Here is a 72,089-nt window from a genome sequence, read left to right as displayed (position 1 = left end):
ATGTAGAGAGGAGGTAATGGAGATGCCGTTTGTGAAGGATATTTGGAGGAGGTATAACACTATATGTTATTTAAAGTTGATTAGACGACTCTCTAAATCATCGACTGCAACTCTTCACTCACACCAAATAAATAAACCTATGACCGTCGTAACCCAAATGTTGATATCAACAAAGTACAATCAATCGACACCTAACTATGATAAAAAGAAGTGAATGAATCCTCTTACATTTGGTATGGAGATATCATGAGTGAAGTGGTGGTGGTGATACTGATAGAGAATGAAAAGGCCTTCTCTCCTTTTCTTGAGGAGACTTTCTTCTCTTTTAGTCTTCCTTATCCCCACCAAATTGTCTTCTCTTTTCCTTCTACCTTCATCTGCATCTAATACTAAACTCTTGTACCCTTTCTTCCTCACTTCAACATCCCCCCTCCTACTTGCTCTTAGAGGCATTGCTCTCAAAATCTCTAAACAAATCTTTGCAGAATACCTATGCAATGATTAGTTTGGTTTTTGTTTCATCATTCTATATATATATATATATATATATATATGGTACCATTTGAACAATGGGTTTCCTGTCTTTTTATTTATTTATTTTAGTTTGTTTAATGGCAACTTGTTTCATGCAAGAAACCTGTTGGACATGTCTTGTTTGTGCTTTTGCTTTTGTAAGGATTTGGGTTGGACTTCCACGTTTTATGTTTCAACTACTTCATGCCCAGTGTAGCTACTAATTAGGGAGAAAGATAGGGATGGCCACGATTAGGGATGGGTCGAAATGGACGGGTAGGTTTCTCGTCCCCTAAAAATATTAAATTTGGGTAAATTATAAATTTAATCATTGAATTTTATTCTCTCTCTTATTTTATTCACTGAATTTTAAAAGTTCTCAATTTTCTCACTTAATGCATTGGGTTTTTTTGGTCGGTGAACTATACTCTCTCTTCTATTTTGATCACTCCATCGTTAAATAGTTAACGACATTAAAAACGGTGTCATTTATAAAAAATAAAATTTTCACCAAAACAATGTCGTTTTGCATCTATATAACAGTCCATTTTAACGCCGTTAACTATTTAACGGCCAAGTGAACAAAAAAAACCCAATGTATTCAGTGGGGAAATTGAAAAATTTAAAGTAAAGTAAGTGAAATAGGAGAGAGAATAAAGTTCAGTTACCAAATTTGTAATTTACCCTTCAAATTTCTATGTTTGCCTCTTAGAATTTTTTAAGCTCGTCTAACCTTAAAATTTTATAAATTCACCTCCAAGATAAAATCTTACATTAGTCCCTGGTAACTCTGTGACCGCATTCATCATAATTCAATAAAACTAAGATGAATAACTTCAAACATATTAATCAAAATCGAAACAAATAAAAAACCGACGGACCCAATTGGCATCATAAACAAGACAAGAGAGGTGCAGACGGTTGGATTTATCTTTTCATTTTGTTTCTGTTTTGTCTTTGTTTCGATCACCATACGGATATATTTTTATGTAATTTTGGTGTAATATTTTGTTTTCTTTCTTGGCCGGTTATATATTCATGGAATACTTTTCTTAAAATAATAACTCAATTTAAAGCTAGACTAAATAAATCAAGTAAATACACAAGTCCATGTTTTGTTTAGGCTAAACTACTAAAATAGCCCCTGAATTCTTTTTCTTTTGTTAAACGAGTCTTAATATTGTCATATACCCAAAAATTTAACTCTTATTTCAAACTATATGTTGATTGTTTTAAGAGTTTTATTTAGGTATGAATTAAAAGATTTGGAATTTATTTGAATTCAATTTAAACATAAAGGGCTTGATTGTTTATCAATTTTTTTATATAGAATGTCGCTAGTTTTATTAAAAATAGAAAATAACCAAAATTACAATGAAGATTTATGAGCATAACCGTAAACCTAAAATATAATTATGACATTTTCCTATTACCATTGAGACAAAAACTAGCCACCTAGATCACATAAGGACCAAAGAAGGAAAATGTTAAAAAACCTAACCAAAAAAACTCGAACTAAATAAAGATGTGAACAAATATAACTGCATCGGTAAACGAACCACAAAAGGGGATGAAGCTAATGAATGACCACCGACAAATCGCAAATCAAAGTCAAGCGACATGATTATTCTTATTAAAAAACTAAAAAAAAATAATAATCGTTTGGCGGCAACCAGCATTAAAACTGGTGCCGCCGCCCGTTAAACAAAATTAAAGAAGAAAAAAAGTTAAATTGATCAATAAAATTGATACAAGTTGTAAAGAAGATAAAAAAAAGATGAACTTGGGATAAGAAACCCTCACAGTGTCCGCATACGATTTATGCAATTAAGTTGTCCCTTTGAACCTAGATCTCGGGATCTTCAGTTAATTAGGTAGGGTTTTACTTCAAATAACACCTTCAATTTTTCATGGGCTTTGGTCTCATTCCTTTAGACATTTTCTCAACTTGATCTCGATTTTAACCCTTCGGTTAATGGTATTGTGTTGATGATGTATATATCTCAACTTACCATTTTACATAAAGTTTGGTGTTCTACCACTATATGAATATTGTAGGCACAAACTTTGACCATTCAAGAATATCCTCCAAGAAATTATAAAGTCATTCAACTTATTCTCTAGACTTGTCTAGAGCTACAAACGCTTATTCCATTTTGGATTTGGTTATAACCGTTTTCTTGAGGATTTCTATGACATAACTCCTCTTCCTAATGTGAAACATATTCACTTGTGTCTTTGATATTTTGAATATCAGATATTCAAATGGCATTAAAGTATCCTTCTAAGAAAGCATGATCTTGGGATAATACAATCCATACTCTTGAGCATATCTGGGATATCTCAGTTCACTCATAATTGCTTTTTAGAGGTTTGTCATAATGAAAATATCTTTGTTTCAACCTGTCGTTGAACATATAGACTTATCTTTATTGATAGTCTTCAATCATATTCCTTAGTTATATAAGGAAATATATTTTCAAAGAATGAGATATTCTTTGATTTTGTTATCGTGTTATTGTGAATCTCGGGATTCTTTGATTCATACACAAGATGTCGATATGTCTTGCTATAATCTACATAACTAGTATAATCCATCAATTTGGGATTTCGTTTCCTTTGATAATGAGATCATTATCTTTACAAGACACCCCCACATTTTTAAGTAATTGTAGAAAGATTTTCTACAGTTACATAACTAATATGTCGTATTGTCAATATTTTTCGGAGAACCTTATTTAAAAGGTAATTAGCTGAAAAAAGCTTCCCCTACATGTTCTATGATAAGAACTTCTTAGCATTGCATTCATCATTTCCTTTTTAAGAATTACTTTTTCCGCTTTGCTACCCCTATGATGGTGTCACTTTATGAATAATATCATGTTGTGCACAACATTGACCAATTAATGGTTCAATTTATTCACCACCATTATCACTTCTTACCATCTTAATGATTTTATTAAGTTGGTTTTCAACTTTGAATATATAGAGAATAGATTTTTCTATAGCTTTACCTCTGCTCTTTAGCAAATATATAGCAATATTTTTTTCTATCACCAATGAAGGTAATAAAATATTTATTCCTTCTTGTTAGTTAAAGTATATCAAGTAAACTCATTATTATAACATGAATTCAATTTCCAAAATAAATTTACTTCAAGATCTCACTTTACAAACATATCGAGATTTTAAAGATATAAATTTAACAATTTATTTCGTTCTTTCAAAATAGAATCATACTTGATTCCCAAGAAAATAAATTTAATTCATCGATTTATTTTGTTTTATAAATCATGAAAATAAATCCAACAATTTATTTCATTTTACAAACAAGAATCATACAAGATTCCCAAAAAATAAATCTAATGATTTATTTCCTTTTAAAAAAATAGGACAATAAATCCAACGATTTATTTCCTTTTACAAACCAAAAAAATAAATTAAATGATTTATTTCCTTTTACAAAATAAGAAAATAAATCCAACGATTTATTTCCTTTTACAAAATAGGAAAATAAATCAAACAATTTCTTTCGATTTATTTCCTTTTACATATCAGAATCATGTGAGATTCTCAGGAAAATAAATTCAACAATTTATTTTCTTTTACAAAATAGGAAAATAAATTCAATAATTTATTTCCTTTTACAAAACAGGAAAATAAATCCCAAGATTTATTTCATTTAAAAAAAAGAATCATATAAGAAAATAAATTCAACAATTTATTTCTTTATTCAAGATTCCCAAGAAAATAAATTTAACAATTTATTTCCTTTAACAAAATAGAATCATTTAAGATTCTTAAGAAAATAAATTTAACAATTTGTTTCTTTTTAAAGGATATTATCATTCATTATTCTCAAAAAAATAAATTCGACAATTTATTTTTCCTACAAAGTTAAAATCATTCAAGATTTCCAAGGAAATAAATTCAACAATTTATTTTCCTTACAAAGTTAGAATTTTTTAAGATTCTCAAGATGTTGAGTTAATCGATTGAGGGAATTGGCCAAGAGGGGGGTGAATTGACAATTAAAAATTTGGTGGAAGCTTTTGCAGAAAATTGAAAGTAATTGCACAGCGATTTAGAGTGGTTCGACTTTCTCAATCAAAGTCTACGTCCACTACCTTAGCTATCCACACTAAGGATTTTCCAACAAATTCACTAATTTGTTCTTTCTTTTGAGGCCAAAGAGATAACCTTACAACACCCTCAAGAATATACCCTAATTCTTGAGAACACTCTTTCCCAAAGAGAAGATTACAAATTTACAAACTTACAAGGAAAACCTCACAAGGTAAGATGTTTGCACAATTCTAGAACAAGAAAAGAACACTCAAAGATAATTACAAATGAGCACAAATGGTGTTCTTGAAAGGAAAATTGGCTTGATTTGCACAAACTTGGTGTTTGATGCTTTCTCTCTTGTTTCTCTATGATTTCTTATTGATCAAGGGCTTCAGAACTTGTTTAAATACACCTTGAATCACTTCTGAACGTTGAGGATGATTAGTGAAGATCATATAGCCGTTTTAGTGTGAAAACAATTAATAAAACAGCTTGGAGCGTGGGGGGAATCGGTACCCCCTATGGGGAATCGGTTCCCTAAGTGTAAAATTCAAATATTTCGACCGTTATACAAGGGGGAATCGGTACCCCCTGGGGGGGAATCGGTTCCCTCCGAGCATACTGGAATTCTCGGAGCCAAACCATTCAGGGGGAATCGGTACCCCCTTAGGGGGGAATCGGTTCCCTCTGAGCAATCTGGAATTTTTGGCTTTGAAATTGTTCGAAATACTTTGTAAAATTATTTTGAAATTGTTTTAAGATTAAAACTTAATTTTACACTTTGAGTAAGGATTAAAAATGATCTTTGAAAGATTTGGAGTAATGTTCTGATATTCGAATAATTCTATCGAATATACTTAGAAAATCATTTGGAAAATCTTAAAATTCATTTAACTTAATTTGTTATATCGAAATATCAAAATGTTTTCAACAATCTCCCCCTTTTTGATATAACAAAACATTTTAGTAATTTTAAGATTTTGAAATCAAGTTTTGAAATTACTTCCCCTTACTTTAACACTTCTCCCATTTATCATTTAAAAACACTTTAACACTTCTCCCCTTTTTTGTTAAATCAAAAAGACAATTTAAAGAATTTAAACAAGGTTTTGAAATCATTTAGCCAATTGATTATATATAATATAAGCTGCTAAGATCACAAGCAAGAGAAATGTTAGCCATTAGTTTCATAATCAATATTCATAATTAATGTGAAATGGCAAAATTGGTCATATATCTAATCATGAAGTAAATGATGCAATAATGAATAAATTTAATCACACCAAATAGATAATTTCTAACCATTCATGAATCCAAACAAATTCAAAGTCAATCAATCCACAAATTCAAACATTCCAAAATATTCAAAATGTTAAAACAACAAGTTTGGAGTTCAAAGCAAAACATTGAATCACATATCCGGATCAGGAGGAGGAAAACAAGCTCGCATAGCGGCCATTTCGTTAGTGAGGTCATTAATACGTGCGTTGGTTGCTTCATTATTTGTACGCATTTCCCGAAGGATTTCTAATTGTTGAGCTCCCATTGTGGATAAATGGGACTCTATAGAAGTAAAGCGCGAATCCATAGTAGCGTATCGAAAATCGAATGTCTCCAGAAAGGATTGGAAATATGGAGGCATTGGATGCGTTTGTTGTGCTTGCTCTTTGGGCTGCTCCTCGGGCTGCTCAGGTTCATCTTCAGCTTCATCGATATCTCGCATTAATTGCTCAAGCTCGAGATCTTCGTCAGCTTCGGGTGGAGCTTGTGAAGAACTAGCTTCTGGAGTATTTGCAAAAGATCGAACTCATTCACCGGTTTCCTTATCCTTAATCCATCTCGCTCTCGTTAAGGAAAGAAGGTTAATTTGTTTCTTAAGGGAAAAAATGGCATCTAGACCGACTCTAAGCCCAGCTTTGGAAAACAGATTACTCAAAATGCAATCGTAAACAAGAGATGAACAGAGTTTTTTGTTAGGAACAAGATTTACGGTTTCAACAATTTCAGCAAAAATAATCTGAGGTAGGTTGATTTTAATATTGTTTTCGAAACAATGTAACCACCAAAGATCTAAGGCTCTAAGAGTAGAATAACGACCTCCGGATGGTCGAAACCACCAAGAAATCATTAGATGAAGAAAACGTTCATGAAGGTCTATGACACTTGCATTATCCCTTCTTTTATAACGAGATCCTAAAATCTGTTTTTCATTTGAAATCCCATCATTATCTAATTCGAATGTATTGGCTATTTAAGCCGAGTCAATATATAAGAATTGTCCTAGAAGGTAGGAACGAATTCCTATGGTTTCAGTTTCAGTTTGGTTTTTAACACAAACGGCATTAGAATAGAAAATACGAACAAGTTGATGGTAAACGATGGGTTCAAGGTCAAAGAGTTTATCAAATTTCCACTCTTGTAAAAGAGGAAGATATTTAAAATTGATAGCTAGCATAGCTTGACGAGAAGGAATACGTTCTTCCCGGATTTTGTAAGAGTCGAAATATTGATAATACCAAAAACGATGATTTCTAGGACCAGGATGATTGAAACACAAATTTTGAATAGTCAAATTAGGATCAATAGGATTAGGATTAGAAATTAGAATAGGTGGAGGATTTGGAGGTGGATTTGGTTGACGGTGTGAATGACTAGATGAAGACCTAGCACGTTTAGGCTTGGACATGGTTTAGGAAATCGGAATAGAATTGATAACCTGCAATTTAGAAAACACATGTATGCAATTCAATCAATCCCAAAACTCAATTGAGTCCTCAATATTTCAAGGTTCTCTAAATCAATCCTAATGGGCAAAGTTTTTGAAAAACTTTTGAAAAATATGGTTTTGAGAAACAATATATGTATAGTTTTCATAACAACAACATAATTTAATCAAAACACAATAATTTGAAAATTAACATTTTTTTTAATTTCGAAAATTTAAAAAAAAATTGGAAAATTCTTGTGTTTTTGATGAAATTGGTTGTAATATCTAGTTTCTAATCACTAAACAATCAATGCCCGATCTAAAGTTCATCCTAGAACTAATTAAAACAAGTCCTATGTTCAAAATCAATAAAATAGGAGTTTAGAAAATTTTACCTTGAATGATGAGATTGAGTGGATTTTAATGTTGTTTGCACGATTTTAATGATGATTGCAAGTTTAGGAGATGATATTTGAAGTGAATTCCGATTAAAATCGATGATTTGAGGCAAGAATGGAGATAGGGAGAGAGTTGAGAGGGAACGACAGAAGAGAGAAAAGGGTTTGGAAAAAAAAATAAGAGTTATGCCCGTGTATAACCAGAACCCCAGGGGGTATCGATTCCCCTGTGGGGGGGAATCGGTTCCCCTTCAAAGGGGGAATCGGTTCCCTCATGGGGGGATCGATTCCCTCTGCACCAAAATGCTAAAATCCGATTTTAAACACTTAAAATGCTAAATTAATTTCCTCTCGTGGTATTGGCAACTCATATATTGAAAATTAATCATGTTCAAACAATTCAATTAATCTTTAAATGATATTTGAACATAAAATTAATTTTTTATCAAGAATCATAAACTCCCCCTAACTAATAGCAATGAATGCAATCAAAAATTACTATTATAAGCATTTTTCATTTATTATTAAAAAGTGCTAAAATTATTTTAAACACTCAGTGAAGATAGATTGGTCAAACCTAATTCTCTCCTAAGTGTCCAAAATCGTTCCTTGTCTAAAGGTTTTGTAAAGATATCCGCTAATTGGTGCAAAGTATCAACAAATTCTAGAACTACATCTTCCTTAGTGACATGGTCTCTAATGAAGTGATGTCTTATTTCAATGTGCTTAGTTCTAGAGTGTTGGATGGGATTTTTAGTGAGACAAATAGCACTAGTATTGTCACACTTGATAGGAATGGTACCTACTTCAATTCCATAATCAAAAAGTTGTTGTTTCATCCATAAAACTTGTGCATAGTAACTACCAGCTGAAATGTATTCGGCTTCAGTGGTAGATAATGCAACACAATTTTGTTTCTTTGAAAACCAAGAAATTAGCATATTTCCAAGGAATTGGCAAGTACCGGAGGTGCTTTTCCTATCTAATTTGCATTCTCCACAATCCGCATCAGAAAAAGCATGTAAGCTAAAGCTAGAGTCTCTAGGATACCAAAGTCATAAACTAGGAGTGTCCTTAAGGTATCTAAAGATTCTCTTAACAGCTAGTAAATGTGATTCCTTAGGGCATGATTGAAATCTAGCACATAAGCAAACACTAAACATAATGTCCGGTCTACTTGCAGTTAGATAAAGTAGAGATCCAATCATTGACCTATATAATTTAACATCTACACATTTACCTCCTTCATCTAAGTCAAACTTTGTTGAAGAGCTCATTGGAGTGTCATGAGATTTCCTATTTTCCAGTCCAAACTTCTTGAGCATATCTTTGACGTACTTAGCTTGATTGATGAAGATGCCATCTTTTCTTTGCTTGATTTGGAGTCCCAAGAAAAATGAGAGCTCCCCCATCATGCTCATCTCAAACTCACTTTGCATTAGCTTAGAAAATTCTTGGCAAAGAACATCATTAGTAGAACCAAATATTATATCATCAACATAAATTTGAACTACTAATAAATCTTTACCTTTATGCTTCAAAAACAATGTAGTAACAACCTTCCCTTTTGAAAAACATTTTTCAATTAAAAAATTTGACAATCTTTCATACCAAGCTCTAGGAGCTTGCTTTAAACCATAAAGAGCTTTTGTCAATTTTAAAACATGATCCGGAAAATTTGAATCTTCAAAACCTGGAGGTTGTTCCACATACACTTCTTCTTTTATAAAACCATTTAAAAATGCACTTTTAACATCCATTTGATATAATTTAAATTCATTGAAACATGCAAATTCTAGTAACATTCTAATTGCTTCCATCCTAGCTACGAGAGCGTATGTTTCATTATAGTCTATGCCATCTTCTTGAGTATACCCTTGAGCAACAAGTCTAGCCTTGTTTCTCACTATATTACCACTCTCATCAAGCTTATTCCTAAATACCCATCTAGTACCTACAGTAGATTTATTACTAGGCCTTTCAACTAATGTTCATACTTTACTTCTCTCAAATTGATTTAACTCTTCTTGCATAGCCATAATCCAATGTTCATCATTTAATGCTTCTTTAATATTCTTAGGCTCTATGCATGAGATAAATGCAACATAATTACAAATATTTCTAAGAGAAGATCGAGTTGTTACCCCTTTTGATGGATCACCTATAATTTCACCATCCTTGACATAGTTGTACTCACTTGGATAAGATACTTCCCTTTCTTCAATGGTTGGATTCTCAAGAGGATCATGAGTTTCCTCATTTTTCGTTTCTTCTTTTGATGATGGTTCTCCAACGTCATGTCTAACGTCATTTGTAATTATAACACCTACATCATCATTCACACAAGAATCCTTCCTCGGAAGGGGATTATCATCGAAAACAACATGTATAGACTCTTCTACAACTAAAGTTCTTTTATTAAATACACGATAGGCTTTAGAATTTAAGGAATAACCCAGAAAAATTCCTTGATCACTTTTAGCATCAAATTTGCCAAGGTTTTCTTTACTGTTGTTTAAAACAAAACATTTACATCCAAAAGGATGAAAATAATTAATGTTAGGCTTTTTATTTTTGAAAATTTCATATGGAGTTTTCTTTAAAATTGGCATAATCATTACTCGATTTACAACATAACAAGCGGTATTTGTGGCTTCCACCAAAAAATATTTTGGCAAATTATTTTCACAAAGCATGGTTCTAGCCATTTCTTCTAAAGTTTGATTTTTCCTCTCAACAACTCCATTTTGTTGAGGGGTTCTAGGTGCTGAAAAATTATGGCTAATACCGTTAGAGTTACAAAATTCAGTAAATCCAAGATTTTCAAATTCAGTTCCATGATCACTCCTAACACTAGTTATAGAGTAACCTTTTTCATTTTGGATTACTTTTGAAAACGTGATGAATTGTTCTAATGCTTCATCTTTAGTATTTAAAAATAGAACCCAAGTATATCTAGAATAGTCATCTACCAAGACAAATGCATATTGTTTTCCACCCAAGGCCCAAAAAGATCTAAATGGATCAATTGTAAAACTCTGCTAGTTGATACATCATTAATGGATTTAAAAGAAACTCGCTTTTGTTTTCCTTTAGCACAAGCATCACAGATTTTATCATTATCAAATTTAAGCTTAGGCAACCCTCTTACTAGGTCTCCTTGAATTAACCGTTGCAAAACACTCATACTAGCATGTCCTAGTCTCCTATGCCATAACCAACTATCATGTTCATCCTTAGCAACTAGGCATAAATTAGTCATATCAAAAGAATCTAAATGCATCATGTATATGTTTTCTATTCTATGACCAACAAGCATAATCCGATTAGATGCAATGTCAATGACTTTACAACCATTAATTTCAAATAAGACATTGAATCCTTTATCGCATAGTTGACTAATACTCAATAGATTATGCTTTAATCCATTCACATATAAAACATTTTTAATTTGTATGGAAGAGGTATTACCTATTGTACCAATACCTTCAATGTGACCTTTTGAATTGTCTCCAAAAGTCACTTCTCCTCCATTTTTGGCGTTAGCTCAATGAACAAGCTTTTTTCTTCGGTCATGTGTCTTGAGCATCCACTATCAAGGTACCATGAATTTGAATTTGTTTCCCGTGCCTTGTAGCAATGCTCCTTTCCCTACAAACATAGATTAATTTTTGATTTTTGGTACCCAAATTCTTTTGGGTCCATATTCATTAGTTTCCAAATTCCTAGTCCCCTTAGGTATCCATTTATGTAGGATATTTTTATCTTTAGTAGTAATGAGTTCTTTAGGAACCCACATACTTCTAACGATTTTTCCATTAGAGGTTCTTTGGGGACTTCTATGATTGTAGTTTCTAAAACTTTTTCTAACAAAGTTGGATTTTGAATTTCCACCTTTTTCAAAATGTTTTGTTCTAACTTTATCAAAAGAAGTTTTAAGATCATCAATTTTCTTTTAATGATCATCATTGATCTTTGAAAGTAAATTTTGCAAATCTAAATTTTTCTTTTCAAACTCTTCTAGTTTGATTTGCAAATCTTTGATTTTACTTTCAAGATCGTTGTTGGTTTTGGATATGAGTTTGTTTTCAATTTTCAATTTTGAAACATCATTTTTATATTTTAAAAATAATTTCTCATAATCCGAAGCCAACCCATTATATTCCTCTAATAACTCATCATAGGATAAATCATCAAAATCGGATGAGTTAGAGGTTACCTTAGAATCTTCCCCAAATGCCATCAAGCACAAGTTAGCTACTTCTTGTTCCTCTTCATTGGAACTTTCTTCATCGCTCCATGTAGCCACATGAGCCTTGTGCTTATTCTTTAATTGACCCATTTTCTTCAATTGTGGGCAATCATATTTGACATGCCCTGGCTTTTTGCATTTGTAGCAAATGATTGGGTCCTTATCTTTCGGTTCATTTTTGAGGCCTTCATTTCATTTGAATTTTCTTCCTCGATAAGGTCTCATCATTTTTCTGAACCGTTTGGCAAACAATGTAATTTCCTCGTCATCGTCATCGTTATTCGAATCACTCTCATCTTTTATGGATTTGAGAGCAACTTCAATGTTTTTCTTCTTCTCCTTCTCCTTTGGTGTCTCGTCAATCTTGTCGAGGTCCACCTCATCTTCGAGCATCATTTCATGAGTGAGGAGTGACCCAATCAGCTCTTCAAGAGTTAAGGACGTTCAGTCCTTAGACTCGATGATTGCCGTCTTCTTTGATTACCACGATTTTGGGAGGGAGTAGACTAACTTTCTCATAAGCTTTTCATTTGAAATGATCTCTCCATATGATTTGAGACCATTGACAATCGTTGAAAATCTATCTGTCATAGCTTTGATATCTTCATTTGGTTTCATCCTAAAATTTTCATAGCTATGCGTTAGAATACTAATTTTAGATTTCTTTACCTCATCGGTACCTTCATGAGTGACTTGAAGTTTGTCTCATATTTCTTTGACGGTTGTACACGATGAAACTCTTCCGTATTCATATGGTCCAAGAGCACAAAAAATGATATGGATGGCTTTGGAGTTGAGCTGGAACATTCTTGTCTCTCCTTCACTCTACAACCTTGGATGAGTGAGAGGTTTGATGTATCCTTCTTATACAACATTACATGTTCCCATGTCACTTGCTTGAATGAAGTACATCATTCTATTCTTCCAATAGGCATAGTTAGCTCCATTGAAGAAAGGAGGCTTGTTGACGGGCATCGAGTCGAGACCGGAGTCAAAGTTTGAAGCGGAGGCCATTGATGACTTTGATTATCGATATAACTCTTCCCGAATCGACTCAAGAGGCAATTAAACCTTCAAATGAGTTAGGCTCTGATACCAATTGTTGAGTTAATCGATTGACGGAATTGGCCAAGAGGGGAGTGAATTGGCATTAAAAATTTGGTGGAAGCTTTTGCAGAAAATTGAAAGTAATTGTACAGTGATTTAGAGTGGTTCGACTTTCTCAATCAAAGTCTACGTCCACTACCTTAGCTATCCACACTAAGGATTTTCCAACAAATTCACTAATTTGTTCTTTCTTTTGAGGCCAAAGAGATAATCTTACAACACCCTCAAGAATATACCCCAATTCTTGAGAACACTCTTTCCCAAAGAGAAGATTACAAATTTGCAAACTTACAAGGAAAACCTCACAAGGTAAGATGTTTGCACAATTCTAGAATAAGAAAAGAACACTCAAAGATAATTACAAATGAGCACAAATGGTGTTCTTGAAAGCAAAATGAATATTGAAAGGAAAATTGGCTTGATTTGCACAAACTTGGTGTTTGATGCTTTCTCTCTTGTTTCTCTATGATTTCTTATTGATCAAGGGCTTCAGAACTTGTTTAAATACACCTTGAATCACTTCTGAACGTTGGGGATGATTAGTGAAGATCATATAGCCGTTTTAGTGTGAAAACAATTAATAAAACAGCTTGGAGCGTGGGGGGAATCGGTACCCCCTATGGGGAATTGGTTCCCTAAGTGTAAAATTCAAATATTTCGACCGTTATACAAGGGGGAATCGGTACCCCCTGGGGGGGAATCGGTTCCCTCCGAGCATACTGGAATTCTCGGAGCCAAACCATTCAGGGGGAATCGGTACCCCCTTAGGGGGGAATCGGTTCCCTCTGAGCAATCTGGAATTTTTGGCTTTGAAATGGTTCGAAATACTTTGTAAAATTATTTTGAAATTACTTTAAGATTAAAACTTAATTTTACACTTTGAGTAAGAATTAAAAATGATCTTTGAAAGATTTGGAGTAATGTTCTGATATTCGAATAATTCTATCGAATATACTTAGAAAATCATTTGGAAAATCTTAAAATTCATTTAACTTAATTTGTTATATCGAAATATCAAAATGTTTTCAACACAAGAAAATAAATTCAATAATCTATTTTTCTTACAAAGTTAGAATCATTAAAGATTCTCAAGAAAATAAATTCAACAATCTATTTTCCTTACAAAGTTAGAATCATTAAAGATTCTCAAGAAAATAAATTCAACAATCTATTTTCCTTACAAAGTTAGAATCAACGCGAGATTCTAACGATGAAATAAATCCGGTGATTTATTTCCTTTATATTTTGTTAACAGATGAGATTAGTAACACTAAAACCCAAAACAGATATATCACAATAGCTCGATACTATTTGACAAACAAAAATAAATAAAAAATTTAATCTTTTAATTTTACCAACCCAACAATCAAAAGTCTTGGATTAAACTTTAAATCCATTTGTATCTACAAAATTTCTCAAAAGAAATTTATAGTGTTTCCAAAAACACAAACAATAATTATTATAACATTTAATAATAATTATAGATACGAAATGTATTCTTTATTCATAGCATATTTATTATTTCATATTAATAGGCCAAATGTTATATGGTAATAATATCATAGATATAATATCATTAACAATATCATGATTAATATTCACGTGCACTTTTATGGATGAAATCTTACCATAAGGATATTTATTCTTTTATTTACATAAAAAAATCACCATGCACTAATCACCATGCATTTGTGTATTTACACAAGTTGGTTCCTAAGTGAGCTTGCAAAGCAATTTGCAAAAAACCCATGTACCTTTGCGCAGATTCAAATCAATCCCGCTTATTTTTTATTTTTTATTATCGAATTGAAACAACGTTTACCAACATTATTTTAACGACAATTTCTATTAAATAAATATGTACACTTTGAAATTAAGCAAACTCGTTAAAACTGTAAGATAAATCCCAAAAACGAATTTATTTGATTATCTCAATTTTTCAAGATTTTCGAATATTTCGGATTAAAGTCGAAATGACGAATCCCAACTTAAATTCTTGATCAAAATTTGTCGAACCTGCAAATTTCTTTGAATCGCAATTTGCTAAAGCTTTTGCATGCAAGTCATACACCAATTTTCAACTAACAGCACAGTTGTTTTGCAAAGGTAACGGCAACAGCTTGTTTAATAATAATAATAATAATAATAATAATGAACCTTAGAAACTCATAAACATATTACAGCCTTCGATAATCATCACAGATTATACAAGCTATCGGTGAAGCAATAAGGTAGATGTAAATTGGATCTGTTCATCTTATTAAATAATTTTTAAACGTCTTAATATTGTTAGAAGTATAATAATCCGAGACGAAAAGAAAATAAAAACAAAATATGTTATAGATCTTCAATTTGCTTCCATGGTGATTCATACAAGTCGCGACAAATAACATTCAATTCCTCAACATGATCTCGTCATAAATTCATATACATGAATCAAGAATAAGACAAACACAATTATTAACTTGGAAAATATTTTATTAAATAATCTGAATAGAAAACCATAAATATATGAATAGGGATAAGTTGAGGCATGCAATTACACAGTTTCCTTAAGATGACTTTTCGGTCACTCCTTGGTGCTTGAGAGCTTTGGTCGTCTGTCTCTCAAGATACAATGAAGAGATTATCAATGCACAATAGTACAATTGTCGAGATCACGTACTATTCTTTGTCTTCGCCTATCACTAAAAACTAGAGAAACAAATTCTTTTGAATTGTTTTTAACCTAGTAGGTTAACACGGTATTTATAGGGAGTTCACATTGTGAATAATTGGAAAAATTTGACCTAATGAAGCATTAATGAAAATCAAGCAATTAAACAATTTCCAAAATTATTATTGTTATTAAAGGAACCTTTTAATATCTATCATTTTAATTTCAAAATAAATTTTAAAAAGATATTTTCTATTTGAGGAAAATATCTCACATTTGGATTAAAATAACTGCAAGCCCACAAAGAGCTAGACTGGTTCGGACATTCACATTACCCACATCATGCACGTATGTACATTTACGAACCAACAATTGGTTCCACATATTCCTCAACAACGTTTGGATCAATTTCTCATTCAAAGCTCCTAAATTATCAATTTTTTTCCAAAAACAAATTTGATCGCATCGGCAAACGAACCACAAAAGGGAATCGAACTATTGAAAGCCCACCGACAAACCGCAAATCAGACTCTAGCGATATGAAAAGCTATCCACGAACAAAAATCGAGTATCCAATCCGATGGTCCAAAGCAGGGAAGATCAACAGGATATCAGATAAGCGTCATCTTGATAAGTCGTGACGATGTCAAATCAACCCTTAAAATAAAAATAAAAAAAGAGCCAAAAAATCAAAAAAACATACCAAAAGCATAAAAAAAATACCATAAAGGGAGTGAAACAATTTATCCCTAATTTTGATGGTATGATATGAAGTTAAAAAAAAACCCAAAAATAAAAAGCGGCAAAAGCATTGAAACAATTTATCAACTTGTGTCCCATTCGATATTATAATAATTATAAAAGTAAGTGTGTTTTTTTAGTCTTTTCTCGGTTATTAGCGAAAACGATACATTTGGTGATTAAAAATTGATGGATTTAGTGGACACGGTCACATTCATTTCCAATCTTCTAACTTCAACTTTGATAAGTTCAAAATTATTTACAAATTTTATATCATAATAATTATTATTTTTTATTTCTAACCAAATTTATATTTTGAAAATAAAAAAAATCAATTAACATCATAGAAAACCATCATCACGAGTTCATATAAATATCCTTATATTAAAAGTAATCCCCTAATGAATGGATGCTTGCCACATGGCGGAGTATGTTTTTCTATTTGTTTATAATTTTAATTTTATATTTTTTAATATTATTTTAAATGGTATGTTGATAAAATTATTTATTTATTTACTTTTAAGCCAATTTCTATAACGTGTATTCGATTTACTATAAGTTGAGTATTGGGTTTAATCTATCATTTTTTTTCAAAATTAACACAACCAACTATAATCTAAAAATCTCAAATCAACCGATTTTTATTCCTAAAATCGGTTGATGGAACCAACAAAACTTATGTCGATCCATTTTCTGATTAATCAAAGTTAGGATTAAGGATTTAGGAATAGGTTAAAGATTAAGGATTTAGGAGTTTAAGTCGCTCAGAAGATGTGGAGTTTTTGAAAACTTTAAAAAAATTTAGAGGATAGAGGCTCGAGAGGCTTCAAGGTCCATTTGAGCGGAGGATCTTTCAGAGGTTTCAAAGAAACCTTTGTAGAGGATATGACAATAGAATTTTGACTCCGGAGATATAAGACAACTTACACCAGAATTGGATTGAATTGAGAGTAGGATTTGTCAAGGCTTGTATAAACAAATTTCTTAAGATAAATTCACCGTCTCCTCAGAGCTTGAAAACGTTGGCCGTCTATTTTCCATGATACAACAAAAATCGTTCACCGGCAACAACATCACTCCGATGAATAGATCAAACTCAATTTATCTTTTTTTATCACTAGAAAAAAAACTAAAATTTTAGAAGGAAAAATTTGAATATATATATATATATATATATATATATTACACTAGGTAAAACTATAAGTTGTATAGATTTAAATAAATAAATAAATAAATGACTTAAATTTAATTAAAATTTATAACCTACAAATAAATATGTTTTAACTCGTAGTAAAACTATATCTCTTTTTATCTAAATCTCAAATCCTAAACCTTAAACTCAAAACTCTAAACCAAAAACTCAAATCCTAAAAAATATTATTTTATTATGAGTTAAAAAATATTTATTTATGGGTTATAAACTTTAATTAAATCTAAGCTATTTATTTAAATCTAATGACTATAAATTGATCTAAAACTTATTAGTTTTACATAATATAAGTGGATTATAATCCTTATTAATTAAATATTTTTAAAACATAAAAATAAAAATTATGTTTACTATTTTATTATATAAATTAAAATTTAATTTTTCATTTCCTATTAATTAATTTTAATTCTTTTACTTTTAGTTTAAATTTTAAAACATAAAATGTAAAGGAGGAAATAATGTAAAAACAACACGTGGCATCTAAATGGGCAAAAATAGGAGTACAAATTAGGAGTAGAGGATTAGTAATTTAGGGGTGTTTATCGAGCTAGTCGATCGTGAGTCAGTCAGTACTCGATTTGTGCTCGTTAAAAATTTTGTTGCTCGACTCGACTCGTTACTCATTAAGCTTGTTAAAATTATGCTCGACTCGTGCTCGTTAAAATTTGTTGCTCGACTCATTGCTCGTTAAAATTTTGCTCGACTCGTGCTCGTTAAGAAATTTTGTTGCTCGACTCATTGCTCGTTAAGCTTGTTACTCGCCTTGTTGCTCGTTAAAGTCATTGAATTTTTTATTTTATTTTTATAACTATAAGTAAAATCTATTAATACTATATAACTTCATATAAACATAAATTAATAAATTTAACAAAAAAGTGTCAAAAAAGTGTTTGAAAAAATTAAAAGTCTAAACACTAAAATAACAATTTATAAATACATTAAATGATAATTAGGGTTTAATTTTTGGATGTAGTTAAAAAATATTAATTTATAACTTAGTATTTTTAATTATTTATTAGAAAATTAATAGATTAATAATGTATATTTTTTATTATCTATTAATAAATTAGTAATTTTTTAAATGAAATATTTTTAAGATAACTACTAAAAAGTTATATAAAAAACTAACTAATTGCTCGCGAATTTAACGAGTCGTTTTCCATGCCTCTACCCACGTCTCTTAATCTAAAATGTTGACACGTGTTTATTTTAATTAATTGTTTGTTTTAACAATATATAATAGGTTTGTTCCTTCTTTTGGTTCCGTTTCAATTATAATATATGTGTTAAATTTTATTTTAATATTTTATGTTTTGGAATTTATTTTAAATTTTAACCATATTAAGATTAAAAGTCAACATAATAAATAAATAAAAATGTTAAATCAAGTGATAATAACATTTTATAATATTAATATATTTTTAATAGTTTTAGTAGTAATATAATATAATATATTTATTAATATTTCTATAATATTTTAGTATATTTTAATAAAAAAATATCAATTATTTGATTTTATATTTATATTTAATTATTTATATGAAGTTCAAACTTGAATTTACACTGAATTTTTTAAAATCAACTAAAAATAGGGAAAACAACTTTTTTTTTTGGATAATCCGTTTTCATTACCCAAGAAAGCAGAAAACTGCTACAAAGAACAGTTTAATACGTTAGCAGCAGGCATAAGCAATAGAAAAATCAGCTAAGCCTAACACAAAATCATAACAAACTATAAACAGCTAAATGCACAGGATGCCCCAACTTGCACAAAGGGCAGCATTCCTCGATTCCACTCTGTCAATAGAACAGCTGCTCAAATGGATCCTGACAGTGTCTTTAATATCCTCCAGGAGATCTTTCATCAACCTTGTTTTACCTCCAAATAGCATGTTGTTCCTTTCTAACCAGATGATATATGCAAATCCAGCCAAAGCAAGGTTCAACACTCTCACAATGAGAGATTTGTCTTTAAAGCAGTGAATAGCCCAAGCCAGCTCTCCATTCCAGCAGCTCACAAGGCGATTTATACCACAAAGGGAGAGAATAACACCCCACAAAGCCTTAGCTAACCCACACTCGAAGAAAATATGGTCCCGAGTTTCCGGTTCAATACTACAGAACAGACAATTTTCACTCTCTATGGCTAGTCCCATCCGCGCGAGTCTGATGCGAGTGGGGAGCCTATCTAAGACAGCCATCCAAAGGACAATACTGTGCTTAGGAATGCACCCAGAGAACCACACCAATCGGTGCCACAAAACCTTTGTTGTCGTGGTCCGCATGTTTTCCCAGATCTGTCTCGTCCTAGGATCACTGCCTGGACCAGTAACTAGATGAGATATAGCAGGCCTCAATTTAAGTAAGCATTTGAAACTCCAGGTGGCATTCAAAGGTACACTCATCTGCCAAAAATTAGCATCTTTTATCACGTAGGAGTGGATCCAGGCCACCCATAAGGAACCATCCTCTGCTAATAAACTTCTGACCAGCCTCGCAAAGCATGCTTTATTCCATCCACATAAGTCAAAAACACCCAAGCCTCCTTCAGATTTTAATAGACAAATCTGTTTTCAGCTGACTCGGGCCCCCTTAGCAGACACATCAGCGCCTTTCCAAAAGAATCGAGAGCAAAGTTGCTCGATCCTTTTGATCACAACAAGAGGCAACATGACCTGCTTGCACCAAAAACATGCAATGCTAAAAAGCACACTGCGCACCAGTTGTAACCTGCCAGCAAAACTCAGATGCCTATTAACCCAAAGGTTCAGTTTGGCCCTTATCTTTTCAATGAGGCATTGACAGTCCTTCTCAGTCAGCTTCTTGGTCACCAAAGGGATTCCCAAATATCTCACAAGTAATTTCCCTATTTTGAATCCAGTGATTTCTCTAATGTCATCACACATAGTAGTAGACATTCCAGCAACATACAAATCACACTTGCTGGCATTCAGTTTTAAGACCGAAAGAGAGTAGAATAAGTCCAAAACAGATTGAACACCAAGGATGGAATCAATAGATCCCTTGCAGAAAATTAATAAATCATCAGTAAAGCAAAAATGAGTTAGACCAATTTTCCTGCATTTGGGGTGGAAACTGAAAAGTCCCTTTTGAGCAGCCACATTCAACAAGCTAGACAAAACGTTCATGACCAGGACAAAAAGGTAAGGGGACAGAGGATCTCCTTGTCTTACTCCCCTAGCACCCTTAAAATAACCAACTAAGCAACCATTGAGCATAATAGAGTAGGCAGGCTTAGTAAAGCAAGCACAAATCCACCCAACAAATTTATCAGGCAAGCCTAGAGCACACAACACTATAGCAATAAAATCCCAACTCACGGAATCAAAAGCTTTTTGTATATCAATTTTCATGGCACACCTGGGGGATATACTCTTTCTATTATAGCCTCGAACGAGCTCTTGAGCAAGTAACGTATTATCAATGATGCTTCTTCCTCGGACAAAAGCAGTTTGATTTTTCGAAATCATGCTAGGAAAAATAGCAGAAAGATGTCTAACTAAGATCCTAGTGATCGTCTTATAGACCACAGTGCAACATGAAATTGGCCTATAGTCTTTTATCATATTGGGGTTCGAGACTTTTGGCACAAGGACAATAGTTGTACTGTTAAAAGCAGGCAAAATAAAAGAGTTATCGAAACAGTACCAAATGGCGGATTTGAAATCATCAGAGATAACAAGCCAAGCTGATTTGAAAAAGAAAGGATTATATCCATCAGGCCCAGGAGATTTCTCATTCCCTTGGCCCTAAATTGCCTCCCTTATCTCTATGTCAGACACTTCTCTGCATAATTCATCAGCAGCTCCCATAGGAAGAGTGTATTTCAGTAAATCTTTAATGGTTTCAACATTACTGCCCGTGATATTCCGTTCAGCAACCCCCAGTTGCCTCTGGAAAAAATCGATCACCTTATTTGACAAATCTTCAAATGTGTCCAATCTTTGCCCATCCTGATTGTAAAGTACCATAATTGTGTTTGATTTCCTTTTGCATGCGACCATAGAATGAAAAAAATGAGTCCCCTGGTCCCCATCATTAATTCAATCTGCTTTAGCTTTCTGCTTATAAAAGAGAAGCTCAGCTTCTTCAAGGGCTTGCAGCTCCTTGCCAATTTCCAGTTCAGAGGCGATGTTACTACCAGAATGAGCAGAATTCAGGTTAGCCAGCTGGATATTCATCAACTCCTCTCTCTTCAGCTTGACACGATTAGATATGTCATTGAAATATTCTCAATTTAACTCCTTGAGGCAGCCTTTAAGTCTTTTTAGTTTGTAAAAGATAACTTGAGCAGGGTTGCCCACAGCTGGAGCCTGCCAAGATTTCTCCACAATAGAAAGGAACTCAGAATGCTTCGCCCAAAAATTAAAAAATTTAAACGGCTTAGGCATTGAAGTAGGAGCCTCCTTATGGAACCAAATCAGAGCTGCACAGTGATCCGAGGAATCCCCGGGAGTCTGGAATTCCATCTCAGATTCAGAAAAAGCTTCAAGACAGCTCGAGTTAATAAGCACACGGTCCAGTTTGCGTGCCATGAAGTTGTCTTGTTGTTTATTCGACCACGTGAAAAACGGACCAGTGTAAGGATGGTCAAACACTCCCAAATCATCCACACAATTCTGAAAGTCAGAAATATCTACATTGGTTGCCGCATTTACAGTAGTCGAACTTTCCTCAGCGTTTAGGATGACATTAAAGTCTCCTCCGATTAGCCAAGGTAATTTCCCAACAGTACACCCCACAGACCTTAATTGATTTCAAAGTTGTCTTCGAGGGCACCCTTCATTTAAACCATAAACTGCAGATATAACAAACTCCTTCTCCCTAAAAGAACTCTTCAAAGAAATGCTCTGATCAAACACAGAAAGAATAGTGTAGTTTAAACTTCTATGCCAAAGAGTCCAGATGCGACCATTTGTTGAGTGATTGTAGTTGCAACACGAATCCCAGTCACTGAAATTCTGATGCAGAATATCCCCAGCATTGCTTTCCTTAACTCTGGTTTCAAGAAAACACAAAATGCTGATTCAACAGCTACGAACCCATTTCAACACTTTCTTTTGCTTTAAAGGGCTGTTGAAACCTCTAATGTTCCAAAAGCAAACTAACATGGAAGGGTGGATGAGGAAGAAGCACCACCTCTATCCTCTATTTTCTTTACCTTTTCAACATGCTCTTTCTTTTTTAGCTTCAGGTCTTGGATGATCTTAGTCACTCCAAGAGAAGCTACTCGTTGCTTATTACCTGAGTCATCAGTAACTAACAAACTCTCAGGGTCTATAGAGTTAAGGACTTCAAACTTATTTTTTGAACCTCCCATAGCACCTTTGCTACCACCCTTTGTTGGTCTACCTCTCCCTCTCTTAATGGGAGGATTACTTCCATTATCAGTGCTTTGTATATCCACATGATTAATCTCCAAAACTGCACCTTTCTCAGAATCAAGCCGATCATTTACCTTGGAATTCTTCCCCACTATATCTGCCAAACTTAAAGCAACCTGTTCAGAGTTTATGTCAACATTGCTTTTACAATTAGTATCAACAATTTTCCCCTCTGGATTAACACTTTGATCAATAGAGTTAGTGACAACTACCCCCTCCAGCTTCTCAGTAGGGTTAGTGTCAACTTTAACTCCTGGTGCAGCTGCAAATTGTTTCCTCTCTCTGTTAGGCTCATTTACTCTCCAGAACTGTTCTACTTTCTTCCCCTGAGGACATAATCTCACCGAGTGACCAAATTTACCACACACATCACAAGAAGCTGGTTTCCAAGGTACAATAACCTTGATACTAGCAATAGATCCATCACATAACAAAACAGCAACAGAGTCTGGAATTTTTGAATCCACAGAGATTTCAACACATACTCCAGCAAATTCAAGCCTTTCTCTTGATGCAGTTATTGAGTCCATATGCAAGGGCTTACCAATTGCACTCGCAATGTAGCTAAGCCCCTTTCTCGAAAATAGCTCCAAGGGGATATTATACAATTGAATCCAAACCGGCATTCGAGACAAGTCAAAATGCAATTCTCTCATGTTCGGTTCCCACTTCCTAAGGAATATGGGCCTATGTTGAACATGCCAGGGACCATTCTCTAAAACCCAGTCCCTGGCAGAAGCATTGACAAAAGAAAACACAAAGATTTGAGCCAGCCAGACTTACTTTCACCGAAGTAAATTTACCCCACATCAGCTCAATCACCTTCTGCAGAGTCCTAAAATTTGGTGGAGATCCAATAAATTGTCCAACTAGCGCAAATTGCCACTCCAGGATCCCCTCCTCAAACACAAATTTCGGAGGCTTCACGATACAAGAACCCTCCTCCTCCGCCGGGGAAAAAAATCAAGCTCCTGCTCGCTCCCTGCCGCAAAGAGCTTCCTCCAGTCCGCCTTAGCCTCAGCGGACATAGCCCAACAAAACCCCTCAAAAAAATTGAGTTACAGCAGGAAAGAATCAAAGGTTCGTCGTCACTCGCTACTAGGCCTGCTAGCATGCACGAAAAAAAAATACAATCTAATTTTAAAAGTATTTTATTTATTCTCACTATTACACATTAAAACCATCTTACATTTTTATTCTTTGTAATTGCAATGATAAAAATATTTTATTTTATGCAGATAAATAAATTACAAAAAATTAATGTCGTTATATTTAATTCTTCATTTCTTATCGGTGTATTTTAATCGTTATTTGATTAAATTTTAAAAGATTTCATATAAAATATTATAACTAACATAAAACAAAAGAAAATTATTATAATAATTTAATTTAATTTTTTATTTTTTTACTTTTAATATTTATATAATTAAAATTTAAAATAAATTCCAGAACATAAATTAATATTTAAACGATATCAAAAGAAGGAAAAACAGCAAACTTATTCCACGTTAAAACAAACAAGGCTTAGAACGATTAATTAAAAACAAACACGTGTCGATATTTTAGAGTAAGAGGGATGGCATGGGAAAGGGACATGAGATTTCTATTCAATTAATTGTACAAATTAAACTACAAACAAACGTTTAATCTGTCCGGATAATCAAAAAAATTATTAGATGATTTCGGATCACTACTTTATTCGTAATTTTAATTAATAATAATTTTTTATCTTATTTTTTAAAGTGAATATTCATCTTTTTTCTACGTATAAATAAAGAGTAAGTAATTATTTGAAAATTATTTAAAAAAATTCATACATACATACATGCATGCATGCATGCATAACCTATCACATACTTACATTCTCATCTCATCAGCACACCCTGTTTATTCTTTCTCATTTATTTATTTAAAATATTATCATCTATCTGTGATTGGGTAGTGGATCATCGGACAAGAAAGAATGCATGAGGGCAAGAACCTCACTGGGTTTGTTTAGAGGCACCATGTGACCAGCCCCTCTCACCGTCACCATTGTCAGCCCCTCGTACTCCACCATCCTCCCTCCGACCTGTAAATTTCCATCAGGTTTATTTTACAGCAAAAATTAAAAGGTAAACAACTCAAATCACCACTTAACTATAGGATTGGTGTTGATATGATCTAGGAATGGGCACGGGACCCTAACCTGACAGGTTTCGAGTGGAGGATTTATATTTTCGGGTCGAATTGATCGAAAATCTAATCCGACCGACCCATACCCATCGCTAGTATAACCGTTATACTTTTAGTTTTGATAATACGATCACATAACTATTTAAGTGATTTCAGTGTAGCCACTTATAATTAAAACACACGGCGTAGTTGATGTGAATGTTATTAACTAAAGACTAGTGAGAGGTCCACATCAGCAATGTGGTCATATTGTTAAAATTGAAAGTATGGTGGTCATATCGATATCAAACATATAGTTAAGTGGTCATTTAGTTGTTTACCCAAGAAATTCAACGCAGTATCTAGTGCCTATCACTGGTATTCTTCCATCCATGTCCACAATATTTAGACCAACCGATCACAACCCTTATTTATTTATTTTATTTGTATCGATTAGTGTTAATGTTTCGTTTTGCAATAAATTATTTTTTCGATAAATTATGTCGTTTTGATCTTATATTTAACTGTGATAATGGAGTGTACGAGACATGATCGTTACCTATACGTCCATATCTTCAGTTTTACTTTGATGAGCTTCTTGTATGTAGGCAGTACAGAAAAAACAGACATTATATGTATTCAAGATGGAATCTCTGTGAGGAAGAGAAATTCATGTCAGTGAATCAAACATAAAAATTAATGCTTCTGATAATGGAATCCTATGTTGCACTGATACTGATCCTGATACAGGTACAGGGACGGATATGAGGATGGGGACTGGACGAAAAACAATAATTTCTAAAATTATAAGGTACAGGGACGACAAGGGTACGACATATAAAAAAATTTAAAATTATAAATAGATGTAAAAAATCATAAATAAAGTCAATACTTCATATAAAATTGGTGTAATACTCTAATTTAACCCTAATTAAAAATCCTAACATTTGGGAATTGTTTTTTAAGGTGGTGTTTTTTTTACTAAGGTCTACAAAACTTTTATGTCTGCGCCGCGTAGACCAAGCGCAGACATTGGGCTTCGCATACCGTTTGTTTTTTAGAAGTCAAAAGCTCTTCTAAAGTCTGCGCATGGTCTGCGCGGCGCACACGGTCTTATATCTGCAGACATCTTCTAACCTCTTCAAGGAGGTTTTATATTTGATTTTAATTTTAATATTAATTTTTTAAATAAATTAAATATTAATTTTTTAATATTATATTATAGATATTAATTTTTTAAATAAATTAAATATTAATTTTTTAATATTATATTATAGATATTTTAAACTATATTTAAACTTTTTATAGAAAATGTAAGTATTTAAACCACATTGCTTAATAAAAAATGATTTCATTGTTTGATAATTAAGATTTTAAAATATAAAAAATTATAAATTATGTTTTTAAAATTTTAAAATATAATCACAATTAAATAAAAAATAATCATAAAATAATTTGATAAATTAAAAAATATTTTCTAAAAATATCATATAATTATAAAAATAAATTATGAATATATATTTAAAAAAATTAAAAGTATTACATAATTGCATATTTAAAAAACTCATATAATTTAATGATCATTTATAAATTTTATTCTATAAAACTTATAAAACTAATAATACATGTGATTATGTAAGACTTATAATATAATTAATAAGGTGGTATTTGTTTTTCTAAAAAAATTATTATTGTAGTTGTATGAATTATTTAAATTTCAGTATTATAAAACTAAAATTATTTAAATCTCAGTATTGCAAAACTCTTTTAAGTTTAAAAAATCAGTTTATTTACATTTCAGTTTATTTTAACAGTCTGCAGACGTTAAAAAAAAGTCTTGTTCTTGCAGACTGCAGACTTTTGATCCACCTCTTCTGCTGCAGATGTGGTTCGCAGACTGCAGGTCTTTTATCTCTACAAAAACAAACGCCACCTAAATCTCTAAAGTAATTTTGGTGGGCAATTTGAAAATACTGAAAAAATTGTTTCCATATTCGAAAGTCCTAGAAAGATCAGGAATCAACTGACAATTAGACCAAATATTCTTTAAATTCTAATCTCACTCTTCCCCGGCGTGGCCACTTCCTGTTTCTTCTTTTAATTTTTCCTTTCTTTTCAAAAACCTTGTACGACCGGTGATAGTCCCAGTCCCCGACCCTCTCTCTTTCTTTTCCCTTTGGCCGGCGATAGTCCCCAAAACGTCCTCAGGTCCCGGTCAAAACATTTCCGACCTTGTACGACCGTACCCCGCCACAATAGTACATCCTCAGTATATCTCCCAATCGTCCCCGTGCCAAGGACGTATCAAGTACTTGAAACGCCCTTCCTTTGTCTTCCCCGTGCTTCTTAGATGGAATCCTATAAATATTGTTAGTAATGTAAATAATGGGGACTATTTTTAGGGGCTGGTTATCATACGTAGGGACTTGTAAGAGTAGGTAGTTATAATTTGATAATTTTACTCTTTTACTACTCTTATAAAAGGATAGTCCTTCCCTCCAATTCGAATAAGATTGTTTTTAAAACAGTGACTTTTACCATCACGATATCATAAATAGTTATATTTTCTTTTAAGATGAAATACGCATCTAATATCTAAGCTATTAATTTTGATATGTTTTAATACCTAAACTTTCAATTTTTTTAAAACTATACCTAAAATTTAATTTTTGTTTCATTTTAGTACTCTGTCATTAAAAACTTTAGTCTTTCTTTCATTTTAGTAACTCATTCAAAATTTGAAATATATTATTTTTTTAACAATTTAGAATAAAACACCATTAATTTATAATACTTGCAGCTCACCCATTTCGCCCCTCTGGTGCCTGCATGAATAGATTGTTGAACATCTGGCCTGTTGAAGTACATTACTGCGTATTCAGGATAACATGGATCATAACCTTCTGCAAAGATCCCCACTCTCTTCAACCCATGGTTTTCTATCTGCGAAATGGCGTGGTTACACCCTTTAGCATCGTCTTTTCATTCATGCTACATGGACGGATACTTAAAGCACGAACACTTTCGTACTTGTTAAAGATAGATAGATAGATAAATCGATGGATGATCACCTTATTAGGTGTTGCCGATGATGTGGTGTTAAAGAAGGCATTTGGGGGAATAGATATTATAAATATCGATCTCGGGAGTATTTTTCGAAGACTCGGTTAACGACATCATTGCATTGGGTGGACCAGGGTGAAGCCTTGAAATCACGGACTTGTTTGGTTTGACGGTAGAGGTCATCCGGTATGACGGAGTGGCTCCAAGCATAGTCCATGATGCCGGTGTTGTCATAGTTGTCATCGGTAAATGGATTTCCTACCTGCAACATGTATCGATCGAGTGTGAGTTTATGGTATTTTATAATTCATGTAGCATATGAATGAATGAGAAATCGACGGCGACTTCGGTTGGTTAGGAAGATCGATTACTCGATCGGATTCCTGAGCCGAACTTGATGGAATTAAGAAATTAAGAAGCATATGAATGAATGAGAAATGGAAAGTCTCTTGGATGATGCATTGGAGCCCATTTGTGCTTCAAGTTGAGTAAACTCGCCAACAAGTTTGGTCCAACATCTATTTATGCACAAAGCAAAGGAGAAGGTGGGTTGCTCTTAGGGATGGGCATGGGACTCGAATCAGATTCAACCTGATCTGATTGGGTTTTTTTTAAAAAAAATTGGGTTCAGGTCAAGTCGGATTTTTTAAATGTGGTGTTCGGTTCGAGTTGGATCGGGTTTACGGTAAAAAATATCGGACCCGACCCGAAAAAATATATAATTTTACCTAATATATTTAGGAATAATTATAATAATATCCCTCTATATATATATTATTTTTTTTTAATTAAGTCATTATTTTTATTGAATAAAAATAATATTTTTATTATTATTTCGGGTCGAGTCTGATTTTTTAAGTTATATATCGGGGCGGGTTCGGGACGGGTGAAATCTTGTTTTGGTTGAGTCGGATCTCAAGTGGAGGATTCTTTGTTCTCTGGTCGGGTGGACCAAAAATCCGACCCAACCCGACCCATGCCATCCCTAGTTGCACTTGGCATAAAAGAACCGAACCAAGAAACTGAAATGGCTAAGATCCATTGGGAACCAAGTTTCAGTTGAGAACAAGATCAAGAGCACTTTCAAGTTTTGCTCTTTCATTCAGCTGTTTGTTCTTGATGGAACAGACAGGTGTTGAATCGTTAAACCAATTGTATTATCTTGTATTGTAATTGTTGATTAATGGATGCCATTTTGCAATCTCTTGAAAACTTCTCCGTTTGAGTCGACCTATGCACATAATTTGATGATAATCAGGAATGGATCGAGGGCGGACGGGTGGGTGCAATTGCTTCGGGAAGATTTAAAATTAACATATATTTTAGATTTTTCTATGTATTTTCTATTGAAAATCTATTTTCGTCCATAGGATTTTATAAGTCCATCCCTTTCTAAAATTTTAGAGATTTACCCTAAACATAAAATCTAACGTCCGTCCCTGATGCTAACAGAGGAAGAATGGAGATTATGTGTTGGTTTTGAGATTAAGATTTCTTCGCTCTAAACTTTCATCTCTTTCTTTCTTTAATTTGTAGCAAATGACTATTCAAGCAGAATTAATTTTACTTATGAACTAAACCCTTTTTATCTAGGGTTACTTATGTAAGTAGCTGAAGCTGAAGCTGAATTATTAAACCCTGTTCAGTGATTCTTATTCATATTGAATCTCTGATACCAATATCCTAGAATAAGTATGGATACCCTAACTACTCATGCATGCCAATTGATGAGCATGTTGTTAGTTCTCTGAACTTGAGAAAATTACCCTTGTACCACTAATAGATGGATTGTTTTGTATATAGGTCCTCGCCTATTGAAATTGAATTTCGTCGAAAGTTGACTTATGAGTTGAGATAAATGTGAGTGTTCTATACCATGCGTATGCTAGCTTCCATGATGTGCTTGTAAGGTTCAATGTGTGTCTAAACCTAAATTCTAAAATATAACTTGTTAATGTAAGACTAAAAAGTGACAAAAATCGGTTGTAATCGAAAATCTTCTTAAGAGTGTATTTTTTTAAGTTGGACAGGATAATATTTTCGGTTGCAACTGAAAATAATACATTCTTCAAAACATTTTTGGTTGTAAGTCCTAAATCCCTCGCAATGTTACTTTTTGGCTACAACCGAAAATGTTACAAATTTGTATAACTATTTAGGTTGAACAAGGTAACATTTTAGGTTAAACACGTCTTAAATTAATCTGTCGCACAACAAAACTACACGTGTCTAAATAGTTAAAAGTTTTAAATTCAATCTAAATCATTAACTTTGACTTTCTAATATAATGTTTATTGTTTGCGTAAAATCACCGAATCGAACATACGCATACCCGAATCTAAAATCTCTAATAATCTTTTTAATCATTAAGATCGTTTGATTCGTGATAATATTTCAACTTTGAACAAGAGGGGAGGGCCACTAAATCTCCGTTCTTAAATCCTTTTATCCTCCACTGTTGGGAGATAAACAAAAGTTTTCAATTTTTTTCTTGGGCAGACAAGAAGTGTAGCTGTTCTATTTGCTTATGGAAAGGCATATTTCAGAGATGTAATTTAGGCTTTATTACAAGAACAGATTTAAACCGGACATGTTTAAATCACTTTATTTAAAGAGCCAGAGTCTCAGCCTCTTAAGGCAAAAGTAACTGTACCGACTGTCTGGTGCTGTATGCTAAGAATTCCAAACAATGGAACTAATACTAGAGTTTATATACCTTTACACATTCAGTTCAAGGGGCTGAAGAACCAATTCAGTGTCAACTTTCTTATATTTCCTCTTCTTTTTGAGGGAGAAAGGTTGGAGAAGGTATCGGGATAATCGGCTTAATGGATCCTGCAGACCTTCCATTTCGTAGTGTCCAAACCGCCAATCTCTTTCGATAAAAGGCCGCTGTGTAGGTTCATCAAGGCCTCCTATCAACAGAAAATACGAAACAAGTCAGATCTCAGTCTCTGCCTCCAAAAGGTCATTTTCAAGTGAGCAATAATAGCAAGCAAGACAGTATCACGACATTCACGTAATGCATTTAAAATTGTGCGTTCAAACTTATACGCGAATTGGGACATAGATTTCATGGATCACCCTTCAAAGGTGTGCAACCTCAACGGTATCGATCATTTTATATTTTATATGCCAGGAACAAATGTCAAGTATAAGAGACTACAATAAACATGCAAATAAGGAGCCGTCATTGTACCTGCATACATCAAACCTTGGTTATTAACTTCCCGATAGAAAGGTCTTGTTTGCTTCTCTTTTGCAGCTTTTTGAAGTTCATTCCATGCTCTTTCCCTGTCTTCACGTGTAATTTTGCCTGTGGTTACCACCTAAAATCAACATGGATTATGATGGTTTCAGTAAAAATACATGAGTAGCACTGGGAAGGCTAATGATGGAATATCCCTGTGGAAAGGATAATAAACCTTTGAAAAGAGGTGATATGAAGGACGTGGGATTCGAGCAAGGCCATTGGCACGATCAACGGCTACAAGTCCAAACTTAGGACCATAACCATCAGCCCATTCCCAGTTGTCGGAAATAGTCCAAAACATGTAACCGAGCACAGGGACACCCTGTAATAAAGCAGGTCTGTTCTCAGTTCTGTAACTAACTGATTCCAGAAAACTAAATTCCAGATTCCCTGAACTTTAAAGCCAAACCTTGAGCATTGCTGCATAAACAGCAAGTAAATGTTCTAAAAGATAAGGTCTACGGATAATATCCGTCTCATCACTAACACCGTTCTCTGTAATTATGAATGGGACCTTAAGGTGTTTGTATCTTTCATGAAACTCTATTAACAGACGAAACAGGCCGTCTGGATAAACCCCTCGCCCTGATTCACTGTACTCATCAGTCTCTACTAGCTTCAGTCCGGCACCAGATATTACTTCCTGGCCAGCAGAAGAATAAGGTCGATAGGTTTATATGTGAAGAATAATACATTGCTTCGTAAACAGGAACTTTATTTTCTTCCAATAAAAATCAAATGAGAAAAAGGAACCTGCCCATAGTAGTTTATGCCTATAAAATCCAGCTTGTCACGTATACTATCCACATATGGAAAAATGGTGAGAGAATTGGCCAGCGTAACAGCAGCAACATCAAAGAGACCATATGGCCGTGTAAATGATACATTATGTGCTATTCCAACCACTTTTTTTGATGATGTACTGCTGAAATGAAATAGTATTTGGAATGTCATAAATTTGGGAAAATATGTCAAACGGGTAAGAGCGTGAATGATTTCTCCGGCACCAAAAAGATATAACTTGTTGGAAATTAATGATTTTTTTTAAATAAAAAAAATCCTTTTCGTAAGTCTTTATAAGGAAGAAAAAACCTTTGTTCATGTATATAGTCATAGGCCTTTGAATGTGAAACGGCCATCCAATGCAAGGCTTGCATAAAAACACCAGTTGGCATAGCAGAAGTGGCAACCTCCAGCATATCAGGATGACCACCGGGCCAAGCACCCGCACAATAAGTAAGCATACAGAATACATGAGGTTCGTTAAATGTTACCCAATAGTCGACCATATCTGATACGCTGTCGACAACAAGCCTGCATGATATACACATAAGAAATGAGTAATAAAATTGGTAGGACATGCAAAAACACAAAGTTCCTAAATTGAAACTAGCATAAAGTGGCTCCCAAGAGATGTGAATTAGCAGCCTAATATCTGTCTCATGGTCTACGTTAAAGTTTAGTTAAGAACAGCAACCTGTTGAATTCTTACCACTTTCGGAATTCGGACTATAAGTTTTTAACTCCAACAGTTTACCTTAGTTGCATGGAAAAAAAGTATCTTCAGAGATACAAAAACATAGAAGAGAAAATACTACTTGAGGGAATACTTACTTGGTAAACTCAATGAAGTAACCAACAGTTTTCTCCAGCTTCCATCCACCATAATCACCAGCCCATGGGGGCAGTGAGTGATGAAATAGTGTGAGCATCACCTTCATTCCATTAGACCGAACTCTGTTGATTATCCATTTATATCGCTCCAGTGCTGCATAATTGACCTAAAAGGGAACACCATACGAACAATCTAAATGTGGACTCGTTTGATTTGAATATAAGAAATCAAGGAAACTTGGATGCCATGCTGGAGTCTTAAATTTGAGCAACAATTACTTTTTATAGACAGGAAGAATCTTTTTCCCTTTCAGCACCAGTGAGAAAGCCTACTAGGTACCCTTTCAATTCTCTTTCACTTACTGAAATCCAGGGACCCCTTAACAGTCATTGCAGATAAAAAGGGCACCCCTATGTGTTGTAAGAATGTGCATAAGAGAAAGAAAGAGAAATAGGGGATATTTAAGCTATGGTCAAGCATTTGAGTTATCACCATAACTTTTTCTCCTGCCGCACCCATGGACAAACAAATATGTTTCAGTCGCACACCAAACCAAAATTTGATCCAAATTCAGTGAAAATGAATCACCTTGAGTTGGCATGCTAAACTCTCGACCATTTGTAACTTTTTCTGCCTATATCATGAAAAATGGAAAGACAATAGACGAAAAGCATTATTGCATACAGTACAGCAGCATCAAACTTACAGCATCGTTAATCCCATTAACTGGCTCCTGTGGCATGACTCGACTCCAGTCTATTCCCATCCGAAAGATACTGATGCCAGTATCTTTAGCCAGCTTCACTTCTGTGTCAGGATCAGACCAAAATTTTAATCTCTCCTCCCTGAAACAATTAAAGCAACTCATTTCTCACGTTGTAAAAGATCAGTGAGTAAGAAGAACCTCTTTTGTAAATAAAGGAATCGTTTATCAGATAATAAGATTTACGGGTGAGGAACATTGTGCCATGCTGCTACATTATGATGGCATTCCTCAGAGGAAGCAGTCTCTTTTCCTTCTTCTTCAGCCTCATCCTCTACAAACTTTTGTAACCCTCTTATCATGGCTTCCATGGCAACCTTAAGGGGCCTCTTCTTTTTGCCAGACTTTTCCCTAGCTAACGGAGCACTATGCGAACCACCATCAGCAGCAACACCCATCACTGCATCAGCTTCCACTGGATCATCATCACTTGTTTCTGATTTATGACAAGGATTTTCTTCCGCAAACTGTAGCCAAGCATCATTGAGCCTGTCTTCCACATGTGCTGGAGCTGTTGCCAATCCAAAGAAAAACCCATTTCCCTCCTCACCTAAACATATAGAGATCATCATATAGCACATAAATTATCAACAAACATATGGAAACCAAATGCCTCAACTTGTCACTTAACTAGTTACTATTAACTCCATATATACAATCAAGTTAAAAAAGTTGTCCCCTTTCTCTCTCTCTCTCAAAGAATAGCAAAATTAATTCTAATACTATAACCGTAAACTATCCAAATGAAGAAATAAAAGCAAACAACTTTATAAACAAGTACTTTTTCTCATGCACTTAGAAAGCTTCACTCTAAATGTACACAAACCAAGCTCAAAAGCCATAGACGAGCAACATTTAATAAAGCAATCAGAGGAAAAGAAGATTTAGGGTTTGGTTGAGTGTTGACCTAATTACCATTGACATTGAAATCAGCAAGAATATCGGAGGATTCGTCGATTGGAGAATCGAAGCGCCGGAGATGCTTTTTCCGGTAACGCGAGAAAGAGAAAGCATTGGCGGCGATGGAAATCGTCACTATGATTCCGGCGAGCTTCGTCGCCGAAAGAAACAAGGCCGTTAACGCCATTATCTTGTTTTTGTATTGAGAAATGAGATTTAAAAACTTGAAAAGACCGAGAGCTGAGAGTTTGAAATGGAGTGGCTAATTCATCGTATGAGACGGAGTCCGTTACTAGGGAATACGATAATCGTCCACGTGGCATATACCAGCATTAGGATAACATGGGGGACCAAAGAAGAGTAGTGTCGTGTACGTAACAGTTATTACGTTTTGTTTTTGTTGTGACGTGACGGTTATGGCTTCCGATGGCGCGTTGGTAAGTTGATGCTTCGGGTTCTCTCCCTTTTCCTTCGTTTTTTCCTTGCATAGTTTTTATCTTTTTCTTTATCAAAGTTTTAAAAGCAACAATTGATTATTAATATTATCAATTTATAATAAATGGATCACTCGAAGTTAATTATTAATGTGGGTGACAAAAAATTAAACTGAATTATTAATTATTTATCTAATTTATTGATCATTTATCTGATTCATTGATCAATCACTCATGTTATAAATTCTATAAAATCATCATTTTTTATTGGATCCATTTAGCATAATTTAGCAACAATTGATTATTAATATTATCAATTTATAATAAATTGATCACTCGAAGTTAATTATTAATGTGAGTGACGGAAAATTAAATTGAATTGTTAATTATTTATCTAATTTTTTGATCATTTATCTGATTCATTGATCAGTCACTCATGTTATAAATTCTATAAAGCCACCATTTCTTATTGGATCCATTTAGCATAATTTTACCCATTTTAAGAGTGCATCAGACTCATCCTAAGTAACAAATAATTCAAATTCGAATCGATTTTAGTTAAATTTTCGGATCGAAATCATTTTTATATCCCTAATAGTCATCACCTACCAACGATTTGATCAATTACCGTAAAAACATCTCTATTTTCCTAATTAATCCGATAACTTCTCCAATTCTTTTTCCCAACATCCATGTCCCCTAATTCATATATATATATATATATATATATATATATATATATATATATATATATATATATATATATATATATATATCCAAAAATAGTAATTATGTCGATTATATAAACATAGCCATGCAAAATTAATTGGTAGTTTACGTATTTGCATTTCACATGTTGAAGTTGAACTGGTTCTGTAAGTAGAAAAAATCTTCATCGTCGAAGCTAAAACCTGTGCCATCGCCCTGGTCGTAGTAACTTCCGATGGGACTCATTAAAGACGGCTCAGAGTAACCAACTTGGCTATCTCGGAAAAATCGTGTCGCAACCGTCTTTCGGTTGGGCCTCGAGATTGGGTTTCGACTTGAAAAATGTGGATTGGGAGTCGCCACCGATCATTTATTTAAAAATAAATGGATTGATCGGATACCCTATTTCTTACCTGATCTGCGTCTTACCAGAAATATATCGGGCTCGGGAGTCGGTTACGGTCAAGGAAGGATTAGCACCCTTGAACCGCCCTTTCGGTACTATATAATTTCCAGTTGTCTTAATTAAGAAAATTATAATTTTAAATTAAAAGGTAAAATTTGATCATGAATTACTTACCTCTGATTAATTGACGAAAATACCCTTAAAAAGTCATAAGATGTGTTAGAGGAAAAAATGAATAAATGAAAAAATAAAGAATAAAAATAAGTAAAAATAAATAAAAGGAAAAATAAATAAATAAATGAATGAAATATTAATATATATATATATATAAATGAATAAAATAGAAAAATAATAATCATTACAATAATAATAGTAATATGAAAATATAATATAATATAAAAAAAATCAAAAACAAAAATAAATAAATATATAAACCAAATATAAAATTATACATATAATGATAATTGACTTATAAATAAACTATTAAAAACATACATATATACGTATAATGATAAAGTAAAAAAATTAAATAAAGATAATTACAATATATATATATAGTAATAATACGCTTATAAGTAAAATATTTAAAAAATATATATACATATATAAAAATAATAAATATAGTATTAAAAAATAACCAACTGAATATAAATAAATAAAAAATATATGTATATATAATAATAATATATAGTGTAAAAAATCAATTAAAAATCATTTAAAAAAACATGCGTATATATATTTATATAATGACAATAATGTAAATAATAAATAAATAAAAATATCTATACAATAAATAAAAGGGCTAATATAAAGAAAAATAAAGATTGGGGCCAAATTTGAAAGACAATTAACGTTGATATTACGTATTAGGGAGATAAAAAATGAACACGCCTCAGGGTAGATCTAGGTTCGAAACTTCGAAACCCCACCCATCTTTGGTCATCGGCGCAACCCACGTTTTGGATTATTCGAACCAAATCTCAAAACAATAACGTGCACATACGAGAAATGAACGAAACAAAAAAAATGCTACCTTTTATTTCCTATTCGAATCGTTTACAATAGCTTTGCCTTTGTATTTTTCGTGTTTTCCTCTATATTTTGTCTGTAAATCGTGTGTCACAATAGTGAGCTACAATGACTATTTATAGTGCTTGTAGATCCTATCTTTAGGAGTTTAAATCATAGTAGAACTCTATCCTATTTTTAGGAGTTTGAATCCTAGCAAAATTCTATCCTATTTTTAGGAGTTTGAATTCTATTAGGACGAAAAGGTGTGTTGACAGCTGCCCCTCTTTGCCCATAATCGTGTAACGGGGATAGGGCAAAGATTAAAAGACACACATTTCGTTCGGTGGAGTTGAAAATTGACTCTGATGTTTCAATAACTCCCTGTCGAATTGAGTTACGGATGACTCCTCCGTCGTGAAGCCGATCTTGAAATGATATGAAATTGAAGCCGTAGTTCAGAATTTGAATCAGCACGTGGCTTCTCGTTGCCCTTCGATCTTCTTCTCGATTTAAAGACCTTGGATCGGAATCAAACTCAGAAATATTCATTGACAGATAGCTTTTGCTTGAAAATGATTGCTTGTCACTAAGGCACGGTTAACCCAGGTCCTCTTCTCAACTTGAAAACCTCGACTGCAACCGGAAAGTAGTACGATTGATGTGTCATCGAGCTGAATGGAATCGAACTCGACAATTTTGATGGCAGATAACCCTTCTAGCATTGAGTTATGCTATAAATGATGTGCCTTGGAGCTGAGCGTAGTCGAACTCGAAGGTCTTTGTTGACAGATACTCATTCTTTGAGTTGGATATCCTTCGTCGTGAAGTTGAAATCCAATCTAAAGATGGATGATGCTTGTGTGCACGATTCCCTTCTTCGTGAAGTTGAGCCTGAAATTGGATATCCTTCGTCGTGAAGTTGAAATCCAAGTAAGTAACATTGTTCCGAGTCTAATATCCTCCGTCGTGAAGTTGAAATTACTCTGGAACTAGGAAATTGTTTGTTGACAACCAGCCGTCCATTCGTTGTGAAGTTGAACTTGTGTTGTCTCGAGTCCAATATCCTTCGCTGTGAAGTTGAAATTGACTCTGAATGAAATTTTGTTGACAATCAACCGTCCCTTCGTCGTGAAGTTAAGCTTGTGTTGTCTTGGGTCCAAGATCCTTCGCTGAGAAGTTGAAATTGGCTCTAAAATTGGGAAGTAATTTATTGACAACCAGCGGTCCCTTCGTCGTGAAGTTGAACTTGCGTTGTTTGGAGTCCAATATCCTTCGCTGAGAAGTTGAAATTGGCTCTGAAATTGGGAAATTGTTTATTAACAACCAGCGGTCCCTTCGTCTTGAAGCTGAACTTGCGTTGTCTGGAGTCCAATATCTTTCGCTGCGAAGTTGAAACTAGCTCTAAAATTGGGAAATTGTTGTTGACAACCAGCCGTCCCTTCGTTGTGAAGTTGAACTTGTGTTGTCTTGAGTCCAATATCCTTCGCTGTGAAGTTGAAATTGGCTCTGAAATTGAGAAGTTGTTTGTTGAAAACCAGCGGTCCCTTCGTTGTGAAGTTGAACTTGCGTTGTCTGGAGTCCAATATCCTTCGCTGTGAAGTTGAAATTGGCTCTGAAATTGGGAAGTTGTTTATTGACAACCAGCGGTCCCTTCGTCGTGAAGTTGAACTTGCGTTGTCTGGAGTCCAATATCCTTCGCTGTGAAGTTGAAATTGGCTCTGAAATTGGGAAATTATTTATTGACAACCAGCGGTCCCTTCGTCGTGAAGTTGAACTTGCGTTGTCTGGAGTCCAATATCCTTCGCTGTGAAGTTGAAATTGGCTCTGAAATTGGGAAATTGTTTATTGACAACCAGCCGTCCCTTCGTCGTGAAGTTGAACTTGCGTTGTCTGGAGTCCAATATCATTCATTGTGAAGTTGAAATTGGCTCTGAAATTGGGAAGTTGTTTGTTGACAACCAGCCGTCCCTTCGTTGTGAAGTTGAACTTGTGTTGTCTCGAGTGGCACGATATCCTCCATCGTGGAGTTGAAATCGCGGATGGTCCATTCGTTGTGAAGTTGAGCCTTGACTTGAATATCCTTCGTCGTGAAGATGAAATCCAAGTATTGTATATTGCGGGTGGACACAATTCCCTTCGCCGTGAAGTTGAAACCGTGGAGACCCCTTTATTGTGAAGTTTGGCTTCGAGCTAGATATCCTTCGTCGTGAAGTTGAAATCCACTCTCGAGCAAATTGTGTTGTTTCGAGAGAAATTTTCAATATGTCGAGTTGGTCAAAGTGTAGCTTCTTGCTACTGAGTTAAGCAACCAACATGAATCTTTAAAGGTGCTTTTGAATCGAGTATCCTTCGTCTTGAAGTCGAAACTTGACTCTAAAAGCTGCAAAAAATTATGTATGTGGATAATGATAAATATGATGCTCTAAAATGTATGCATAAGATGCATGTAACATGAATTGGTTATATTTTATCTCCTGAAAAAGGTCTGATAATTTGCATTAGGATATTGAATCCCCAAATGATACCCCAATATCCAAAAAAGCCCCAATATTTGATGTTGAATCTTCAAAGATGCCCCAAATGTTCCTCATTTCTTGTTTCAGCATTGATTCTGAGCATGAGTTTTGTGTCTAAGAGTCACATGTCATTTACCAAGATCCATTCTAGAGAGACTGTCTTGTTTGAAAAAAAAATGTTTTTTCCTTTATTTTCAAAGTTCTGAAAATATCAAAAGTTTTGAAAATATTGTCCCTTTCACGGTTTTACAATTGAGACGAATCATAAAACTAGAGTTCATTGGATATCAAAGAATTAATTACAATGTTAATCCTTCAATAAATTATAGCTATTTGACAAGTGTCAAGATCAAAGCTATCTTTGGGAAATGGTTGAGTAAGGAAATGATAAAAAAGTCTCAGGTTATTGTGTTTGGTCAAAGGTTTGATGGGGTATCTTGCATGCTCCTCTACTAGAAGTATTCTCTGACTCCCAACCTTCGTGGTTACACTCGGATTATGCGATGCCGTATCAAGGAACTTATGTGATCGCCTCAGTTGCACAATTTTTATATTCGAGCCGCCTTTTCAGGTTTTCAACTCGAACCCTCCTTTGGTTTCAAGACATTATTCAGGATTTACGTCTTGAACCCCCTTTGTTATTTTTTTATATCATGCATTAATTACATTGTTTTTTTGCAAACAAAGATTAATCCTGATGGGCGGGATGAAATCTGAAGATAGTCTCTTCTGTTTAGAAATCCATGTATGATTAGAAAGGACTTTTAAGGCACGTAATGTAGGCCAGGGCTCATGGTTATGAAAGAAAAGGATAAATAGGCCCAAACAAGTGTTACAGGGTTTTGAACCAAGGATCAATTCATTCTGATGCCTTCAATCTTGTCTTGCTGAAAATGTCTCTTTCTCTTGATGCTCTATGATCTTCGAGTAAAGTGATTCAGTGATTCGGGAATGATTGTGCTTGATCAATCTCATAGTTTGAAGCTTGATGTGACATTTGTCTTTAGGGAATCTTTGCATGTGTTTTTTGTCCCTTTTTCTTTTTGATTTTTGTTCTTTCTTTTTTTCTTTTGTTTCTTTTTCTTTTTCTTTTTTTTCTTATTTTGCTTCTTTTCTTTTTTGTTCTTGATTGGATCTTCGCACTTGCCATTTGGTCCACCTTTGGATCGATGTCTTCACTCATGTGCCACCTTTCCCCCTAGTGTGAAGGGTGATCCTTAGTTAGGGTTGAATCAGAAGAAAAAAATACTATAGGCTCAAAAGGGGACACAAGGGATATATATTTTCTCCTGTTGTGAAGGGATAAAGAAAGAAAGCCATTCATCATTTCATACATGTAAGTCTTCACAAAAGAGGTATCCCAGGGGGATAGATTTTCAGGATTAGTTCTATTCACATGAAAACAATGTAGTTAATGCATGATAGAATTATTTCGGATGAATTCTTCTATTTTTTTCCCCATATGTCTCAATGTTCAAGCTCCCCGCGAGATGCCTCAATTGTGTCTTTAGAATAACGCTCATGTTCAGATGAACAACTCAATGCCTTGGGTTTTAATGGTATTAAAATGTCAATTTTGAGTCCAAAAAAACAGTGGTGTGATTTTATTGACTCAAAGAAAGGTATGGGTGTATCGAAAAGATAAAAGCAATGTTCAAGAATTTGGTCTTTTTGGTAATGACCATGAGTTATTTTGGGTAAAGAATCGAGGTATTTTATTTTGGGGTTTAAGACAGGATAAGAAAAGTCTAATCTTGTCATATGTCAAAAATATGTAATTCTTGAAGAATTAAAAGAATCCTTAATTCATTTAATATTCGAAGAACTAAAGATTAAAATTTGTTCAATTTCTCCACCTTAGAAAGTAGCATAAATTCAATCCTTTAAAAGATTAAGCAAACATGAAAGATCAAAGACGTGTTCAAACAAAGCAATCCTCTAAGTGCAAATGGTATATGCCATGCCCCCTTCTTTGGCAAGCGCCTTACAATTTTCATATGAATGTTTGGGGCTTCTTATGTGGCAACTACAAACAGCTTCAACATCGTAGTCCTTAGGATATGTGAACTCTTTTTTCAGATCATCCTGGCAGGCTTTGTCCTACAATCTGTTGATCAGGTTCCCACTGTATTGATTTCAGCTTTTTCTTTAATTGTTAAAATCTTGCTTCAATGTGGTGTCATGTGGTTAATACCACTTCATCGAATCCTCCATGACTTAATTTCATGTTAGTGAAAATGCTTAAAAATGTAGATGAAGATGCAAAAATACAAAATGCAAGAATGCATGAAATGTTCGAGGCATTGATCCAAAAAAGTGTATTATTATAAATAACATTTACCTAGACAAAAATGTTTTATCTTGTAAGAGACGTAAAAATAATCAAAGGTACATTCGGACTAAATCCTCTAGACCCCGAATAGCTTCTAGTAGGTTGACAAGTCTTCTGTCTTCATCTGTCACTGGTTGTATGCCTTGTCGGACCATTCCAGCTTCCCTTGCCAGGACGTGTAGATGACGAGCTGCCTTCTGTACTTGATCCAGGAAGTCTCGGATGACTGCGTCTCTGGCCTTCACCCTTTGTTGTGCTTGCTCCCAACGAAAACACCACTGTAAATATCCGTCGAAGGGCACTATCTGAAGCTTGCTTGCTTGCTTCTTGAACCCATCTACAATAGCTTCTAACTCAGCTATTGTTTTGCCATCTCTCTCATGTTGTTTCTCCAGATCATCCATTCAGATTTTCAAGCATTGGTTTTGATGCTGACTGCCTGCTAAGCGCCTCTGGGCAGTCTTCATCTGTTCCTTCCAAGCTCTCTCATTCCAGTATTTAGAAGCCACTTTTAACTTGGAGTTATCCTTGACTTTATCTTGATACCCCTTTCTCAAGTCTTCGAGCTCTAAACGGACTCTTTTTTGTTCTCTTTCTAGTTAGTCTGCTCGATCTTTCTGAGAGTCGGCATCTAGATTTCACTGATAGCGCTCAGCCTCAAGTTCCTTTATCCTCTTCCCCAGCTCATTATTCACAGCTTCAAACTCTGTTTTGGCTATCTCAAGTCCAGAAGGGACATGCCTGAGATGCTCCTCCATGGTCTGTGTGTCCTCACAGTTTGGCACCGGGGTGTTGTCATTTTTTCGCAATCTTCGCCACTCTAAATAGTCTGGGGTAAACATGTTTTTAGCAGCCACAATATCCATCCATAACACTTTCTTCAATGAATCGACAATCTCTTTGATCATCTTCTTATAACTGTCACCGTGATACTCAAACTCTGATTTAGCTAGTCTGCATGTTGCTGGGACAAACTGACGTGACCCATAATGTCTAAGTGCTAACAATGGAGCATACCCAACTGCATCCCAAAGTTCAGATAAGGTCATAGTGTCAGAGTCCCCATATTGGAAAAGAACGTCACTGAGGAACAACCAGGGGGCTCTCCAAGTAATATCTCGGTCTTGATAGATGAGTGAATACTTTCATCCACTTCTCTTTTGAAGTTCCTTCATGCCATTTCATGGTGATGAACTCTCTCAAAAGTGAATACGTAGTGCTAAATCGGTGGTAGGCAACCCCATTATTCTTTCATAAGTGGCTGTGAATTCAGACTTGAAGGAGCTGAACACATCCAATGAATCTACCTCCGCCAGCTCTTCAGAAATGGTTGAGAGACCGAAAGGTCTCGGCTAAGATGATTGGTGCTGGGTTTACCTGTTTCGAAAGTCGCTCAAACAATTCTACCACAGTTGCGTCAATGCATTCCAAAATCTTCGGAAAGATGATCAAGCCATACAGACCTAGTGCAAAAAAAGTCTATAGTATTCCATTCATCAGGGTGGTCATTCATTAGTTTCCTTATGTGGATCCACTCAATTCCCTGTCTGTTACCTTTGTTTCGGAGTCGGTCAGACACCCACTTTTCATCAACTCCTGCAATCTTAGCCAGTCTGTTCTTGAAAGACTGACTCTTGATGTGTTTGATGTAGGCTCGCTCCAGTTTAATGCTTTCACAGTGCAATAGTGTAGTATACTCCTCGATGGTATGTACCATGTCCTCCTGGTTAAAAGTGAAGCAACTGTATCCCGGGTTCCAGAATCGAACCAAGGCTCTGATTAAGGGCTCATCGGTCTTAACATGAAGCAAAAGTGCAATGTCACCATATCGCTGACTAAACTTCTGTTTCCAATCATTCTTCCAACTGCCCCAGATGTCCCGAAGCTCTTGCACATCGTTCTGCTTTAGGCTAATAGAGGCGTAGCTAACCAGTTCTGACACATAGCTTCCTTGAAGATTGTCTCCCTTTTCCTTCTGAGTCTTCTCGGACCATAGTCGTACCTCGGGGTTTTTAATCTCTTGTATTACAACACCTTTATCCATTAATTCAGATTATTTTGTGTAACAAACACCTTTTTAGGGATCAATAGCCTCTTGTTATGATGCAAATGATGAAAACAAAATAAAAGATGACAAAATAAAAAAAATAGTGAGGTAAATCAAAATAATAAAATGAAAAATCCTACCCCACATGATATCAACCCGAACATGCTTAGTATTCCTACTCAGACATGATCTCTATCCCGCATACTAATTTCAAACAAATCCTAACCGCATATTTGTCTAGTTCGCATGCTTTGAACAGAAAGTAAAGCATGAAATAATTCTGGCATCCTAGGGTTTGAAATGAGGTTTTGGGGTAGGCTCTAATTCTTCAAAGTCTCCCGGTTTAGGTGCTAAAAAACGGTACCCGAGTTCTCCTTGCTGGTGCCCCCTTGGTCTTGCCAGACCCTTAGTCCTAAACCCATCACAGGCTTGTGTGGACTAAGTTAAACTCGAGAGGACACATTCCCTTATGTATATGCGGAGAATAAATTCACACGAAGACATAAGGTATATGAATCCCGAAGGCTACTTGGTAGGCATATGCGGTGAATAAATTCACACGAATGCGTCGCTTTCACCTCCACTTAAAACGGGTTCGGAGCTCGGGTTTAGAGCCTTAGATGAAAAAAGACTTTAAGGGCTGAAATCAATGAGAAAACGGTTAGTACAACTATTTACTCGAAAAAATATAATCAAAAGTAAGCAATAAGGATCGAAATGTTACCTTAAAATTTAAACTTACCCTTTTCATTAAAAAGACAACTGAAAATTACCTTAGCCTGACTCACTTGAGAATCCCCAGCGGAGTCGCCAAGCTGTCGCAACCGTCTTTCAGTTGGGCCCCAAGATTGGGCTTCGACTTGAAAAATGTGGATTGGGAGTCGCCACCGATCATTTATTTAAAAATAAATGGGTTGATCGGATACCCTATTTCTTACCTGATCTGCGTCTTACCAGAAATATGTCGGGCTCGGGAGTCGGTTACAGTCAAGGAAGGATTAGCACCCTTGAACCGCCCTTTCGGTACTATATAATTTCCAGTTGTCTTAATTAAGAAAATTGTAATTTTAAATTAAAAGGTAAAATTTGATCATGAATTACTTACCTCTGATTAATTGACGAAAATACCCTTAAAAAGTCATAAGATGTGTTAGAGGGAAAAATGAAAAAATGAAAAAATAAAGAATAAAAATAAGTAAAAAAAATAAAAGGAAAAATAAATAAATAGATGAATGAAATATTATATATATATATATATATATAAATGAGTAAAATAAAAATAATAATCATAACAATATAATAGTAATATGAAAATATAATATAATATAAAAAAATCAAAAACAAAATAAATAAATATAAACCAAATATAAAAGTACATATAATGATAATTGACTTATAAATAAACTATTAAAACATACATATATACGTATAATGATAAAGTAAAAAAATTAAATAAAGATAATTACAATATATATATATATAATAATACGCTTAAGTAAATATTTAAAAAAAAGTATATACATATAAAAATAATAAATATAGTATTAAAAAATAACCAACTGAATATAAATAAATAAAAAATATATGTATATATAATAATAATATATAGTGTAAAAAAATCAATTGAAAATCATTTAAAAAAACATGCGTATATATATTTATATAATGACAATAATAATTAAATAAAAATATCTATACAATAAATAAAAGGACTAATATAAAGAAAAATAAAGATTGTGGCCAAATTTGAAAGACAATTAACGTTGATATTATGTATTAGGGGGATAAAAAATGAACACGCCTCAGGGTAGATCTAGGTTCGAAACTTCGAAACCCCACCCATCTTTGGTCATCGGCGCAACTCACGTTTTGGGTTATTCGAACCAAATCTCAAAAAAAATAACGTGCACATGCGAGAAATGAACGAAACAAAAAAAATGCTACCTTTTATTTCCTATTCGAATCGTTTACAATAGCTTTGCCTTTGTATTTTTCGTGTTTTCCTCTGTATTTTGTCTGTAAATCGTGTATCACAATAGTGAGTTACAATGACTATTTATAGTGCTTGTGGATCCTATCTTTAGGAGTTTAAATCATAGTAGAACTCTATCCTATTTTTAAGAGTTTGAATCCTAGCAAAATTCTATCATATTTTTAGGAGTTTAAATTCTAGTAGGACGAAAAGATGTGTTGACAAATCGAGATTAGGATTATGATTAACCGAGACACCGCTGCGGTAACAATCAGTCAAATCTGAAACCGACGAAACTCGAACCTCGATGATACACTGTGTGGGGTTACCAACACAGTGCATCCGACTCCACCGGTATCGTTACCTATAACACCATGGGGAAACAGCATATTCCCAGTGCCTGCATTGCCAACTTGAATCCTTTCGACCAGCCTAGGCATCTACTGGTAACGCAGGGTGTCCTGGAATATGGTTTGCTGTTTAGCATGTTTTTGGACCCGAGTTCTCCGGTAGTTCTTGATCTCGTTGTCGGTTCTTCCAGGCAAGTGCTGGGCGGTTTTTGGACCATCTGATATAAAATTAAAATCCCTCCATTGAGAAACATAAAATAAAGCAGATTGTAAAGCGGTGATGTAAAGAGTTAAAAACATGCACCGATTTCCCCATCGAGAGTGAAGTTGAAGAATCAGGAGTTGCTCCTCTTGTGTGATGTTCCCTCGTCGAACTTCGGGGTTGAGATAGTTCAACCATCTCAATCTGCAGCTTTTCCCGTACGTTTCAGCCCTGATTCATTCGATTTTGTTTACATACCAGCTTGTAGTACGACATAAAGAGAAGGTGGCAATAAATATGTCTTGTTAAAATTCACCAAAACATTGGTCAATCTATAAATTTAAAAAAGATGTTTAAATTTTAATTTTTTTTAATAAAATGAGTATGTGAATTTTCTTATTTTCTCATTTTTCTTTTAAGAGTTGAATTAAATTTAATAATTCATCTAAAATAGTTGGATACATTTGAGCTCCAAAGGGATTTAGGGCATCTGTCCCTAACGTCTGATAAAATAATCACTTTGATTTCTACTTTTTGTAAAGTACTTTGACTCCCAACGTTTCATTTTGGGGTAAAATGTCTCTTAATTAGATAGAAATTGTTATTTGATTAGCAATCAATGTATGTCGATATCGTGAGACTGCCACATGTCCTAATTGTATGATACATGTTGAAAATGATGATAAAACATGTCAAGTGTCGAACGTGATGATGTGAAAGTCTCATGTCAGCGACAAACGTTAACCGTTAATCAATTAATGATTTATATCCGATCATAGCATATTTTACCGTAAAATGAAACGTTGGGTCAAAGTGTTAGGAAAAAAATAATGAACAAAGTGACTATTCAATCAAGGTACATTTTTCTTTATATTACGTATGAATATAATGATGAGAGGAAAGAATTGACCTGCAGAACGAGCAAGAGAGTTCCATCGACCTTCACCATGAATGGAAATGTAATTGATGAGCATAAAGTCTTCTTCAACGGTCCAAGGACCCCTTTTCAACTCCATCTGCTACTCTTCATTTTCCATCTTTGCACCACAACTACTCCTTGCTTTAACGTCCATTTTCTTTTTTGTCCTTTAATGGTGAGATGTGATTGAGTAGTATTTGGAAGACACTGATGTTTTTTTACACAGAGATATGAAGAAGAGAGAGTTGGATTCATAAGGGATGGAAAAAAAAGTGGGTTTTATAGAAGTGTGGAAAGGGATTGGTTTGGAAATGGGGATGCAAATTAGCCGATACAACGACTAGCTTTTTATATAGTATTTTATAATGCTTAAAACAAAAGTAGTTGACTAAACTATATTTCGAAATATAATTTGGTGTTCAAAGAATTTTTCACAAAATATGTGTCCACTGTTTTATTTTTTAAAATTTTTAATAATAAAAATATTTTTTTCAATTTTTTTTAAAAATAAACCCTTTCCCCTCGTCGTCCCTCTCCCTTCCGTTGTCATCGGTCGGATTTTGTTCGGAGCACGACAAGGAACACAACGGTGATGGTCGTGTAACGGACGGACGGCTGTAGCCGTCAAAATCGTAAGAAAACATAAACAAAAACCTAAAAATCTGACAACGTCATGAAGATCGATGCAGTTTCACGGTGAGCGTGGGACTAATTTTGATCACAACGGTAAGACAGTTCTTATTGTGTTAACAGTGACGACCACGAACCGGCGGTGGCCAACTGATGACGAAAAATGTAAAATTTGGGATTTTTTGGTTTTTTATTATAATATTAAACTTTTTAAATAAAATAATTTTTAAAATTTTATATGCATGACACGTGTCAGATAACGATCAATTTAACTGTCGTTACGGTCCAGACACCTAAAAGTGTAATGTTTGAAACATTGGGCATTTATTTTTAGCGAAAATTCTTTAGACGTACCAAATCGTATTTCGAGGTATAGTTTAGACACTTATTTTTGTATTAAGCCTTTTTTAAATAATAAGTTAGGTTTTCATTTTAAAAAAATAAGGTAGGTCAATACAATTTTGATGTAAAAATCTAAAGTGTGGGAATAAAATTAAAATAAAAAATTATCTTCGATTACATATTTTATCTTCCAAAAAAAATTAACATCCATCAATAATTCGTTTGTCGTTATTTAAAATTAGACGTAATATTATTGTAGGCATGAAGATGCCTTCACCCCGAAAGCGTCGTGATTTCTCTGAATATTTTGTGGTATTTCATCGAAGAGTTACCTCACAATAGTTATTACAACCTAAAGGATTCTTCAAAGTGCTACGAGATGTCTCCGCTCAAGCAATAAGAATTTTTTTTCATTTCTATGAGTGTTGAGATGTATTTGTTCCAAAAGGGGATAAAAATCCCTTATTGCTTCTACCAAGGCGAAAATGCCTCTTCCCGTCAATCAAACTCATCCAAGGATGTCGAGTTGCTTCTTCTCTAGTCGACGGCATGGAGATGCCTCCTTCTCACTCTAGCCGTGAAGATATATCGCGATCTCTCATATGCCCCATAGACTTGAGATATTTTTTGCTCTAGAAATAAAAATCTCTCTATTGTTATTATGAGTGTCGAGATGTCTTTATCCTACAAAAGGGATAGAAAATTATTTATTGCTTCTATCAAGACGAAGTTGTCTTCGCTTGTCAACTGAACTCCTCTAAGTTTGTCAAGTTGTCTCTTTTCTGAATAATATGACCTATGATGGTCGAAGTCCAAAACATTCTCATTTTATGTTTTTCTCTTCTTCTTTTTACTTTCACTACATTTTTATAATCTTATAACATGTTGTAATCTAATCTCAATTAAAACTTAATATCAAGCTCATATGTATAGTTATATTCAATATGCTAGGTCCCTTATTTTTTTCTATTGTTAATTTTTAATATCTACAAATTCTTTATAATAGATTTTATATATGAGATATATTACTCATGAAAAAATAATTTTATACAAGTAAAATTAGAATAATATCAAATATTATATAATGAGAATTGGATCGGGGATGTTTAGGATAGTCGTCCCACTGAAAATTTCAAATTATCATATATTTTAGATTTTTTTTGTTAATAATTTATTTTCACCCTTAAAATTTTATAAGTTTACCGTCTTCTAAAAATTTAGAAGTTCTCCATAACATTAAATTTTGCGCTTGTAACCGTATATATATATATATATATATATATATAGATAAAAGCACTCAAGAGAATAGACAAAATAATCTAAATTAAATTCCAATAACTGCAAATGATGCTTTGGTAGTGGTGGGAAAACGCGTAAGAAATGTGTTTAAATCAAAGTGTATTTGGAGTCTCCAGGGGCGTGACAAGAACAATCAAAACAAGTCCTTAATCTAATGCTCAAGTGATCAAAGATTCATGTTTTGCTTTCATCTTGAGATTGATTAATGCAATTAAAGAAAAGCCGCCAAAGCAGCAAAGAAAATGGCAATCACCGCTAATTCATCATTAGTGTCTCATCTCGCCCCTTTAATTCCACACACGCCTGCATTACCACAAGGCTTTAAGTTTTATGATTAAATTGATCAAACAAATTTTCTTTGTTTATAGGGATGGCAAAAAATCGAACCCGTCGAGAAAAATCGAATTAAACAGGTCGGGTACGGGGATGATAAACGGGGACGAGATGGGAAAAAATCGAAAGTTTTAAATAGGGACGGAGACGAGTTTTGTAATCCCTACCCCGATTACCCGAATACCCAGCCTGATATTCGGCCCGATAAATATTAAAAATAATTATTTTATATATATAATATTAATAAATTTAATTTAATTTAAATATGTATATATAATATTTATATATTTAATTTAAATATATATACCCGGCCCGATACCCGACCCGATACCCGTTTAAATAATTGTTTATGCTAAACGGGGATACTCGTTTCCCTGCGATTTTTCCCGATTACCCGATGGGAATCTCCGTTTAAATCCCCGCGATTTTTTAAGCGGGGATGAATACAGGTTTTTTAAACGGGGACGGGAGACCAATCTTTGGCCCGAAACCGCCCCGTTGCCATCCCTATTTGTCTCCCATTTATATATTTAACCGCCAAGGTTGATTTTCAGCTTTATTTTAAATTTCAAATAAGTAGCTTGAGGGATTAAAATGAATGTGATTCTCTTTATAAGTTATGAGTTCAAATAATTATATATATATGAGTTTATGTATTATTAATAATTAAGAAAAATTAAATAGATAATATCTTATAATTATTTTAGACTATTAATAAAAAATTTACATCATATCCTCATCATCAATTTACAAATATATATATATATGGTTATAATCTACGTAAAACTCTTTAGTGTTACATAGATTAATTATAATATAAAATGAATGTTTTTAATGTGTTGGACCAGTTTGTGTTTCCGAGATTTATTGGTTTGATCGGCTGCTTTCCATTGAAAAATTTGAGATGTGGTTTAATCAACGTGTATGTGCCCTGCAGCTGACTCCGGAAAAGATAATTTTCTTGTTGAACTATTAGCATTCATAAAATCCTGGCCGGTCACCTGGTGCATAGGAGGCGACTTCAACCTATTCCTTGACCCAGAGGAGAAGATAGGTTTTTTCCATAAACATGGCCCTTGTAGAACTGTTTAGGAACTGTCTTTGAAGTTGGTCTGAGAGACTTGCCTTTACAGGGGGTAAATTTTCATGGAATCCGCCCACATTTGTTGGACTCGACCGTTTCTTGATATCGGCGGACTTCGAACTATCTTTCCCTGGTTTGTCTTAGAGACTCCTAGAAAAATCACTCTCTGACCATAATGTTATATCCTTATCGGAAACATCAATCAATTGGGGTCCGAAACCTTTCGGACGTTTCGACTACTGGTTCGGGGAAAAGGGATTTGAGGACGCGGTTATAAAATCCTTAATTGTTGCGAAACAGAGGAACCCGAATATCAAAATTGGGGGGCTGGTTAAAGGTTCTAAAATGGCGTTAAAGGAATGGGCGTGAAACCTTTGGAGAAGGTTTATCTCTTGCAATGACCCAATCGGGGACCATGGTCCGCTGCCCCTTGAACACTCAAGTGTCCACTTTTCATGGGTATGGAACGATATGATCAAATCATTTTGAGGACTTTGGTGTGTGCGTTAAAGTGAATATCTCTTTACAGGTGGGTAATGGTAAATATATTTCATTTTGGGAGGACGTGTGGATGGGTGGTACTACTCTAAAAGTTGGTTTCCCTCCGATTTATGCTTTGGCTTTGAATAGAGAAAGACCGATGTGGAACTTATTTGATCGAGAAAGACCGATGCGGAACTTGTCCATGGATAAACTTAACAATTGTAAATCGAGCAGTCTAGAGCATGATTGTGTTCGGTGGAGTGGATCGAGGTGGAGGTGTCTGGTTGGGTAGGAGTTCTTTAGCTTGTGTTGGTAATTGGTTTGTTACTTTAAGCTTTGAATGGTCAATTTTGATTATTGTTTAATAGACTAGTGGGAACTCTTTTCCCCTAGCGTACATATCTTATCTTTCAAAAAAAAATTAAAAGTAATTATTTTTTAAAATTTTAATTGTTTAAATTAGATTTAAATTTTAAAACTTCAAATAACAAATAAAATTAAAATAAAAGTACTGAGAGGAATAAAAAAATACTTAAATAAAATAAAGCATACAAAAATTTTACAACTTACACAATTAAAATACTTACATAATGAAAAGAAAATACTTGAATGAAATAAAAGAAAATTAAGTATCATATACCAATTAAAATAGCCAAAGTACAATTTTAAAATTTAAAAATATATAATAACGAGATCTATTAAAGAATTTAAATATAAACAACTTTCATCTATTAAAGAATTTAAATATCACGTTTGTTTGAAGACATTAAAATAAAAATAATGATTTAATAATAATTTTAAAATTATATATATATATTCTTACTCTTCCATGCTTTTAGGTATTTCAAAAGAGCTTTAAATATTTCAAGTACAAGTGTGGTATAAGAGCAATTAATCTATTCTCAATATCAATTCTGTCTGGTCCCTATATATAAATCATTTAAATAAAATTAAATATAAATGATATATATATATATATATATATATTAAACTTACCAGAGTATTTTTTTTTGTATTGAATCATTATAGTGTCGGTAGACATTTAAATAAAATCTTAAAATTCCATTAATGTTTATATTAGGTGTATCAAGAGATTCTTCGTATTGTACACTAAAAGTATGTTCTTAAAAGCAGCTTATCACCAACTACAATCTTCTTCTGTTTCTCCGACTTATGATTATTATTAAAATAAACATATGCATAGAAAATATGTTTGTTGATCCCTTTTTTTTAGTAATTCATCCACACATTAATCACCTATCAAAGTCTTCCCATATGAATTGGTGTGCACCAATTAAAATTTTAGGACCCACATATATCATGTTGAATAATGAATAAATCAAATATATATAAAAGTTATAAAACATAACTAAGTCACAAGTTTGCACTGGTGAGATATCAGGGGAAATATACAAGTTCATGAGGTAATCTGATAATCTCTAGTGTTGTTATGGTAAAATTTGGTCTCTGGCATATACACCTCCCTTTTTTTTGGAATTTTTTCATAGAAGAAAATACGATTACTCTAAAAGAAATATATTTATAATACAACAGATTGAGACTAAATATAAATTAAAATAATAAAGAAAAGGTTTTGCATACCTCTCCACACGAATGAAAATTTTGTTTTCTTCGCTTACATCTATCATTGTTGTAAGCCAAAAATAATAATGTTTAGTTATTAAGTTAAATACTTAGCTTTAAAGTTCAAATAAAGAAATTATGTAAATAAATGTATTGATTCATCTCTTTTAATAAATGGATTATTTTTACTCATCTATGTATGTAATATCACTTTTGACTTGTGATCAAATTTCATATCCTAAAACCCAAGAGGTTAAAACAAAATTATTTATTTGAAAAGAATGGAGTATTTTAAATGATTAAATAAAAAACATTTAAATTTATAATTCCTTAAGTTTGTTCTGAGCCATAAGTGAACTATTACTGGTTTAGAAACTCGAGGCTTAAATTAAAAACAGTCTGTGCTTGCCAGAACTAGACCCTATCAACTTTGTTGTAGTTCAATTAAAACACAAGAAAGATAGGCTACTATTTTTCTTGTTAAACTTTTCATTTTGTTCAAATATATACAATTTATAGATTATTCTAGGGTTAGATCTAATTGTACACTTATACCATTTGTAGTCGTTGGATCATAAGGGCAATATATAATCATGTCCTCGCTATACATGTTGGATATAGGATCGAGCTCCATTCATCGGCACCATGAGCATGGAGGGTAATGGGTGGTATATGTTCTAGAAAGGGTAGTATTGGTTATTCACGCCAGGCCTCATTTCATTCCACCTCGATGATAAAAAATGGGAATAGACCCCTACTTTGATTTGAACTTCCTTTTGTTTGTATATTTACTTTTTATCATTTTAATTTATATTATTTTTCATTAATAGTATTATTATTATTTATCTATTTTAATTTTTGTAAACACTTAATTTTCGTCTGAAAATTAATTTAATTTTTTTATTTTTATTTTATTTTCATATTATTATTATTATTAATATAATCTATTATCGTTACTTATTAGTTGTCGGCCCCATTTTCGTTTTTGTACAAAGGACAAAACAACTATGTTTTGTTTATCATCTTAGAAATTCAATCTCGTGGGTATCAGTTTGCAGCAACGCTTGAAGTTTATGACCATCCAGCTCAGTTGGTAGAGTGCAAGATTTTTAATCTTGAGGTCGTAGGATCGAGTCCCACGGAGGGCATTTCATAATTTAGAGGTCTCTCACGGAAATTACTCTCAACTTGACGTTGGGATAGCTTACTATTCTACCTCCCCTTACCACACTACATATTTGTCCTTGCAATACTATTTGTCCAAGTAAATTTTATCCCATTCCAAGCCGCATCCATAAGATAGCAGTCAGTGTTACTTCTCTCTCTCTTTCCTCAATATTGGGAATATCATTGAAATCACCCATAACAAACCATGGTCTATTTAAGCTTCTTGAAACATTTCCCCTTACTTCTACTCCCCTTACCACACTACATATTTGTCCTTGCAATACTATTTGTCCAAGTAATTTTATCCCATTCCCATCCGATAGCAGTCAGTGTCTCTCTCTCTTTTCCTCAATATATATCATTGAACAAACCATGGTCTATTTAAGCTTCTTGAAACATTTCCCAGCATTCCGTCTACCTGTGAGGATGAGGTTGGATGTAAACGAAGCTGATAACCCAACTTTTGTTGTTTTCCTGGCATTCACAATGAATCACTTGATCCGAATTTTGAAGCACCTTCATGTTGGTCATTTTAGAGTTCCATAAGACAATTAATCCGACTTTTATTAAATAAATAAATTATTTTATTAATTAAAACTTTTATAATCCGACTTCTCTATTGTTTATTGGTATCCTTTTTCTGTCTAGATAAATTGAAATATTAATCATTAGAACTCGAATTGGTCGATTTTCTCAACCAAACTAGATAAGGATAAACAATGTATTCAGTCACCTACTTATTCATACGGTTTCGTTTTGGGTAATGAGTAATTTTTCAAATCATACGTAAAGTTACGTTTTAATTCTATCTTAATCACCAACCGTTAAAAAATAAAAATGATTACTGTTGTTATAAAAAAAAATTCAATGATGTCGTGGCACTACATTATGGTGATACGCCAACAATTCTTTTTATTTTTAACAGTGAATGACCAGAAAAAAACTAAAATATAACATTTTGTATGACTTAAAAAAAACAATAGTCGAATGATCGAAACGAAACCGCGAAAACGTGTTACTAACTTAATACGTAATTTACCCGATATATAAATGTCAAATTGAGGTCCTCATGGAGTCATTGGTCATGAAAGAGTGATTATAATGTATATTTTAGTATTTGTTATTACAGTTTTAATTACCTACTAGATGTGCACTAAACGAAATTAAATCACTAGTTTGTAGTAAATTTGTACTAAAATTGGAAATAGCAAGCAAATGACACCTCCACTAAGCATGCATACATGAATGTTAATATGCATTGTGAAAAAAGCTTACCTATTAAACCAGATCAAATTAAAATTCATTGAATTTAAATATTTTAATTATCTCTACATATCATTGTAATCAGGGATGGTAAAAAAATCCGTATCCGACGGGGAAAACCTAAAATCGAATTAAACGGAGATAGGGAAAAATCGTTTATACTAAACGGTGACGGAGATGGGAAAAAATCATTTATGTTAAACGGGGACGGGTTTAGTAATCTCCACCCCGATTACCCGATTACTCGGCCCGATACCTGGCCCGATAAATATTAAAAATAATTATTATATATATATATATATATATTATAATATTAATAAATTTAATTTAAATTAAAAATATATATAATATTTATATATTTAATTTAAATATATATACCCGACCCGATACCCGTTTAAATAACCGTTTATGCTAAACGGGGATACCCATTTCCCGTGGTTTTCTCTGATTACCTGATGGGGATCCCCGTTTAAATCCCCGTGATTTTTTAAGCGAGGACGGGTACGAGTTTTTTAAACGGAGACGGGAGGACCAATACCCAGCCCAAACCCGACCCGTTGCCATCCTAATCAGAATCAATTTTAATATGTAATTATAAATAACACTCACACATAATAAAATTTAAACGGAAATAAATTTGGACTAAGGATCAGTGGCGCAACATAAGCAGAGTTAGTGGGGGCCATATCCCCAAATTTAAAAAAAAAAAATAATTTGGTTCTCAAGATTTTTTAAAAATCAAATTAAACTTTAAATCTTTTGAATGTTCTTAACTAAATCCCCTCCCATAATTAAAAAAAAATCTTATTAAATCTCTCAAAATTTTAAAATTTTAGTTAAACTCTAATATTTTTAGAAAAAATGTAAACTAAACTCTTCATTATTTATAAACTTTTTAAAATTTTAAGTTGACTCTTCTAAATTTTATCACCAAGTTCCGCCATTGTTAAGTATCTATAAAAATATTTAAACAATATAGTAAATCATGACACTCAAGTTATTACTTTATTATTTGTCAAAATGAACAACATTATGCGGGTTATGCATTTGAGTGTACTTAAATATAGAATAGTTTTTAATTAAAAATGAAAAGATATATGAATAATGTAGATATAAAATATCAAGTATTATATTTGGACAAAAAACAACTATTATATATGGTTTTACTAAAATAAATAAAATATTAATTTTTATTACGATTACTTGTAAAGTTATTACTAACATGCACAAATCAATTTACTTCAATGATTAAAGGAATCATTGTTGTTCTTATAATTTATGGGTTTGAGCACTAACGACTGTAGCACGATGATTGAACGTTTATTGTCAAATAGTTAAGAGTATTTAGAACAACTTTATAATCAACTTAGCTTACTAAAAAAATTTACTAATATAAATTAGTAAATGAATTGAAAATATTTTATGTGTGATCTAGTTAAATTATAACAAAAAGCTAACCAGCTTTGTCAGAAGTGGGATTTGAACCCACGCCCTCGTTAGAGGACCAGAACTTGAGTCTGGCGCCTTAGACCACTCGGCCATCCTGACAAGTTAATGTAAGAATTTAAGATACATATTATAATTATAATGTCAATATGTATTTATGAATATTTTTAGTTATTTCATTTTTTTGTTGTTGTTAAGATTTCTAAAATTAGAATTATTTTGAAGTATATTTTTTTATTATTAATTTAAGGCTATTATAAAATAATATATGTTTTAAGTATTCTTAATAATTTGACAATAAACACCCAATTATAATTACAGTCGTTTGTGTTCGAAATCATAACTTTTGGGAACAATAACGATTACTTTAACTACTGAAATAAATTAATCCATGTCATTTAGATGTATACTTAAATTGTGGAGTATCGTTATTATGTAATATTTTTATCGAGAAACAGATTAGAAACATTTCTTAATACATTACTGGAATGTCTAATTATATTGTTTGTTCACCAAACCGAGCCTAGATCACTTCAACTAATACTGTTAAATAATTCTAATGGGAATAAAATAATGTTTTGTATAGTTTTACCTAATTCGCTCTTCATCCCCACAAATCTATTTCCAATTCATTTGTTCCAATTCATGGGTTGTTCGTGTACCAGAACGATGGAATTAGCATACCAAAAACCTATCACAGGAAAAATAATCACAACAAGCCAAAAAAAAAACAGAAACCCATCACAACAAACTAAAGAAAATAGAAACATATCATAACAAAAGCAAAAAAAAAAAAACCTCATCACAACAAAAACAAAGCAAACAAAAATAGGATAAGAGTTCAGTAGGAGAATGGGTGGAAGTGGCGGCAATGAAGACTGTGTAACGGTCGATCTTGCCAGTCATCGGCGGTGGAATTGACAGATTCTTTTGATAGGCATTTTGGTAAAGGGAAAAGAAGGCATATGGATCCGCGTAAAGGGAAAGAAAGGAAGACAAAGAAGAGTCGAAGTCTGGGAAGAGAAAGTGAAAAGTAAAACTGAGATCTGACGAAACTCAAATAGCTCTTTTTATCGTTGTGAATCGAGCAGCATTTTTATCATTGTGTTTTTATTGTTTAAGATAATTGATTTAATTATAAACTTGGTCCTTCAATTTTATAATAGAGAAAATAACTTCAGTGACCGAAAATCCCTTATAATATACGATTTTAACCAACTTTTTTTGGATTTGCGAAAATGACCAACAAATTCGCAACGCGAACCCTAATTTCGCAACACAGGTTCTAAAATCGCAACGCGAAAGTCAAAATCGCAAAGCGAAAGTCAAAATCGTAACAATAATATGTAATTCGCAACGCGAATAGGTAAATCGCAACGATAATATGTAAATCACAACGCAATTTCTCCAAATTCGCAGCTCGAATTTCGCAACGCTAATTACCGATATAAGTAATTAGCGTTGCGAAAACGAAATTCGCGTTGCGATTTTGGAGAATCGCATTGCGAATTTCGTTTTCGCAACTTGAATTTTGCAACGTTACTTACCTATATCGGTAATTAGCGTTGCGATTTTCCAAATTCGTAAAGCGAATAGGTAAATCGCAACGATAATATGTAAATCGCAACACGAATTCTCCAAATTCGCTACTCATATTGTGCAACGCCAATTACCGATATAGGTAATTAGCGTCGGTAATTGGCGTTGCGAAAATGAAATTTGCGTTGTGATTTTCCAAATTCGCAACGCGAATAGTTAAATCGCAACGATAATATGTAATTCAAAACACGAATAGGTAAACCGCAACGATAATATGTAAATCACAACGCGAATTCTCCAAATTTGCAACTCGAATTTCGCAATGCTAATTATCGATATAGGTAATTAGCGTTGCGAAATACGCGTTGCGATTTTTCAAATTCGCAACGCGAATAGGTAAATCGCAACGATAATATGTAAATCGCAATGCGAATTCTCCAAATTTGCAACTCGAATTTCGTAACGCTAATTAACGATATAGGTAATTAGCGTTGCGAAAATGAAATTCGCGTTGCGATTTTGGAGAATCGCGTTTCTAAAACGAAAATCGATTTGCGATAGTACTGTTTACCTACATCGGTAATTAGCATTGCGAATTTGATTTCTGTGTTGCGATTTACATATTATCGTTGCGATTTTGGAACCTATGTTGCGAAATTGGAGTTCGCGTTGTGAATTTGTTGGTCATTTTCGAAAATCCAAAAAAAGTTGGTTAAAATCGTTACTATAAGGCATTTTCGGTCACTGAAGTTATTTTCTCTTTATAATAACTAAAAATTTATTAAAAAATATTATATTTCACTGTTTAACATATAAACAACTTATTAAAAACTTTATTAGCGAACCAAGATCCCTTCTAAAGAAGTCTACCCTAACGAATAACAAACAATAAAATAATAAATTATGATTTTGTACTCATTCCACGAATCAAAGCTAATTACGAATTAGGTAACACAAGTTCTGTAAGTTTAATAACTAACTTATACTAGTATTAAAATGTCACACCCTAATCCGAGTTTAAAATTTTTAGGACGTTTGAAATAATTTTTTAATGATAAGTCCACAAGAACAAGAAAATTTAGAAGATTGAAGGACTTCAAGTGTAAATTTCCATGCCTTGGATTTAGGAGTTTCTAGAGTCCACGTGAAGCTCTTAATTGATTGATGTGAATTTGATTATTATTATTATTATTATTATTTTATAGAAATTAGAGAACCATAATCTTCCAAATTTGTTAAACTACAGCAGCAGGCGGCCTAAGCTATCAAAGAAGATAAGAGATGGTTTCAAGGTCAGGGATATACGCAAAGAGGGTGGTAGTTGATGCAAGACACCACATGCTGGGAAGGCTGGCTTCCATTTTAGCTAAAGAGTTGTTGAATTGTCAAAAGGTTGTCGTCGATAGATGCGAAATATTATGCATGTCTGGTGGTCTCGTCAGGAAAAAGATGAAGTACATGAGGTTCTTGAGAAAGCGTATGAACACCAAACCTTCTCATGGTCCCATCTATTTCCGTGCTCCTTCTAAGATCCTCTGGCGTACCATTCGTGGAGAGGTGATCGAACAATCATTATTATGACCCAAAACAACCCAATCGATAAAAAAACAATGTAAACGAGAGCAAAGTTCGACGAAGCTTTTGGGTTTTGGTACCGACGATCTGGGCCACTATCAGGAAATCCCAGCGGGTGAAATTGTTCTTAACAACTAGATGACCATCATACCTCGGAAGCAGCACCATCCAACGGTGAAGGTAAAGAACAGAGAGGTTGAAGCTCATGGAATTCGATATTTTTCTTATAGATCTACAATCGTCCATCGTGAGTCTCGGTCAAAGGAGGCAAGATCCATGACGAGGAAGGTAAGGCAAGTTTAATGGTGTACTTTGGGTCACGAATGGCGATCGATGGCGTTGAGCGGCGTGGTGGTCACCAGCATTTTGATTTTCGGTTGGTCATTTTTGTCCCATTTACAGAACACTGGACGAAGAGTGCTTAAGGAGAAAAAATGTTACGTGAAATATAATAATGGTAAGGATCATGTGAGTTTTGAGAAAGGTGGATAATGAATGAAGGGTAAATTGCAGCTTCAGTCCTTCATTTTTGTATAATTTTGACTTTGTCATCTAGTTTTAATAAAATTTCACCCAAGCCATGATAGTTTAAATCAAATTGATTTAGTCCCTAATTTTAGTAATTAAAATTTTATTGACTCCTAAAGTTTTTAATTTTAACAATTGGGTCCCCAAATTATTAATTAGATTCTAATAAGTTATTTTTATGGTGAGGAAAATTATTTGAAGTTCTATTTGTACGGTGGATGGTCTGTGTTCGTGAGAAAAAGATTGGAAGCTAGAAATCAAGTTGGTGAGATTAAATTCAAGAGTCATATTTTGGGTTTTGTTGACATCTTGAGTCCCTTTTTAAGACCTTTTCGCCAAATTCAATCCCGATAAGTTATTTTTTTGGCATTTTATCTTCCGATTTGATACGGATTTTCTCGTTTAATTTCTATTTCTAATGTAATTAGTTCTGACATGTATCCGAGACATTATGGGCCATGGAGTTAAAGTTCGAGAGCGATTGTAACACCCCTAACCCGTATCTGACCCGAATATGAGTCCGAGGTGTCACATTGACTTTTCAAACTTTGCCACTTAAAGAAAAACAGGGAAATTTTAAACTTTCATTAAAACAAAATACGTTAATTTACATAAAAGAGATCACGAAATACAAAATCGACCAGAGCATTCGTAATTAATAACTTATTACATGCCAATACTCTATACACAACCCAAAATACCTACTTTGCCAACTACTTTGATCTGATCTTTAGTAGTGATGCTATTCTTGCCACTTCTAGTACTGCTCTTCTTGTTTCCTGGTACCTACGTGTAAATCACTTACACGCTAAGTCATAGACATAGTGAGGCAATAAATAAACATGTAGCTATAGATTCATGAATATGCATTCTTACCATTTGATCATGACATTTCAATATGCATGTATATTTCACTATAACCGATATAATCATATCATGTACATATGAAACTTATCTTCTTGTATCACTTTCACCTTAATTTATCTTTCAATTGCCCATGTACATTATTGAGAACATAGGTATTTGAGTACATTGAGGTTGTGCACTAATACTGACACCACAACTCAATAAATTTCCTCATGGGGAACTAAACATTTGTTCAGTATTTGTCCCGAATGACCACTATGTCCCGAAGGATCACTGGATACGTCCTGAAGGACCACTAGATACGTCCCGAAGAACCACTAGATACGTCCCGAAGGAACACTGGATACGTCCCGAAGGACTAATATACCCTCGACTCTTGGCATGCCAACTATACCTATAGCTCTCGTATCATATAACATGTGCTTTAATATGAATACATTTCTCATTTCATATCTCTTTCATCATTTTTCATATAAACCCATAATCTTTTCCATTATTTCACATACTTGGATTATATTCTCTGGCAATAATATTCGTTCATTCAATGTCATGTGAACATATAATGAATTATGCATGCAATCACTATTACAATAGTATATGTATGCATATACATGGGTATGAAATCATTAATTCAACCATAAGAGATAGGCTTATCACAAGTCTTGTCTCTATACACTTTAACTATAAAATGCACTCACCTTAGCCTTGCTTTGATTCGATTCTAATCCTTCGATTATTCTGGAATAAGATTACGCTCTAAATCTACATAGTAATATATTGATACTTATCAGCATACGAATTGATATATTCCAAACTATTAATCCTTAGACTAAAAGAAAGTTATTTCCATCTCTTACTGAAGGTATGCATCGATGCACTACACCATGTATCGATGCATCCCTTGACGGGTGCATCGATGCACTACCCATGCATCGATGCATAAATCCTATTCGATGTTTGTATTTTAAGCAGGTGCATCGATCCACTCCTTATGCATCGATGCACTAATGTCATTCGATGTTTATTTATTTTAAATGAGTACATCGATACACTCCATGTGCATCGATGCACCTTCATCAAATTATGGGATTTTCTCTTGATGCATCGGTACACTTTGAATGTGCACTGATGCACTCTGCCCAGAATTCATTTCTTGAACCCGAAAACTTATCCATTTCAGCTTAAATCTTTCATGTTTCATCCCCTTTTATATTCTTAATTCCAGTACACATACTTAAACCAATCTATACTCATTTATTTCATCTTAAACCTCAGAATCCTATCCTCCTTGTGAAATCCAAGAATTATACCAACTTTGCAACATGATTTAATTCCACTTCTAACCGTTAATATGTCTTAACTAGATTGATGACAAGTCAAATTTAACTTCCAATTCTAGATATGAACTCTATTCCAAGATTTCTTTCAAGAACCTCTAATCTTTAATCTCTTCTAACTCCATCATCCTTTGATTTTAATATAACCTAAGCTTTCCTTAAGCTTAGTTATCATCTAATAATCAAAAACCAATCTTAAATTTAACATGAAACTTAATAATCATAAAATTCACCTATGTTTTGCTTTACATGTACAAGGAAGAAAGAAGAAGAAAAGAACTCTAGAAGCCTTTGTGTTCTCCCCTCTTCAACCCACGTGGATACATATATAACCCTTCTTTTCTTATTTCCATGTAAATGACCTCTTTGCCCTTCTATTCCTTCTTCCTTTCAATTCAATTCCATACAATACTTTAAAAATAAATCTTTATACTATTCAATCATTCTATTTTAAATCACCAAATTATGAGACTTTACAATTTAGTCACTAACCCGGTATTGAGGATGTTACATCGATCAAATGGAGTTTAATTGGTTAACCATTATGGATCAAAAATCGAATTAATACATTACTACATTTTTCACGCTTTATGGAACATATTAATATTGATTACTACATGGATGAATATAATTGGTCACATGTATGTAGTTGATCATTTTCTAAACTCGATCTGAATGTGAAATAAAGTAAATTAAACTGAATAAGGCTCGGACTATATGAATAAACACAAGAAGACTGATAAGAAATGATTTCAAGTTTGGTGATTATCTGGAAAATAAAATAACCTCATAATCTCTAAATTCTTTTTTTCTTGTTAAAAACTTTAATACCGAAATCATATGGTTAAGAAATTACAAAATTACCCTATGAGGTAAAATGGTCCGGACTGACCCTCACAGTGAAAGTACCCTGAGAATTCATATTTAATTCGATAAACTGCTGATACACATGTTAAATTCCTGATATGTTAGGAAAGTCACTGATAATCAGATCTTACATCTGAGAAGGTACAATACCTAGAATTATCGATTTATCAACAAATACCTAAAGGCTAAAACATCGGAAGTATTATTATGTTTGTATTGTTCAGACAAATTTTATTAAATGGAAAGACCTGACTGAAGGAAATGACTGAAATACCCTTAAACTGTAAAATGACTAAAATACCCCTGAAGAGTAAAAGAATCCAAAATATCTCTAAGCCTTGGAATGACTAAATTATATGACCTAGTTGAATTGAATGAAAGAATTGTATGTATCCGAATTTTAGAAATGATTGAATTACTGTGGAAACTTTGAAGTGATCGGGATATACTTAACTACTAAATGACCTAAGTACTTTCAAAGACCTAGAATTAAGTGAATGACTCAGACAAGTCTGGAAACGCTGATGAACTTAGATGTTGTACTGCCCTCAAGGGTTTTAAACCATGAATCAAGAATGTCGACATTTATTGATATCGTTGCAATATAGAAAAGAAATGAATACCACTAGAATACTTATTTGTCTTATCAAGAAATGATCAAGGATGATTCTGATATTGATCAGATCATTTGGTGCGGTCAGTATTAATAAATGAATAATAATAATAATGAAGTATCACAATCCAAATAATTGACAAGTATTGCAGAGTTTGGATCATTGGTTCAATTGGACTCAAAATCTTGATAGTTCAATACATAATCCTGAATATCCCTGATTGTTTGAGTAATGGAATCATTCTCAATAAATCTTAATTTATAAATATTCTGATATAAAGGTTCCTGAACACCTTCATGAATGTACCTGATTAAAAAGGGGGTCATAAGGTATCAATTTTAATGGTTTGATAGATCTGTTAGTAACATATCCCTTTCAATAGGACATCATTCCTGGAATTCGATCAAATTGCATAGTTTCATGTTTTCCATTATTGATAACTACCAAGTGCCTCTAAAAAAATACTTGGATCCTCTAGTGTGTTCCCATGTATTACATGACTGTCTTATATGTTTTAAAAAAGGTTTCACCGAAATTATTTATTTACTGACTTATGAACCATGACTACGTGGTATATGTTCTTGATTTATAGAATCATGGAATTTACTGGTTTATGAACTACGGTTTTCTGTTTTCACTGCTTACTACTTGAACTATTTTATTGGGACATTATATGGGTAGGTTGAAGGTTTAGCTTTGATCAAGCTGGTAAATCCTTACGGACCTAAGGTGACCCTTGGGTAGGCTCTGAGGCCCCGAGAAACTTTCTTGGGTAGGTTCTCAGGCCCCAAGAAACTCAATTGGGTTAATAATGGGACTACATATGGTGTACAGGTAGAGGATAACTATATGGTTTATTTCATTGTCACTTTTACGAGATTTTATTGGATCACGATCTAGATATTACAGTTTATTGTTAAAACTGATTTCTACTGGATTTTATATGGGTAAATCCTTACGGACCTAAGGTGACCCTTGGGTAGGCTCCGAGACCCTGAGATCTTTCTTGCGTAGGCCCTGTGGCCCCGAGTAACCTTCTTGGGTAGGCTCTCGAGCCCCAATATATTCCCTTAGGATAGCTCCCTTTGTTGTGTACTTAGTGTAAGCCCTTATGGATTCAGTTCTGTAGAACTACATAATGATGTTCGATTGGAGAGTTCTACTATGGTTTTGAAAACATGTTTTAAACGGTTACCGTTTTAAAAATATCTATATCTTTTTCATTGGTTTTGGTAGGAACAAACTAAACATCCTTTTCTAATCTCCTGAAAACATGGCACTCTGAATGTTTCCTATGAACTGAGATCTTCATGACTTTTACTCGAAGGAAATACTAGTGGAACCACAGTTCACCCCGAAAATATGTATATATCTGAATCAACAAGGAATTTTATTGTTTTCTATTTATCTGCATATCTTGTAGCATCAAAAGAGTATTTTTTTATTACTAAACTTCCCAAAGCTCACTCATTGACTCATTATTTCAGGTTGAAAAAATCCAACCAGTGTAACTATCAACGTCAGTAAAGGAGTTTCACCGACATTGCTTGCAGAGTACAATGCATATGATTAGAGGGCATGTAGGTTGTATTTTGTTATATATACGAGTCTGGAATCTGTTTTATTTTTGAAATATTATTAAATTCTTATTTTGTATTTATAAATTGTTTTATGATTTTAAGTGTTTTAACAAAAGTTTTAATTTTTCTGGGATTTTTACGGTGGGTCGCTCCGGTGGCCCTAATGTGAAATCTCAGATCGGATCGGGTCACTCGCATCGATATGTAGGTGTTAGAAAAAAGTATTAATAGTTTAGTAAATGAATGTACTAACTTATATCGATATAAGTGTTGATATTTCAAAAAACAAAAAAAATCCTCAACGATTTATAAAGTTCTTTATTTTTTGTCGAATTACGACAATTAGACTAGACCAGGCAACAAACATCAATTCAACATTCAGACTAGTTATTTTAGAATCATTCACAAAACAAAATCATTTACAAACCATTTCAAATATGTTTGGCTGGTTTTCATAATAAATCATGTAAAATCCTATTTACACCAACTTCCATAATGATCTATGACAACATCATGCAGAGCATCCTCGTGAATTATCTCAATTTTCTATGTTGATATCTTTTAAACTCTGATTCACAACTCTTTTATATCTACAAGGTTCAGTATCCAATATTATATCAATAATATTTATACTATCCAAGTCTTTAATATTTAATATCTATGAAATAAACCACCTAAACAAATTATAAAACCAGCAGACCTTATAAGAGTAATCTATAAGTATTCTACAAGGTTCAAGATTTAATACCCCAAATCCCAAGTTAGTAGTTTAGGTTGACTCGGAACCCTTAAATAGGGCCCAAAAGACTCATTAGACTAGTTGGATCTAATTAAATAAGGATTGGGCTTTGTTGGGCCCAAGTGATAAGATTTTAGGGATGAGTTGATAAGAGTTAAAAAGAAAGATGACATAAGGTGTGATTTTCCCTTCTTTCAAATCAAGAGCTAAACCCCTTATTTTAACTAATATCGACGTGAACCACTATACCTTAACTCACCAAACACTCTTCCTTCATATTTCCCATTTGTCTCTTCATTTTCCTTTCCTTCAAGTGAAGATTTAAGGAATTTAAATCCTAGTTAAGTTTACCTCAGGTAAGAAAGATTAATTTCCATTTCAAGAGCTTCATTTCAAGCCCCACATGTCAAGAACACATTGGCACTCCTCAGAATCATCCATATACTTAAGAGTATGGAACACATTTATAGTCACACTTTGATCAGCCACTCGCATAGTGAATTCACCATTATCACAATCAATAAAAATACGTCCGGTGGCTAGAAAGGGTCGCCCAAAATGATGGGTGCATTTTCGTTGGCCTTGCAATCAAGGATGAGAAAATAAGCTGGGAACACGAACTTATTCACCATCACTATGACATCTTCGATTCTTCCTTCAAGACGAACATGGGGTTGGTAAGCTAGTTATAAAATAACGGTGGTCAGTCTTGTATTTCCCATCTCAAGCTTTAGAAACACGGACTTGGGCATCAAGTTCACACTTGATCCAATATCACATAGGGCTCTTATAACATTGTTATCTCCTATAGAACAAGGAATGATAAAGCTTCCATGATCTTTTCTCTTTGGCGGCAGCTTACTCAGTGCAGAGCAATACTCTTTTGCTTTAGCAACTGTCTTATACTTATCAACATTCACTTTCTTTGTGACAATTTCCTTGAGAAATTTAGAATATGTAAGCATATGATCAATAGCCTCCATAAGCGAGACATTGATATAAAGTTGATCAATGATGTCTACAAACTTCTTGAACTGAAGATCATCATTATGTTTCTTCAATTTTCGATGAAATGGTGGTGGGGGTCTGACTTCTTCTACTACTGGTTGGGGAACAACTTTTGTTGTGGCATTTTTTCTCCATCATTATGTTTCTTAAACTCATGTTCTTCTTGTATATGTTTGTGGATCGAATCATCTATCTTCTTTCACCCAAACTTATCTCATTGATTAAGTTAGGTGTTATTTTTTAATATGAGTGCATTGCATTGCCCCTTTCCAAGAGCCTTAATGACTTCAGTATCACTTGGGAGACTACCTTGTGGGTGTGCATATAATGTTGTAGTAATTTGACTCACTTGGTTCTCCAAAGCTCTTAAAGATTAACTATGACTTTGCAACAATGCTGCTTGGTTTTATAACAACGTGCCTTGGCTTTTAATAGTTTATGAGTGTTCATGCAGCAAGGCCTTTATAGAATCCATAAAATCATGGATAGTAGCCATAAAATCATGGATAATAGCTTCCAAAGAGTTAGTACTGGATGAAGATATTTAACCCTTGTTGGCATTTTTCCATGACATATTAGATTGGAAACCTGTGGATTTAGTCAGATTTTGTTGTTGTTGCTTATTCTAGTTACTGACGTTGTTGTTTTTAGCTCGTTAATGACCCCCAAGAGAAATTAGGATGCTAACACCATCCTGGGTTGTAGGTGTTAGAGTAGGGGTTGTTGTTGCATCGGTTAAAATTTCCCACATAATTAATAGGTTCCTAATTGTTAGGGCATTCACTCTCATGGTTATTGCCTCAGCATAAAATACAAGCTGAGATAGTTATATTCACTTCTTTCACCTTGCTGGAACGTTGTAATTTCTTCAACGTATTTGTGATAGTGGAGAGTTGGGTAGACAGTGAATCTTTAACATTAAGCTTAAATGTCCCAGTTGCATTCCTTATGGTTTCTAGTCTTGAAGAGGGAAACTAATAATCATTGTTGGCAATCCTGTCAAGGATATTGAAAGTCTCTTTTGGTGACTTGTCTAATAAACTGCCATTTGTTGAAGCATTTAGCATCATTTTGGTGTGTGCATTGACTTCATTATAGAACATCACAACTTGAGTCTAGTTGTGGAATCCATGGTTGGTGCACTTGCGAAACGATCCCTTGTATCAATCCCAACACTTATACATAGACTTGTCATCAACTTGACAAAAAGATGCTATGTAATTTCTGTGTTGTGTAACACCCTTAACTCATATCCGACCCGAATACAAGTCCGAGGTGTCACATTGACTTTTCAAATCTTTGACTCTTACAGAAAATCCCGGGAATTTTTAAAACTTTCATTAAAACGAAATACATTAATTTACATAAGACCATAAAATACAAAATCGATCAGAGTATTCGTAATTAACACTTATTACATACCAACACTCTATACATAATCAAGTACATACTTTGTCAATTTACTTCTGATCTGATCTCTTAGTAGTATTGCTACCTGTGCTACTTCTATTTCCACTCTTCCTGATTCTTGGTACCTACGTGTAAATCACTTACACGCTAAGTCATAGACTTAGTGAGGCAATAAATGAATATGCAACGATAAACTTATGAATGTTCATACTTACCATTGGATCATGACATTTCAATGTGCATTTATTTATCACATGATAACATATATAATCATATAATGCACATACGAAACTTACATTCTTGTATCACTTTCACTGTAAATCGGTATTTCAATTGCATTGCCCATGTATATTATTGAGAATAGAGGTATGTGAGTACATTGAGGTTGTGCACTAATGCTGTCACCACAGCTCGTATCAATTCCCTCATGGGGCACCGAACCTTAGTTCAGTATTCATCCCGTAGGACTATTATCTATGTCCCGTAGGACCATTACATCCCGAAGGACTACATCCCGAAGGACTACATCCCGAAGGACTACATCCCGAAGGACTACATCCCGAAGGACTATTATACCCTCAACTCTTGGCATGCCAACTACACCTATAGTTCTCATATCGTATACTATGGGCATTATTCTTATTTTTCATATGTTCATATACTTCTGTCATTTCTCTTGTGATCATGTAGCTCATGTCACTTCATATCAAGTTCTCATATTACATGTCATATCACATATCATATCACATGAACATATATATGTCTTATGCATGTATAACAACAATTATCATGTATGCATGTTCACAACTATTATATTATAAAAATCAACATAGGGATTAGACTTATCACAAGTCTTATTCCATTATAATATACATCTAGTATGCACTCACCTTAGCTTTGCTTTGTTTCAATTCTAATCCTTTGATCGTTCCGGAATAAGCTTACTTTTAGTATCTACATAATCACACATGGATGTATATCAGTATTATAACTAATATACTCTAATGGTTCACTCTTTAGACTAAGAGAAAAGTCAATTTCATCTTTTAATGAAGGTATGCATCGATGCACTACTGATGCATCGGTGCATCAAAGGTATTCGATGTAGTATTATTGTTGGGATGCATCGATGCACTCCTTATGCATCGATGCACCGATTGCATTCGATGTTTCACTATTAATGGGATGCATCGATGCACGAATTGCATTCGATGTCTTTATTTCAAAAATAGTGCATCGATGCACTACCAATGCATCGATGCACATTCATATAATTTCTGGGTTTTAACCTTGATGCATCGATGCACCATGAATGTGCATCGGTGCACTCTGCCCTGAATCCTCTTTTTGAACCCGAAAGTTCATTCATTTGGATTAAATCCTTCATGTTTAATCCCCTTTTTCATTATTAACTCTAGTACACATCCTTAAACCAATTTATACTCATTTATTTCATCTTAAACCTTCAAATCCTATCATTCATATGTAATTCAAGAATTACATTAATAAATCAACATGTTTGAATTCCGTTTTTAACACTTCGTATATCTTAACTAGATTGATGACAAGTCAAATATAACTTTCAATTCTAGTTATGAACTCTATTCCAAGATTTCATTTAATAACTTCAAATCTTAAATCTCTCCTAACTCAATCATCCTTTGAGGTTAAGATAACTTAAGCTTAGTTATCATCTAATAATCAAAACCCAATATTAAATTTAACAAGAAACTCAATAATCAGAAATCTTACCTTTGCTTTGGTTCACGCGTACAAGGAAGAAAGAAGAAGAAGATAAGTCTGGAAGCCTTTGGTTCTCTCCTTTTCAACCCACTTGTATTCATATATATCCTTATCCATTGTTTAATTAATTGATCCTTGCAATGACTCTTTTGCCCTTCCATTCCTACTTCCTTTCAATTCAATCCTACACAATCATTTACATATATATCTTTATACTATTCATTCATTCTATTTTAATCACCAAAATTTGAAACTTTTCAATTTAGTCACTAACCCGGTATTGAGGATGTTACAATTCTCTCCCATTTAAGAAAATTCGTCCTCAAATTTTCATTATGTAAAGAGGTAGGGATACTTAATCCTCATGTCCTCTTCACATTCCCATGTTGGTTCCTCTATTTTGTGATTTCTCCACAAGACTTTAACCAATGGAATAGTCTTGTTCCTTAATTGCTTGACTTCATGAGCTAATATTTGAACAGGTTCTTCCTCATAAGTTAAATCTGGTCGAATCTCAAATTCTTCAGTAGTCACAACATGAGATGGATCAGATCTATATTTCCTAAGCATTGAGACATGAAAAACATTGTGTATCTTTTCCATTTCAGGTGGCAAAACTAGCTGATATGCTACTGATCCTACCCTCCTAGTAATCTCATAAGGTCCAATGAACCGAGGATTCAACTTTCCTTTACGTCCAAACCTCAATATTTTCTTCCACGGAGACACTTTCAAGAACACTTTATCTCCGACTTGAAATTCAATTTCTTTCCTTTTTAAATCGGCATACGATTTCTGTCTATCAGCTGCAGCTTTTAGATTATTCTGAATTACTTTAACTTTCTCTTCCATATTCTGAATCACTCAGGACCAATAACTTCTCGATCCTTAAGTTCATACCAGTTCAAGGGCGTACGATATTTTTTTCCGTAAAGAGCTTCATAGGGAG

At 33.6% G+C, this 72,089-nt stretch overlaps 5 protein-coding genes and 1 non-coding gene across 7 annotated transcripts in view; 1 reads left to right on the top strand and 5 right to left on the bottom strand.

The window, feature by feature from the left end:
• Positions 1 to 485, bottom strand: part of LOC120152525 (importin subunit alpha-4-like) — a 6,762-nt gene extending 6,277 nt beyond the window's left edge. The window contains exon 1 of the mRNA XM_039164728.1: positions 229 to 485. Coding sequence (XP_039020659.1) covers positions 229 to 453 — 225 coding nt within the window. The 5' untranslated portion in view covers positions 454 to 485. The remainder of the gene's footprint in view (positions 1 to 228) is intronic.
• Positions 486 to 21,716: 21,231 nt separating this feature from the next.
• LOC120152524 lies at positions 21,717 to 23,713 on the bottom strand. Its single transcript, XM_039164727.1, has 4 exons — positions 22,783 to 23,713; positions 22,473 to 22,669; positions 21,960 to 22,292; positions 21,717 to 21,872 (listed from the first exon to the last, which is right to left on the bottom strand). The coding sequence occupies exons 1-4, from the start codon at positions 23,711 to 23,713 to the stop codon at positions 21,717 to 21,719; spliced, it is 1,617 nt and encodes a 538-aa protein (XP_039020658.1).
• A 1,268-nt stretch (positions 23,714 to 24,981) lies between these two features.
• LOC120152523 (serine carboxypeptidase-like 33) lies at positions 24,982 to 28,545 on the bottom strand. Its single transcript, XM_039164726.1, has 3 exons — positions 28,375 to 28,545; positions 28,017 to 28,154; positions 24,982 to 25,128 (listed from the first exon to the last, which is right to left on the bottom strand). The coding sequence occupies exons 1-3, from the start codon at positions 28,543 to 28,545 to the stop codon at positions 24,982 to 24,984; spliced, it is 456 nt and encodes a 151-aa protein (XP_039020657.1).
• Positions 28,546 to 30,865: 2,320 nt separating this feature from the next.
• Positions 30,866 to 35,078, bottom strand: LOC120152580 (galactolipid galactosyltransferase SFR2, chloroplastic-like). Of its 2 annotated transcripts, none has more exons than XM_039164782.1 (10): positions 34,821 to 35,078; positions 34,092 to 34,455; positions 33,849 to 33,987; positions 33,142 to 33,308; positions 32,620 to 32,841; positions 32,281 to 32,452; positions 31,937 to 32,170; positions 31,700 to 31,849; positions 31,474 to 31,603; positions 30,866 to 31,189 (listed from the first exon to the last, which is right to left on the bottom strand). In XM_039164782.1, the coding sequence occupies exons 1-10, from the start codon at positions 34,990 to 34,992 to the stop codon at positions 30,993 to 30,995; spliced, it is 1,947 nt and encodes a 648-aa protein (XP_039020713.1). In that variant the 5' UTR covers positions 34,993 to 35,078; the 3' UTR covers positions 30,866 to 30,992. The 2 variants fall into 2 exon arrangements, with proteins under 2 accessions (XP_039020713.1, XP_039020714.1); XM_039164783.1 differs by having other exon boundaries at positions 32,281 to 32,449; positions 34,821 to 35,077.
• Positions 35,079 to 57,351: 22,273 nt separating this feature from the next.
• On the bottom strand, positions 57,352 to 57,435 carry TRNAL-CAA. The gene has a single exon. It is a non-coding gene; the product is annotated as a tRNA-Leu (tRNA).
• A 2,718-nt stretch (positions 57,436 to 60,153) lies between these two features.
• LOC120152522 (60S ribosomal protein L13a-4-like) lies at positions 60,154 to 60,939 on the top strand. Its single transcript, XM_039164725.1, has 3 exons — positions 60,154 to 60,429; positions 60,586 to 60,735; positions 60,850 to 60,939. Exons 1-3 carry the CDS (start codon positions 60,154 to 60,156, stop codon positions 60,937 to 60,939), a joined length of 516 nt encoding a protein of 171 aa, XP_039020656.1.
• Positions 60,940 to 72,089: the final 11,150 nt, after the last annotated feature.

The sequence above is a fragment of the Hibiscus syriacus genome, unplaced genomic scaffold (assembly GCF_006381635.1).
Source record: "Hibiscus syriacus cultivar Baekdansim isolate YM2019G1 unplaced genomic scaffold, ASM638163v2 tig00111092_pilon, whole genome shotgun sequence".
Lineage (NCBI taxonomy): Eukaryota > Viridiplantae > Streptophyta > Magnoliopsida > Malvales > Malvaceae > Hibiscus > Hibiscus syriacus.
Note: the sequence above shows the minus strand (reverse complement) of the source record. Positions and strands in the feature narration are given on the sequence as shown.

What these genes read in the sequence shown, in the direction of transcription:
- LOC120152580 (XM_039164782.1), bottom strand. Translation starts at nt 34,992, where the DNA reads ATGGCGTTAACGGCCTTGTTTCTTTCGGCGACGAAGCTCGCCGGAATC. An exon ending in TTTATGCAGCAATGCTCAAG is followed by an intron (nt 31,850 to 31,936) that starts GTTTGGCTTTAA and finishes GCTTTATTACAG; the next exon opens with GGTGTCCCTGTGCTCGGTTA. An exon ending in CCAAGGTTTGATGTATGCAG is followed by an intron (nt 31,190 to 31,473) that starts GTACAATGACGG and finishes TTCTGTTGATAG; the next exon opens with GAGGCCTTGATGAACCTACA.
- LOC120152522 (XM_039164725.1), top strand. Translation starts at nt 60,154, where the DNA reads ATGGTTTCAAGGTCAGGGATATACGCAAAGAGGGTGGTAGTTGATGCA. An exon ending in GGCGTACCATTCGTGGAGAG is followed by an intron (nt 60,430 to 60,585) that starts GTGATCGAACAA and finishes CTTAACAACTAG; the next exon opens with ATGACCATCATACCTCGGAA. An exon ending in CAAGATCCATGACGAGGAAG is followed by an intron (nt 60,736 to 60,849) that starts GTAAGGCAAGTT and finishes TCCCATTTACAG; the next exon opens with AACACTGGACGAAGAGTGCT.
- LOC120152524 (XM_039164727.1), bottom strand. Translation starts at nt 23,713, where the DNA reads ATGAGAGAATTGCATTTTGACTTGTCTCGAATGCCGGTTTGGATTCAA. An exon ending in TTCCTCATCCACCCTTCCAT is followed by an intron (nt 22,670 to 22,782) that starts GTTAGTTTGCTT and finishes TTGAAACCAGAG; the next exon opens with TTAAGGAAAGCAATGCTGGG. An exon ending in CTGTGGGCAACCCTGCTCAA is followed by an intron (nt 21,873 to 21,959) that starts GTTATCTTTTAC and finishes AATCGTGTCAAG; the next exon opens with CTGAAGAGAGAGGAGTTGAT.
- LOC120152523 (XM_039164726.1), bottom strand. Translation starts at nt 28,545, where the DNA reads ATGTTGCAGGTAGGAAATCCATTTACCGATGACAACTATGACAACACC. An exon ending in GCAATGATGTCGTTAACCGA is followed by an intron (nt 28,155 to 28,374) that starts GTCTTCGAAAAA and finishes GCCATTTCGCAG; the next exon opens with ATAGAAAACCATGGGTTGAA. An exon ending in GCACCAGAGGGGCGAAATGG is followed by an intron (nt 25,129 to 28,016) that starts GTGAGCTGCAAG and finishes GGAAATTTACAG; the next exon opens with GTCGGAGGGAGGATGGTGGA.